Source organism: Melozone crissalis, unplaced genomic scaffold, assembly GCF_028551555.1.
Source record: "Melozone crissalis strain CALT ecotype California unplaced genomic scaffold, PUWL_Pcris_2 ptg000086l_1, whole genome shotgun sequence".
Classification (NCBI taxonomy): Eukaryota; Metazoa; Chordata; class Aves; order Passeriformes; family Passerellidae; genus Melozone; species Melozone crissalis.
Window position 1 is genome coordinate 2,737,905 of NW_026535863.1, and position 72,089 is coordinate 2,809,993.

At 43.4% G+C, this 72,089-nt stretch overlaps 1 protein-coding gene across 1 annotated transcript; it reads left to right on the plus strand.

The window, feature by feature from the left end:
* The first annotated feature begins 28,564 nt into the window (after positions 1-28,564).
* On the plus strand, positions 28,565-56,417 carry NGF (nerve growth factor). The gene is made up of 3 exons (XM_054290786.1): positions 28,565-28,634; positions 51,836-51,963; positions 55,667-56,417. Exon 3 carries the CDS (start codon positions 55,678-55,680, stop codon positions 56,392-56,394), a length of 717 nt encoding a protein of 238 aa, XP_054146761.1. The 5' UTR covers positions 28,565-28,634; positions 51,836-51,963; positions 55,667-55,677; the 3' UTR covers positions 56,395-56,417.
* Positions 56,418-72,089: the final 15,672 nt, after the last annotated feature.

The following is a 72,089-nucleotide window of genomic DNA, read 5'->3' on the forward strand; positions in this document are numbered from 1 at the left end:
ACACCAAGGCTGAACCCTGGTGGTTCTATGTTTGGCTGAACTGGAGCAGGAGGAGAGGAAAGACACAATAATTGTTTAGAAATAAAGTTTGTAAGAGGGGAAACTGTAAATATTTAAAGAGCTCAAGATATTGAAAGGAAAAAAATGCTAAAATCACAGAAAAGATAAATCACAGAATATCCTGAGCTGGAAAGGACCCACAAGGATGATCCAGCCCAGCTCTGAGGCACAGGACAACCCCAAACCCCCACCCTGTGCCTGAGGGTGTTTTCCAACGTGATGATCTTTCAAAGGCTCAGGACAGGAACAGGTATCTGGACATGATGATCCTTATGGGTCCCTCCTAATTTGAGATATTTTATTATTATTTAAAGAAAATATTATGCCTTGTGTGGGGTCACAGCCCAGAGAAGACTCTTGGTATGGCCTTGCTGAGCTTTCATCAACTTTGGGACACTTTGATGGACACAGGTAGCTCATCAAAACCCCAGCACCATGAAAAATTAATTCAATATAGGTATTGGAATTGAAAGGATGACCTTAATTCAATAATTAATTCAAAATTGAAAATTAATTTAATATTGGTATTGGAGTTGAAAGGATGACCTGATTTCTGCTCCGATTTCTCTTTATTAAAGCCCATCTAATTTTTCTCTCTCCTCAGTTTCAGCTGGATTATGATGACATTTCAAATCTCAGTGCTCTGCATGAGTTCCAGAAGCAGCTTGTGCCAGTGGGAAGGAGAAGTTAGCATCTGAATGAATCTCAGCCTCCTCTTTTGTCCTGAATGCTTGCTGTTCCCTTTTCAGATCTGGAAAGTTGCAGAATGACATATCTCTGGATTTTTTATGTTGTGATTCTTTTCTCCTAGGATCTATGCCCTGCTGGTTCTGGGAAACTTGTGACCTCTGCATTTTTAATTAGAACTCGTAACTTTTTCCATAGCAACATATTTTGATGCTGCAAATACAGAATCTGTCAAATCAAACAGCTCCTGGTCAGAAGAAATCCAAATATATAGAAATGCTGAGCAGTAATAAGATGTAGGATATGGCACAGTTAAGAAAAAAATTTTAAAAAAGGATGGAAAGCTTTGGTTAATTTCTAAGTTTGATTTTAGTAATTAATTAATCAATACAAATTATTAAATTGTTGTGTACCCACCTGGTACAAAGGAATGAACTGGTCTCAGGAAATATTTCAGATGTGGGAAAGTCTCACTCACAGGGATGAGCAGTAGAAGCAGGTGGTGAAAGCAAAAGAAACCCCATGAAACAAAACCCAAGCTCAGAATTTTAATTTCTGTTATATTAACAGAATAATGGAATTAAATAGGATGGGGTAAGGCAAATAATTTAGTAAAACCCAGCAGTTCTAGATGGACTTTTTCAAAACCATTGATTTATGGTGCATACCGTGCATGTGCCAAAAAGTATTTCCTTCAACAACAAAGTTTTGGAACTTTAGTCATTTGGCTTTACTGTTTAAGGGTTACTGTAATTCATTCACTGATTCTCAGTTAGAGACATTTTTGGGTATTATTGTTTTTACTATATTTATTTACTATATTTATATACTTTAAGTATATACTATTTATATACTTTATTTACTATTTTTCTATATTTATTTTCTTTTTATTTATTTACTATATTTATTTTCTTTTTATTTATTTACTGTATTTACTATATTTATGTAATACAATCTGATATTATTTATTAATTATTAACTATAATTTGGTATTACTGTTTCTGACATCTCTGTCAACTTTTTAAAGATATTTCTGTGTCAACAGAGAGCTGTGCAGAATATTGTCACCTATTCCTTAAACTTACCAAGTAAGGCACCACTCAATTTCCTCTCTAGCATGTAAAGTCTTGGACAAAATGATTATTATTTTCTGATTAATCAGACTTGTGCTCACTCTCATAATCAAGTAGTTGGAGTTCCTTTTCCTGCTTTAAGCAAAGATTTTGTTTCAGGCTAAGAAATCATGCTGCCTTTCCCAATTCCCCCCAACCCCTCATCCTTCTGCAGGGCCATCCCTGTGGAATTCCCTGTCAGGCCAGCAGCCAGGAGACATCCACGGGCTTGTTCAGGTTTTCAAACAAATGTTGAAGTGCAGGAACATCTTCTAGAAGCAAAACCACCAATGTGGGAATGGCGGCTTTGGTTTCTTCCCTCTGGTTAGTGTTAGACACATGATTACTGAGCCTTTGTCTAGTCCATCTGTTTCCACTTTCCATAAAAAATGCTGGGATGTGAAGTTGAGCTTGGTGTGTTTTAACCTTGCTTTGCAAACGGGGGGTTCCTGGGTGCTCCCTGCTCACAGAGGTTGTGGCTGGGCAGAGGGTCGCAAAACCCTAACATTTCCTCACAGATATCTGATATTTTCCCTCAGAAAACTCAGATCCCCAGTCCAGAGAAAAAATGTCCTTTGTAGTCTGCAAGGCTGTCTAAACAGAGTATGAAAATAGATGACATCACTCACACAATTTGGGTTTTCTCCACCAAAATGAAAAGCTCCATTCGTGTGAACTCCCCGACAATTGTCAGAGGAGGGAACTTTTCAAATGAAACGCTCCATCTCACTAATTTAGAGCAACAAAAACCACAACACTGCTCTGAAAGCTTTGATTTCCAAAAGGCATGACGTTTTTTAATTTATTTAGAAGCAGGATGGAACAGTTTCATAAATCTCCTGCCACATATACCATCCACTTGGGCAATCTGACAGCTTGTTTGCCGGAATACATGAGGCACAGAAGGAGCATCACTATATTTATGTGTGCCCAAAAAGGACACAATATTATTTTTAAAAACCAAATAGAAAAAAAATTGGAATGTTTTGGAGCTGGAGGAATGAAATTTCCTGCATTTTGCCTTCCAAGTATAGATGGTTCAAGGTTCTGCCTGCGCCATTCACTCACTCCCTTTGTGTGGCCGAAATGTTCCCAGATATTTCCACGGATGCTGGCTGCTCCTGGCTCCTGAGGATGCCACAGCCCCAAAGAGTTTTATAAATCCAGAGGGGGAAATGATCTGTCTGTCGCAGCCGGCAGAGAGCCCACGAGAATGTCTGGGGGGGTTTTACCATCCAAGCTGCTGAAAAAGGAGCCAAGATGGGATCCCTGACCTTTCCCAGCCCTCCTCCACCCCACAGCCTGCTCTGGAAAAGCTTCAGCTCAACCAGGCAGCAAAATTAGAAATCTTCTCCAGGGACACTCTTACTCTTACACCAAAGCTCTCCTCAGTGAGATGGGGGATGGAAAGAGGGGACTGTGAGTGCAGAGAGTCCTGTCCCTCTCGGAGGGGTTCCCACAGCACACTGGGAGTGCCCAGACACGCTCAGGCAGCTGTCGAGGGGTAGGAGCAGAGCCAAGCCCTGGCCTGTGATTCATAGAGCAAGAAAATCACGTTTGAGCTGAGGAACTGCAGCACTTCATTGTGAGAGCGTCAATGAGAGATGCAGGACTTTAGGTGGCTCTCCAAAATTCAGTTTATTCCATCCAAGAGGTTACAGTAGTCCAGGGTTGTGGGTGACAGAGCTGTGCCTACAGCTGCCAGCTCCAGGGTCCAGGGGACCCTTTGGTTTAGGTTATAAATGCATTAAATACTTTTCTTTTGGTTACAATGCATTATAGACTTTTCTTTGCCGAGCATCTCAATACAGTAGAACCAATCTATACCTTAACTATTATCTATAGCCCATCATAACTACTGTAATTACCATATTCATGTTACTGTTCTCCACTCACTCAAAGTTAGTGCATCACAGTTTAAGCTAGAAGTTGTTTTTCAGTTTTCTTGTAGTAGAAAATTCTGAGACCTTTTATCTAGTTGCCAAATTTGCTGACTTCTTTTCCTGTGCTATCCTTCTGCTTAATAAAAACATCTTTTTGTTTAAAGTAAATTTATCTTTTGCTCTAAGTCCCCTTCTAACTAACACACCTTTTGCCTCTTTAGTTATCCAGTAAGACTGGCTCAGCAATTCTTTTCTCCTATATCAAAACTTGCTTCCATCTCTATCCCTTCATCAGACTCTACATTTAACAATCTTTCTGCCAAGCACACATATCTGTGAGACTTTCTTGTCAAACTTTCATCCTTCCCAACACTTCACAAGTGTCCAGATCCTCTCATCCCCACTGCTCACACAAACCTGACTGGCATTCCATAATGGAGTTGTTTTTCCAAAAATTTTTGGACTTATAACTGTTACTTAAGGCTTTTTGAAGGTTTATGATGAATGTTTAATTTCTTAGAGAAATCCTGGTTATTATAACCTCATTTTTATCCTAAGTCACCACAGCAAGGTGAAATTATAAACATGGAGAATTGTCCAATCAATTAAAAATCAGATATTGCAATGAACTAAACAAAGTAAAAATCAGATATTACAAATAACCAGCTGCAGCACAGTAATGTTATTAAGTTCAGGTCAATAGTTGTTGGGTTATGATTAGAAGTTTTCGGTGAAAGCCACCAAACAATTTTTGTGACCACTTCCAGCTCCTGTCCTGCTCTGGGAAAATGCAGGGATTGGGGAGATTTTGTGAGATTTTGTCCCACACAGAGCAGAACCTGGCCCAGAGGGAGAGCAGCTGCTCCCAGGGAGCTCCAGGTGTGTTTTGGAAGGGGAAAACAGAATCAGCAGAAATCCCCTGCAAGGTTTGGCAGCTGCTGCCCCACAAACACAGAGGTGCTGTTATTCCAGCAGATTTCCAGCCTCCACAGCCTGAGCATCTCTTTTGTGCTCTCCAAAAGCTCCTCTGCAGGATTTTCCTGCAGGAATGTGGGAAACACAGGAGAAAAGCCACAGTGGGTCCCAGCTCACCCCTGGAGGGAACAGCCTGAGCTCAAAGGGCCTGATAAAAGCTCAGCAAGGCCACACCAAGAGTCTTCCCTGGGCTGTGACCCCATGAAATTCATAATATTTTTCCTTAAATAATCATTAAATATCTCAAATTAGGAGGGACCCTTAAGTATCATCATGTCCAACTACCTGTTCCATGCAGGGATACCTAAAACTAAGCCATAAGACCCATCAAAAAAAAATCTCTCTATAAAAAAAAAAATATATAGAATATAGAATATATATATATAATATATATAATATATAATATATATATTATATATATAATATATTATATATATAGAATATATAGAATATAGAAATAGAATATAGAATATATACAGAATATATATAATATATATTTCTAAATATAAAAAATCTGTATTTGAAATATATTTATATATTTATATACATTTATAAATATATATAAAATATAGAAATTTTATATATAAAGATATAAAAATACATATAACCAATTTATATATATATATATTTATATTTATATATATGTATATATAATATACTGTATTATATATGCAATACATTACAGAATACATAAATGCAATCACCAAAAACATAAGAGGATGTAAAAATTACTCTCTCATCTTTATAAGTCTTTGCATTACAGTAACTATCCACTATTTTTCTGCAGCCTTTTACTGGTTTTTGTGCTTACACTGACAGTCTAAGGTACCTCAGGTAGGCAAGTGCTTTAAGTGCTGTGTTTGTCCAGAACTGAAGAGTATAAAAACCATGCACAGTAAATAACTGACATAAAAACAGGTTTCCCTCTTCCCCTCAAACCTCTGTAAAGGCAGGAAAAAAAAAAAAAAAAAAGGAGTGGAAATCAAATATCTGCTCTCATCTGTCTTGCTCAATGTAAAAACTTCAAAACTCAAAACTTGGCTTCCTTTCTCAATAAATTCCATGTTACACCGTGGCAGATAAATGTAACAAATATTTAATAGAAGCTGTCTTCACACAAGCATTTGATCAGCTCAAACAATGTTTAATTAAATATCTTCCCTTTTAATTAAATATTTTCCCTACAATCACCTAAAAGACATGGATGTGTATAAGAGTAGGACACACATGTATTAAAGAGCTCCAGAGTATTCTGTCTTCCTCAGAAAGTTGCATTTTAGGGGTTTCTCAAATCAGAAATCAGCCTTGGTCCTACCTGGTTTCATTTCCCTCAAATCTACAGAAATTTCCCACATTCACAACATTCTACAGCAATGGGAAGAAAACTCATCCATCCTCTTTCCTGAGAGTGGAATTTGTTGCCCCCTGCTTCCCATGCTGTAAAAGCACACAGCATCACCTTTGAATTGGCTCTCAGGACTCAGTTCCGTCAAATCCCTCCAATTTTTCCCATTATTTTACTCTTCTCCCCATTATTTTACTCCTTTTCCCCATAATTTTACTCCTTTCCCCATTATTTTACCCTTTTCCCACTATTTCCCTCCTTTTCCCATTATTTTGCTTCGTCTTCCCTTATTTTACTCCCTTTCCCATAATTTTACTCCTTTTCCCCAGGATCTTATTCATTTTCCCATTATTTTACTCCTTTCCCCCATTATTTTACTAATTTCCCCCTTATTTTACTTTCCCCCCATTATTTTACTCATTTCCCCATCATTTTATTCCTTTCTTCCATTATTTTACTCCTTCCCTCCATTTTTTCACTTATTTTCTCATCATTTTACTCCTTTCCCCATTATTTTACCCCCTTTTTCCCATTATTTTACTCCCTTCCAGACTAAAGTATTCCATATATTCCTTTTTTCTGCATAAAAATCTGCATCCCCTTCAGCTCCCCCTTGTTCAGACCTCTCCCAGCTCCCTCCCTTCCCCTGGAGCAGTGGAATCCCTGCACATGTGCCCAGGCAATTTCCACAGGCACAGAATTTATTCTGCAGGTTGCCTCACGTTAGAGACCAATGAAATCATCCAAATGTAATTAATTTTCCTGATTCTGAACAGTCAGCTCAGAGCCAATTGCTCTTAGTGCAAAATTAGGTTTTTGAAGGGTTTTTTGTTGGATTTTTTTGAAAAATAGTAATCCTGGTGCATCGCTTCACATCCCTACACCGACCTTTACCTTTCATTCCATTTGACAGAAAATGTAATAACATCCTCCTGCAGTTCCTCAGCGAGTTTAAGGACCAAAGCCCACCATGAAAACCATGAAAAAGAGTTTCCTTGCTATTTCCCCATTCCTAAATCCCTTCTGAACACCATAAACCCAGCTTCAGACCCCAGGACCTGCTGGAAATCAACTCTTTAATCCCATTTTTCTTCCTACCTTCTAAAAGATCCAGAAGGAATTTCCTTTACTGGACCAGGACAGCCCAGCAGTGTCAGCACAGAAATTGCTTTTCTGAAATGCATGGCTGTGATTTTGAGATTCTTTCAGATTGGAGAATTTCATATTTTGATTTGGTTCTGTTTAAGTGAAACCACCTAAAGAGTGGAAGCGTTTCAGGAGGCTCAGGGGGAACTTCTGGCTCTGCACAATTTCCTGCCAGGAGGGGACAGGGACAGGGACAGGAGAGAGGAAATGTCCAGGGGGTCAGGATGGATTTTGGGGAATATTTCACCACCAGGGCAGTGGTGGAGTCTCCATCCCTGGGGATGGGATTAGTGGTGGCCTTGGCAGTGCTGGGTTGCTGAAAATGAGGAATTCCAAGTCAAGCTGAAGAGGAGGAAATGAGAGGGAAGTGTTCACTCAACCCAGATTTGTTGTAGTTTCAATTTCTACAGCTCCTTACAGAACTTCTGTTTGAGCATTTTAAGAAGAGGGGAATTTCTGCTGTCTGTGGTTTGAGTGCACAGAACAGCATGAAATATTTCTATTTATGCAGGTACAGCTCACCTGCCAGCAGAATGAGATCAGTTCATGGAGAATCACACCAAGGACAAATGAAATTTTGTTTGAAGATCCTTTAAAACAAGAAACAAAAACATACCTTAGCAGTAGATTGCTTTGTCACCACTAGAACAAATAATGAACATCCTGCTAGAGTCAGGGAGATTAAGGAATCATTTTTCCTGAAGGTAACTTATTTTACAGTTGTCAGTAAGTGGAAAATAAATAACTTTTAAAGAGGGGCTCCTCAGAGAAAAGCATTTGGATTCCCCCAAGCCTGGGGCTGTTCTGTGGCAGAGGGGAAGGGGAAGGGGAAGGGGAAGGGGAAGGGGAAGGGGAAGGGGAAGGGGAAGGGGAGGGAAAGGGAAGGGAAGGTTTGGGAAAGTTTGGGAATGGAAGGGAAGGTTTGGGAAGGTTTGGGAAGGTTTGGGAAGGGAAGGGAAGGGAAGGGAAGGGAAGGGAAGAGAGAAGAGAAGAGAAGAGAAGAGAAGAGAAGAGAAGAGAAGAGAAGAGAAGAGAAGAGAAGAGAAGAGAAGAATGGAGAGGAATTGTGGAGCTCCTCTCTCTTTGCTGCTTTTAGATTTTGTCAGGAAAACAGAATACATAACAATTATCAACTTCAATTCCATGCTATAATCTTACATATTTTTATAAGGTAGTTAAATCCTTAAACAACTTGATTAATAAAAAACAGTGATACCAAAATTTACCAATGTTGTCAATAATTTCCAGAACATTTTGTCTCACTTGATGTCAATAATCCAAAATTTACCAAATTCTACATGTCATCATTTTAAACCTTTCCAGACAACTTTAAATCAGTGATGGAAACAGTGAAGTTTTCTGTGGTCGATCTCAGCTGTAGAATTCTGAGCCATGTTTAGGAGATGGAATACACCAAATAAACCAGGGAATGAGGCCCTCAGTGCAGGGACTGTGCTCCTCAGCCCTTCCAAGTCTGCTGCATCCCCAGGGAATTAATTAACTTGGAAATAAAAGAGCAGGATGACAGCAGATGGGAGTGCAGCAGATACACAGAGGTTTTTCCACATCACTGTTTTAAATTTAGGTGACCAAACTTCGACCTCTGGTTCCTGCACTCAGGGTCTGGCTCTCTTTGAATGCAAGAGGCCATGTACAAATGCCACCTTTTATCTGGCCTGGATCGGAGGTGATATTTTTGGCAGCATTAAGTTTTTTTTTCTAGAATTTCTTTATGTCCCATATTCCTCAGTATTTATTTTATAGCTGTGTGTCCCTGTCCCCTGGGAGCCTTGGTCTGAGAACTTTCTGCCGTGGTTTTGGTCGGTATTTGAATGAACATTTAGCTCCTTTTTTGTGTCATTCAGTCACGTTTTCCCCCTCCCAGGACTGAATTTGGGTTTCTTTACCCCTCTTTGGAGAATTCATTGTCCAACATTAATTCTCTGAGGCTACAGATTAACCACCCTGGCATATTTCAAGTCTAAAGTTTGAAATCCAGTGAGAAATAAAGGTGAAAAAAAGACACAATGTGAGAATAAAAATTATATTGATCATCTGGCAATGTTTCAGGAGGTACATGGAATTTGTTCTCATCTCTTAGTGGCAGACAATGAATCTTAGTTTTCTTTTCCAGAAAATGGCTATGGGGAATTATTTTTTAATACTAAAATGTCATAATATCAAATAATATCCCATTATAGTAATTTCAGATATAGCAGCCTATTAAAAGTTGAACTTGGTGATCTGCTGCTCTGGAGCTTAATTTTGCAGAAGGAAAATCACTGTTCCTCAGGTACTGACTCCTCAGAAATGGCATTTGACTTGGTTTTTCCTTGCTGAGTCCCAGCTTTAACCAGTGAGCAGCCTTTGTTTCTCTGCTGGGAAGACCCTGCAGAATTCCCTCACACAGCATCATGTGACAACAAGCAGCAAAAATCCAGAAAAAGGAAGAAAAATCCACACTTGATGTGTCTGGAGGGCTGCAGGCCATGGAACCACTTCACCCAGGATAAAAAGATGGAAAAGAAATAGCTGTGATAATAACCAGGCATTTACACTTCAGTCTAAACAGTTTTGAAGAGCCACAGGTGTACTCTGGAGCACAGACTTCTCCTTTCCCCAAGAGAAAACATCCACAGAAAACCAGGGAGTTTTGTACAGCTGTACATCAGGATTATGTCCTCAACTTCACAGGCACAGAATATCCTGAGCTGGAAGGGATCACTGAGTCCAACCGAGACACCCCAAATCCCACCCTGGGCATCCCTGGAGTGGTGTCCAAACCCTCCTGGAGCTCTGGGATCCTTGGGTTGTGCCCAGCACCGTTTGGGGGAACAATTCCTTAATTTCTCTGACTGGATCTGAAATTCCTTCATGTTTTCCACCACCGGCTGTTCTCACTTCCAAGAATTCCGAGGGACCCCTGAATACTGAGAAACATTGCAATTGTGGTGAAAAGCAAAGCAGCACCTTCCAAAGAGGCTGGAACAGCTCTGGAACAGATGCTGATCTTTGCCTTGAGGTCAATATGTGCTGGTGAGTCACCAGGGCAGAGATTAGAACGCCGTGTTTGTGTTGAGATTATCTGCTGTAAACGCATCCGGGTGGCTGTCCTGGGATTAATGGGGGCTGACATTTGTGTGCTATCACCTCATTGTTATCTGCTCCTCACAGGCTTCGCTGGCAGCTCCAGAACCACCTCCCCCATCCAGCTGAGGAAGGGGAATGAGAAAGTGGAAAAGGTCAGAAGTCTGGAGTGATCTTCACCATGTGCTTCACATTTGTATCACAAAAATTAATGGAGTAACTGCAACCCCAAAGCCAAAGGACAAAAGCTCTCTCTCCTCTGGGCTGCAACCACCTCACACACAGGATTTGTGTCTGATTCTCCTCCCAGCTGCGTAAGACAGTAACAGAACGAGGGGGAAGAGTTTTAAATGGGAAGAGGAAGACTTAGATAAGATATTGGGAAGGAATTGTTCCCTATGAGGGTGGGCAGGCCCTGGCACAGGCTGCCAGAGCAGCTGTGGCTGCCCATGGATCCCTGGAAGTGTCCAAGGCCAGGATGCACAGGATTTGGAGCAGCCTGTGATAGTGGAAATTGCCCCTGGCCATGGCAGGGGTGAGGCTGGGTGATCATTGTCCCTTCCAAACCAAACCATTCCAAGATCCTGTGATTCTATGATAAGATTTATTTCCAACACCCTCACGCGTAGCTGAGGTTTGCTGAGACATTTCTGCTTTTTCCTTCTCCTGCTGGAACTGGAGCACCACATTCCAGACAGCTGCTCTTCGCACAGGGAGAAAAATTCCAGCAGAGAAACTCCTGGAGGAACCCTGGAATGGTCCCACCATGAGCAGGGATGGCTCCCACTCAGCCAGGTGAGATTTGGGGTGCTGGAGAGCAGAGCCTGAGACATCAGTGCAGAGCTGGAGCTCCTGATAGAAACACATTTTCATCCCAAGCTGAAGGTAGAGAAATGCCCCAGCTGAGCACATCTCTTCCCAGCACAAAAGAACTCCAAATGCCAGGAAGATCTTCCAAGAGTACGTGGGGAAATGAATTTTATGTGTGCCTTGGGCCTCTGCTGGTGGCAGAGGGAGCTGGTCCCTTCAGTGACACTCACAATCTGAATTATCTCTGAATTACCTATCAAAGAACCAGAATTGCTGGTTCTGTCCTATAAAAGTTCCCAGTGGGACCCTTTGGTTTTCAGCACCAACACAAGCAGCCACTTTCCAGCAGCACAATTATCACTTCATTCCACTGCTTCACAAGGCAGAACAAAGAATCTGAAGGGGAAAAGAACCCCAGTTTACAAAATTCACAACAATAAGATTTAATAGAATGCATTAGTTTCTCCTCATTTGGTTCTAGAGAGGACAGTGTGATTCCAGGAATGTTTGGGCCGAAAGTTTCAATGTCACTGAAAGCCTAATCCTTAGAAAACATTGGAAGATGAACTTTGACTGTATAGAACTTTAAATAAAAATAGCATTTTTACTAATGTATTCTTCCCAAGTGCCTGCTTCTTCCTAGCATGTTTCCCATCCCAATACTGTTTTTGCAGCTGGCAAATGACACTGCCAATGAGTCTTTATGTTCAATGTTATTTAATATATTCCCATCAGAAAGCTATTTTTACTGTACAATTTCAATATCTTCTTGAAGTGTCTTGCATGCAATGTTCATATTTTAATTTACATTTCTTTCCCATAGGATAAGTAAATAGAGATTCAAACAATAATATTGAACCAATTTAGGTTTGTTTGCTGAGAGAAGGGATCTTATAGAATGGAAAATTGCTTTGTTTTACTGAAAATAAAAAGAAAAATGCAACTTTTTCAGGCAGTTATCCTGGAGATAATGGATAGACCACCCTCCTAATGGGAGGTTTGCATTTTATTTTATAGGTTTGGGGAAATAACGTGGTCAATAATAATTTAAATGGTGGGATGGAATGTTCTCAGAGTCCTATGCCATTCATAGAACAACTTTGACAGGTACATCCTTCAACCTGAGGGAAACAGCACCCTGGCCTGAGGCTCAGAACAATTTTATTTGGGGTTTGAGGAGCAGCTCTTAGTTATAGAGGTTTGTCCAGGACAGATCTCATCACACCAAGATATTCATTCCCTTCCTGCTGTACTCTACTGTACAATAATAATAATAATAATTAATCCACATCCTCTGATCCTTCTCTCACACTGAGAAAATTTTTATTCACACACAACCAGTATAAAAATACTGTGACCTCTTTAACAATCTTCAAGCCAATACTTTCTGCTGAATTGGAAAAATAATCTTATGTGGCCACAGAAATAATGTTTGTGTTTTATCAGCGCTGTTCCCGCCAAAGGCTGGATTATCTGTTTCACATCCATTTAAACACAGGAAGGTTATAATGGGGCAGACAGCAATCTGGGCTTTATTGGCTGGGAAAACTGACCTCATAAATCTGATTTGATACATCTGTCCTTTGGGCTGTCTGCATGTATGCCCATGCATTCACTTGGCCGTGTGCCTGCTCACTGGTGGATCAGCTTCTGTGGCTACTGCTCAGAGGATTTTCCATCTCCCCCTCCCTGCTGCAAAAATAAACGCACTGAGGGAAGTGCAGAAAGGAAGATGTGTTTATGGGTGCTTGGAGGTGCTTAAGAGAGATAAGATATTCTGGGAGGAACGCTCAGGAAAACATTGAAAGCACCCGGAGCAAGGCTGATTGTCCATTTCTGGTTGCACACAGGGGTGTTGCTCCCTCTGGCACAGGGTGGCTGCTCCTGGATCACTGGAAGTGTCCAAGACCAGGCTGGATGGGGCTTGGAGCAACCTGGGACAGTGGAAATTGCTCCTGCCCATGGCAGGGGTGAGGCTGGGTCATCATTAATGTCCCTTCCAACCTAAACCATTCCAAGATCCTGTGATAAGATTTATTTCCAGCACCCCAGACTGTAGCTGAGGTTTGCTGAGACATTTCTGCTTTTTCCTTCTCCTGCTGGAACTGGAGCACCACATTCCAAACACCTGCTCTTTGCACAGGGAGAAAAATTCCAGCAGAGAAACTCCTGGAAGAACCCTGGAGTGGTTCCACATGGGCAGGGATGGCTCCCACTCAGCCAGGTGAGATTTGGGGTGCTGGAGAGCAGAGCCAGAGCTGGAACTCCTGACAGAAACACATTTTCATCCCAAGCTGAAGGTAGAGAAATGCCCCAGCTGAGCACATCTCTTCCCAGCTCAAAAGAACTCCAAATGCCAGGCAGCTCTTCCCAGAGAACGTGGGGAAATGAATTTTATGTGTGCCTTTGGTCTCTGCTGGTGGCAGAGGGAGTTGGTCCCTTCAGTGACACTCACAATCTGAATTACCTATGAAAGAATCGGAATTGCTGGTTCTGTCCTATAAAAGTTCCCAGTGGGACCCTTTGGTTTTCAGCACCAACACAAGCAGCCACTTTCCAGCAGCACAATTATCACTTCATTCCACTGCTTCACAAGGCAGAACAGGATGATCTTGAAGGTCCTTCCAACCCAAACCAGTCTGGGATCCTTCCTGATCCTGTGATTCCCTGTGAGGACATAGTAGAGTCCATCCTTACACAAGGCTGCACCTCAAATATCAACTCCTACATCAACATCAAGGCTTGGGGTGCCACCTGAACAGCACATCCCAAACCTGCTCTTTCCATGGTGATAAATGTTCCAGCAGAGTCTCAGCTGGAGGAGCCACGGAATGGTTTGGGTTGGAAGGGACCTTAGAGCCCACCCCATTGCTTTCCATCACCTCTCCCACATCAACACCAAATCATTGCCATCTGCCACCTAACCCAGCCAAAAATACCCAATTTTCTGTGAGCCCAAGCTGTGAGCAGGGACTGAGGGATCAGAACTGGCCCTGTGTGACCCCAAACTGGGGGTTCCAATCACTGCAGGTGCTGGATGTGCTGGGCTGCCTTTCCTGCAGTGGATGTCCCAGTTTGTCCAACACCAGAGATGTGTGGGGGTTGCTGTGCTCAGTGCAGATCCTTTGTAGTGAGTTATCTGAAGGAAACCACCACCAATCCCTTTCTCCTCCTGTTTTCCAGCCATTCCATGAGTCAGGACCCCTCATTCAGTTTTCCACCAGCAAACCAACCTAATATTGCTAGTGAGTAAAAGAAAAATCATAAAAAAGAGTAATTTTTGCTCTTTTCCTTTGTCTGTTTAAACAGAGGCCCAGGTAGCAATCACAGACTCATTAAGGTTGGAAAAGGTCATAATTGGCAGTTTTTGAAACCGCTCATACAAGGTCAAGAATGTGTTTGCTCCTTTCTTCCCCTCATATCAAGGACATTTGATGTAAAACTTCAGAAGTGCTCCTATTATCTTCTACATAAAAAGTGAAATTTATGATAGAAGTAGGAACAAATTAAAAATTAAATATTCTCATTTTAGAACATTTTCCTCCTGCCTTAGGTTTTCTTTTTTGATAGACCCACAGGTAATTCAAGGATTTATAAACATTTCTGTTCCAAATATCTTGATGTAGCTGATAGACACAAGAACAGCAGCAAAATATGTTAAAAAATATCAAAACATTATAAATCTATGTAAACCCTAAGCAGCCTGGCTTGGAATCTGTACTGATTTCTGCTTGTTTCAGGCTCTGTTGTTTAACTTTATAGTGGGAGAGCAGAGGATTAAACCCCAGATTAGCCTCCATTCTCTGGCTGGATTTGGCAGTCCAGCTGTTTAGAAGGAAAGCAAAGAGGAATAGGCTCAGGCTATTGATCCAATTTTCTGCTCTGTGCTGAGAGAACACAGCAGCCTGAGCTGATTTTAGAACAACTCCACTTCCCAACAGCTCTTCTCGTAGTGCAGGATAAGATAAGAAGATCATGGGAACAGCAGCTGATAGACTAATCCACCCATTGATTTCTCCTCCCTGCTTACTCCCTGTGTTTTAATTGAATTTTGTGGTTCAGCATTGGTTTCAGCCCAGGCTTTCCGAGTCAACCAGAGTACAAAGTAAAGCAATGGGAAAAATCAAATTCTTGAATTTTGTCCAAATGGAATTGGACAAAAATAGACTCAAAGATTCTCATTGCAAATTGGACTCTGGAATGAAGGTTGTGTTGGAGTGGGGGGGTTTTGTTGTTGTTCTGGTTTGGGTTTTTCTCCTTTTCACTCAGCTCTTGCTTGCAACAAGGCCAATGTGAAAAGGAGAATGCTGGGAAAGAGACATTTTCTTGTTCCCAGCAAGCAGGTTAAAAATTTGAGGGAGCTGGAGGTTTTGAAGAACTCACTTTTGACACAGAAGTCACAGAAGAAACTTAGCAGACAGGGACAAGCTGCTGTCAGTCACCTCTTACACAAATACTTCCTTTGCCAGCCGTGCTCCAGCTCGGTTTGCTGGCTGTCATCGGTGCTCTAATGCTAATAATTCAACTGCTGGACACCCAGAGGCATCACAGTGCTGAACATAATTCTAAAAGAAAGGGAGTAATTTAAAAATAGAGATGAACACTTCCACTGCAGCACTGGGCAGTCTCTCCATGCCCTGCCTGCTCTGCTTCAGACAAGTCACAGATTTTTCCACCACCTTGAGGACAACTCCTGGATCCCTCTTTCCTTTTGCTTTACCTGGACAAGGCCCTTAAAAACTTAAAATAAGATTTACAAATCTTATTTTACAGATTTACAAATGTGGGTGATGATTTTTTTGATCACATAGAGCCGAGATTATGGATGATAATTTCAACACCTCCCTTATTCCCCAGCATCCCAAGCAAAGTGCAGGGAATGGAAGCCCCCTCCTCATTGTCAGAGCTGACTCAAAGCCTGGTTCCTGTCCCAAAGGACACTGTGCTGTGCTCAAGTGGCAGAGGAACCCACAGCACACATGGAAACAGAAAATGCAGGATGGGAAAAGGAAAAGCACACGCACAACACAGCTTTTCCCACTGACCACAGTGTTGTAAAATAACTCAGGTGCCACAAAAGAGCTGCAGGTATAAAATCAGTGTTAGACTCAAAGAATAAAGGAGGCATTCTTTGAATATCCTCTAAGTTCCCCTGGACTTCCAGAACTCTTGAGTAGCTGTTCTTTACAGGAAAACAAAAGCATATGTATTACCTGAGATTTCCAAGTGCGAATTCTGCCCTTAATAAAGTAACACTTAAAATTCCCAGGTTAATTCCCAAGCAGAATTAACCCATGTGACAGCTTGAATTTGGAATGAGCCAGATTTTGGAAAAGCTTGTGGAGTGACAAATGCAACATAAAATTGTCTTTACTTTCCTGAAAAGAACAGTACAAAGACAACAACCCAAAACACCAACTCTCCCTTGGTGCATAACGAGGAACAGCTTCGGGACACAACGTGGCTCTGTGCTTCCAGGGAATGCCAGCCCAACAAGGGGAGGGTGCCAAGGCACAGCAGCATGGCAGGAGCTCCTGCAGAGCCAAACCCCAGCAGATGGTGGGCAGCCAGGCAGGAGCCAGGCGTGATGCTCCCCACCAGGAGCTGCACGTCCCTGTGGTGCCACCCAGGGCACTGCCAGGAGGAGCTGCACATCCCCGTGGTGCCACCCAGGGCACTGCCAGGCTCTGCAGATGAGACAGAGCCCCCAGAAACTGAGCAGTGCCACCATCCAAACTCCTTTTTATGGCAATGACTGCTCCAGTCTTACCTTCTTTATGTTTGGGAAGTGCTTGGCCTGTGCATTGCACAAGGAAAAAGAATAGTATTGATGTCCAGGTTAGAAGCAGTAACTGGTTTGGGGATCAAAACTCCAGTTAGTAACTGGTTTGGGGGTCAGAATTCCAATTAGTAACTGGTTTGGGGGTCAGAGTACCAGTCTGTAGCTGGTTTGGGGATCAGAACCTCAATTAGTAACTGGTTTGGGGATCAGAACCTCAATTAGTAACTGGTTTGGGGACCACAAGCCGAGTCTGTAACTGGTTTGGGGACCACAAGCTGAGTCTGTAACTGGTTTGGGGACCAAAAGCCCAGTCTGTAACTGGTTTGGGGATCAGAAACCCAATTAGTAACTGGTTTGGGGACCACAAGCCCAGTCTGTAACTGGTTTGGGGACCACAAGCCCAGTCTGTAACTGGTTTGGTTTAAGTGGGGCTTTTCCTGCCATCTATAACATGGGCTCAAGGTGAGCTGGCAAAACCTCACCCTCTCCCCCTGCTTCCAGAACATTCTGTACTTCCCAGTCCAGAGGCACTGCTGGAAATTCATTAACCCATTGATTCCAGGCATGAACCACTGCAAATCCCAGAGTGCCACCCCATCTCCTCCATCCATGGGCTCCCATTCCTCAAGAGCACAGAGTGAGTTTTGTTTGCTACACAACTGCATTATATAAAGCTGCTGCTGGCAATATCAAAACATATTAAAAGTTTAACTAAGACAATGTGTTTGAGAAGAATTTGCTCTCTTTGGAGCTGGAATGTCCCCATAAAAAGGCATGCTCTGTACAAGAGTGAGCTGTCCAATGATCTGTGTTGTGTCCTGGAGTAAACCCTGCTCTCCTCAAACCCAAATTGGTTTGGATTCCCTCTGTGCATGCAAAGAGCAATTCCAACTCCTGCTGCAGCTGCATGGCTTAAACCTGCATTGGGGGGTGGCTGATTGTCACAGGTGGCCTTTAATGTCACAGCAGGTCTGGGGACAATGCCACAGAGAATCCTCAGGACACCCCTGGGAGGGTGTGTCCAAGTGTCCCTGAAATGCAAAGCTGTTCCTGTTTGCAAGGCTTGATCCACTACAATGGTTTGGCAAAAAGTATAAAAAGCTATTTTCCTTAATCCAAAGTTGTCCCTTTTCCTACGAGCCCATTGAAAACACTGTAATTCCATTGAAAACACTAGAAATCAATGGAAAACGCTGTTATTTCTGGCTGGTTCCTTGTGCATCCTCCCCACCTCACCTGGCCTCTCACCCCATCTCTGTAGCATCTCACATCTTCAGCTGTTCCACTATTTCTCCTTAAATCTTTGTGTTTTCTCTTAAAGCTTTGTGTTCCCTAGTCTCTCCCAATCCTTGTGGTCCCAGGAAGGACCTGGAAAGTCCAAGGAAGTCCAGGATACATAAAAGTTGCTTGAGAGCTTCACACACTTCTGATAATTGAGGGATTTTATTTCGCAGACTATTTACCAGAGGTGGAAATCACAGTGAAGATGAGACAAATTCTGTGATACTGAAATAAAAACCTGGTGTATGAGTGTGACAGCCCTACCAGGGGCTCACTCCATGCCTGATTTTCCTCCCAGGAAAACTGGAAAGCTTTGTTCTCATTCAGTTTTCAACTCAGAATAAATCTCACTGGCAGAATTTTGCTTTTTCCTGCTAAACAGCTGAACACACTGAGCACTCCCACACTGGCTCAGACCAGGGGTAGTTCTGGCCTGGAGTTCTGCCTCCAGCAGAGCCCAGAAGAAGCATAGAAAACAAGTGTAAGAAACAGGGCAAGTGCAAAGCATTTCACTGGTGGATGTGCCCTCCCAGTTTACTGCCTTTTTTAGTAGTAAAAACAAGTTGTAACATTGGCAGGGAGCCACAGTGTTTTACACTTTCATTATCTCCATTGTTATACAATACACAGTCAGGTCCTGGAAGATGTGTAGGATACTAAATATTTCTTGAGCTTTGCTTTCAAAGTGATTATTTGCACCTCTTTTCAACCTTCCCCAAAGCCTCATTAGGGTTTATCAATAAAGATAAGCAGATTCTGGACAGAGAAATGATGAAGGGCAAGTCCAGCCTTTGAGTCCCTGGGCAGGCTCCCTCCAACTGGGAAATTTTTTTCAGCTACTTTAAAATATCCCAATCCCAAGAGAATCATAAAATCATGGAATGGTTTGGGTTGGAAAGGACCTTAAAGCTCATCCTGTTCCACACCTTGTGCTAGACCAGGATGCTCCAAGCCCTGTCCAGTCTGGCCTTGGACACTTCCAGGGATGGATAAATTGTCAAATGCATCTCCCTCCAAGACTTATATGAAGTTTATATTCCTAATTTCACAGCAGGACTCCCTCCTGTACCTGCCCAGGTAGTGGTGGAAGGAGGAGAGCTGAGTGCAGCAGCCTGGGTCAGACCCACACTGAGGGAGAGAACATTTACAAATGCCAGAAAAATGTTTCTAATTCTGATATTCTGATTCTTAGTGACAGAAAGGTGGTTTTGCCAGTGATGACCACCCAAAAAAAATGGGTTCCCTCCAAAAGAGACAGACCCAGCTTCTCTGAGCCAGGTGAGAGGTGTTTGGTAGGACAAGACAGGACCTACATGCCCAAAGAAAAACTGCAGCTGGGTCTGAACCTCCCTGTGTGAGAGCAGGAAAGCTTTTATAGTATCTGCAGAACTTAAACCACCAGAAAAACAAGAGATCAGCCTCACAAAGCAGTAGCATTGCACTATTTCACAAATAAAATCCAGTGATTTCCCTCTGAATTGGTGTGAGCCTGGTGCCCAGCTCTGGGCTGTTCCCTCACTCAGGTTAAACACACCTGGCTGTCCCCACACAGGGGAGGCCTCTTCAAGCACATTTTCCTTTTTAATGAAAATAACTTTGAAAAGAATTTTGAAATTAAATTTGAAATTAAAATAATTTTGAAATTAATTTTGAAATTAAAATAATTTTGAAATGGCAATTGGCCTGTGAACAGAACAAAAATCAGCCCAGCAGATGGGATGATCAGATTGTAGGGGCTGACAAACAGGTCCCAGTGAGCTGGAATTCAGCATGGAAAAGGATTTTACTCCTACAGCATGGGAGAAAAGGATTTCTCCACATGGAGAAGGGATTCCTTAGGGTTTTTTAATGAACATTTAGTGCAACAGATGGCTTGATGCTGTGCACATCAAAATGGTTTTATTGGATATCATCACTGCTTGCAAATGAATCAGGAAATATGTGAGGCTCAGAAATCACCTGCACAAACCTTGGGGCACCTCTCTGCATCCACCACTGGATCCACGAGCAGCTCCAGGCTCTGGAAGGGCACAGGGGAGTGAGGAAAAGCTCTCAAAAGGGCAAATAAAGATATTAAAGAGATGAAGGAGCTGCTTTGAGAGGCTGGGGCTCCTTGGGCTGGGGAAGGTGTGCAGGGGGTGAAGGTGATGGGTGAGGAGGGGAGGAAGAGGAACCCTGGCACTGCTGAAACCTGGGGGCACTCACTGACAGCGGCACAAGCATTGACAGAGAGGCTGCACAGCTCGTGGAAATTGCTGCCAGAAAAGGGTTGGAAGCAAACAGTGCCTCAGGCACACAAGTTCATGGACAACAGGTTCATCCAGATATAAATGGAATTAGGAAGGGGGTGTGCCTTCAACATCCCTCCTGCAACCACTGGGAGTAAATCTTACCTCCAGCTGTCACTTCTGGGCACAAAGTGCATTTTAAATTCTTTTAAATCTGCTGTAGTCACTAAACTTTTTGTCTGTCCCTAAGGAAATACGAGTAGTAGCAATAATAAATAATACAAATAATAACAGCACCAAAAAAACCTAATAATGGTAAGAAATAAATAAATAAAATAGCAAATAAAATAACAAATATTAATGGTAACAAACAATAATGGTAACCAATAATAAACTAAAAATAAAATTAAAATAAAATTAAAATAAACTTTTTTTCTGTCCCTAAGGAAATACAAGAAATAGTAACAATAATAAACAATACAAATAATAATGGCACAAAAATTAAACAATAGTAGTAAGAAATAAATAAATAAAATAACAAATAATAATGGTAACAAGTCATAATGGTAACCGATAATAACAATAACAAATTAAAAATAAAATTAAAATAAAATTAAAATAAACTTTTTTCTGTCCCTAAGGAAACACAAGTAGTAGTAACAATAATAAATAATACAAATAATAAAGACACAAAAACCAAATAATAATGGCAAGAAATAAATAAAATAACAAATAATAATGGTAAAAAATAATAATGGTTACCAATAATAATATTAATAAATAAATAATAAAATTAAAATAAAATTAAAATAAACTTTTTTTCTGTCCCTAAGGACATACAAGTAGTAGTAACAATAATAAATAATACAAATAATAAAGACACAAAACCCAAATAATAATAGTGAGAAATAAACAAATAAAATAACAAATAGTAATGGTAGCAAACAATAATGGTAAACAATAATAACAATAATAAATTAAAAATAAAATTAAAATAAACTTTTTTTCTGTCCCTAAGGAAATACAAGTAGTAGTAACAATAATAAAAAATACAAATAATAACAGTACAAAAACCAAATAATAATGGTAAGAAATAAACAAATAAAATAACAAATAGTAATGGTAACAAGTAATAATGGTAGCCAATAATAACAATAACAAATTAAAAATAAAAAATTAATAAAATAAATAAAAATATTACAACAACAACAACAACTACTACTACTACTACTACTAATAATAATAATAATAATAGTAATCCAACCAAAACTCCAAGCCAAACCCATCCAGTACATTTCCCACAGAACACAGCCCCACAGAGCTCAGTTTCCAGGCATTGGTATGTAAAGAGTGAATAACAGTCCTGGTTTTAATTACTGCCCTGCAACAGTGCTAGGAACACAGAGCCATGTTTTACAGCAATTCCTAAGTGTGCTCCTTCTTGGAAACACAGAGAAGGGCTGGCCAGGGAGAATCCTGCAGATGGGATTCTTTTACAAAGTTGGAATTCAACCTAAGGAAATTAAATCTTGAATGACTGGGGGGCAATCTGGGGCTCTCCTCAAAGTGTGGCCTCTCTCATGGTTGCTGATTTATGGTAAAGCACAGGTAGCTGGAAAACTTTTCCAGGGCAGAAATGTTTGAAGAAATTGGTTGATTTATGGTAAAGCCTGTCCTGGTAGCAGAGCCCGGACAAATCCTGGATGAACTTTAAATCAGCCAGGTAATTCCTGTTATTGCACAGTAATTGCTAACTCTGACAAGTTACCTTTTTGTACCTCAATTCCACAGCTTGGTGACAATTTGCTAGTTAGTATTTCTGTTTCCTTTCCACAAAAGCTTTCTTAAAAACTTCCAGCAAAACCAGTGCCTGAGAAGGAAGCTTTAAGCAGAGTGTTCACAGAAAAAGACCATGTTCAGACCAAAGAGCAGGAAAAGGTGCTTCATGAAAAGCCTAATTTCACCCTTAAAAAATTATATACCAGCAACTCAAATGCCAAAGTGTTTGTCCCACCCCCTCCACAAGATTTCAGCAAGAAAGCAACATTCCCTGAGAGCAGCAAGTTCTCTCGTGGGGTCTGTCCTACAGCAGGAGGTCAAGGGGCACTCTGGAATGTTTTGGGGCACTCTGTAAAAAGCAGATTCTTCTGTGGGAGAATCCTTGGCCCAGTGGCCACAATTCCTGTGGTGTTGTGTACATGAATGTGCTGTCCAGGGCCATGGAAGCATCCCTGGAGAACAAGCACAACCTGATCCCACAGCTGTGGCCCCAGCGCTGCTGCACACGAGGATCCAGCCCTGAAAGGAGGAGGAATTGTGCCATGATCATTTGTCATCTGCCCACTAACAGGGCAAAAAGGATCAGATTGTAATGCTCATCCCCTGCAGATAGAAAATCCCTTAAGCAGCTGCCAGCTGCCAGAGGCCATGAGCAAAGCAGGTCCTGCAGGAGAACCATTCCCACTGTGCCAAGGCTGGGCTGGCACAGCTCCTGCCAGAGCTCCTGCACTGGGGAGCAGGGAGGAGAAACTCGAGGCCATTTCATCCATCAGGGCAGGGAGGAGTCACTCCAGGCCAGGGATGCTCCTCTCTGCTTCCAAATCCTCTGCAGCAAGGACAGGAGTGATGCTGGAGCCATGGATTCCCAGGGGATCTGGAATTGTGGTCCAGCAGCAGCAGGAGCAGCAACTGACAGAACCAGAGGACACAGTCTCCAGCTGCACCAAGGGAAATTTAGGTTGGATATCAGGAAGAAGTTTTTTACAGAAAGGGTGATAAAGTTCTGGAATGGTTGCCCAGGGAGGTGGTGGAGTCCCCATCCCTGGGGGTGTTTAACGAAGCCTGGATGTGGCACAGGGGGCCAGGGATCATTTAGGTGTTGGGGCTGGGTTGGGCTTAATGATCTTGAAGATGATTCCAACCTGGCCATTCTGAAAATTCTGTGAATTCTGTAAATTCTGTGAATTCTGTGAGCATGCAGACCTCCCCCAGCATGGTCCCATTTCCTGCTGCCATTGGGGGAGTGAGTCCTTGAGCTGCTGAGCTTCTCTGGCAGTGCTGGCACCCCCCAAAGCAGGATCCCCCTGTCAGACTGTGGGTGTTTCAAAGATTGATGCTGGCACAGTGTTGGCAGCACAGAACCAGGCAAAAATACCCGACCCCAGCACCAGGGAGGGATGGGTTTTGCTGGCTCTTTAAAAGCTTCTGTCAAGGAGATGAATGTGAAAGGTACACCAGAGCAGGTGTTCTCCTTCTAAAAATCCATCAGAGCAGCTTCTGTCCAAGGAGAGAGACCTCAAACAAAATCCAGCATCAGCAAACTCTGACAAACAATGGTTTCCAAGGAGAACTCAGACTTCCACCCAAGCCTGGCTCAGCCAAGCACAAAAAGCTCAGTCCTGGGGAAAAACTTTGCACCAACTCAGCAGAATTTCTTAAAAATATTCATTCTTTCATAGAAGAGCATGGCATAAACATCTGAGTGCTGATTCTCAAAATCCATAATTCCTCTAATATTTTAAATAGCACATATGCTCTCATTTGATCCTCTCTGCCAATGAACAGCTGATAATTAATCATAGAATGGTTTGGGTTGGAAAGAGCCTCAAATCCCATCCCATTCCAACTCTGCCATTGACAGGGAGACCTTCACTAGCCCAGGGTGCTCCAAACCCATCCAGCCTGACCTTGGGCACTGCCAGGGATCCAGGGGCAGCCCCAGTTGCTCTGGGTACCCTGTGCCAGGGCCTCATCACCCTCAGAGAGAATCTCACCCTAACATCTAATCTCAACCCACTCTCTTTCAGTTTAGAGCCAGTAATAAAAGCATTTATTAAATAAAGCATGTATTGCCTGTGAGCCTGTGCATTCCAGAAAGAAATGGTTGTTATCTCTTCAAACAACTGTCAGGCCAAATGTGTGCAGGGTCTGAAGCAGAATGTGAAGTTTTTCTCAGAGCTCTATCTATATGTCACTGCCACTACAATTATGTTCTGTCTGTACCAGCACTTGAACCATCAGCAGACATTTTAGTCAGCTCAGGCTTTTGAGATGTTTTCATTTAGAGTCAAAGGGTTTCTTTCTCCTGTGCAGTGCAGAACCAAGTGAAAGAGAGAGAAAGGATGAGTGCAAATCACTTCACCAGAGCAGCACAGATGAGTGGCTGTCCCTGCTCAGTTTGGATTGCAGCTATTGGAATTCAGCGTGTTCCCATCGATTTTCCAACATGCCCAAGCTGCTCTCCCCATGTGGTATCGACTCAGCTGGGCAGCCACGAGGCAGAGACAGTTAAGAAAATATTTACAGGAGACTGAGCCCTACAGTAAATCAGTAATGAACTTGTTTGTCTGACCCATTTATTCATGACCCATAAGTGAGCTTCTGCTTTTTTGCTGGAAACGTCTCCCTCAAACACAACCCCACAGTGGTGCTGCAAAACCCCCAAAGGCAAAACAGACCCTCAGTTTCTCCATCAAAACAGCCCCTCAATTCCTCCATCAAAGCACACCCTCAGTTCCTGCATCAGCCCCTCAATTCCTCCATCAAAGCACACCCTCAGTTCCTCTATCAGAACACACTCCCAATTCCTCTATCAACTTTTCCATTTTCTGTAATGAACACAAGGAGAGAATTTGCATTGTGATCGTTCCTCTCAATCTCTTGATTAACTTCCACTCATCCAAACATGGGTGAGCTTCCTCCAGCTGTGGTGTAGGAATTGAATATCTCCTCTGGAGCTTGGGAGAGCTGGAGGTGCCCAACTGGAGAAGAAAAGGCCCCAAAGAGAGCTCAGAGCCCCTTGCAGAGCCTAAAGGGGCTCCAGGAGAGCTGGAGAGGGACTGGGGACAAGGGAAGGAGGGACAGGACACAGGAAATGGCTCCCACTGCCAGAGGGCAGGGATGGATGGGATTTTGGGAAGGAATTGTGGTGAGGCCCTGGCACAGGGTACCCAGAGCAGCTGTGGCTGCCCCTGGATCCCTGGCAGTGCCCAAGGCCAGGCTGGATGGAGCTTGGGACAGTGAAGGTGTCCCTGCCATGGCAGGGGTTGAACAAGATGAGCTTTAAGGTCCCTTCCAACCCAAACCAGTCTGGAATTCTGTGATCTCTTTCCACTCACTTCAGCCCTGGGAACAGCTCTCAGACAAGTTTACACAAGTTAACAGCATTCTGCTTCCTGCAAATGTAGAAGTGTAAAAGCTAAATATTCTTTCAGGTAAAACAGACACCATCTTCCACTCTGAGTGTTTAATTTCAGCTGTTTATAACTGCTCCTCACACTCACATCAAAGCATCCCAGGACAGGCAGGGGAAGAGGGTTGCTTGTGATGCAGCTTTTCTCATGTAAAGACTTAGCATTACAAGGAAATATTGAATGTAATGCACACACACATTTAAATAAGTGTATCTTAAGAAAATAAAACTTGTTAAGCTCATCCCATCCCTTTATACTTTTACTGGACCTCTGAAAACTGTTTGATGCTCTGTGGGTCCCTTTCTCAGTGACCTGACACCTCTCTAAAGTGCCAAGATTTTATGAACAGCAGCTGTACTTGCCCATGTTGCTTCCAAACCCACAAAGATTTCAGAAATAAATGAGGATTCATCAAAAGCAACATTTTTCCTCGAAGGCTGTTTCCTCTAAACCAAAAGAACACAGACACTTCTTCTCAAATGCCTTGTCCAAGACTTTCAGCAGCACAAAGGACACAGATTCTAGTAGGAATTCACAGAATCATGTAACATTTTGGGTTGGAAGGGACTTTAAAGCTCATCTTGTTCCACCCCTGCCATGTCAGGGACACTTTTCACTGTCCCAGGTTGCTCCAAGCCCTGTGCAGCCTGGCCTTAGGCACTGCCAGGGATCCAGGGGCAGCCACAGCTTCTCACAAAAGTTCATCCAAGAGATCATGGGAGACTTTAAACTGTGGTAAAAGCAGAGAAATAACTGGATGCAAAGCAGTAATTAGGATTCATTAATCCTGTGCTTACAAGTCTCTTTATCCAGCTACCCCTCTGACTCCATAGCACATCCTTTCCTTATCCTAACCCTCCAATCCCTCACCTGGCAAAGCAAGAGGAGCCTCAGCCCATGGAGGGGTTGAGCGAGGCTTTCCTCCTTAAATCTGAGCCTCCAAGCACTGCTGAGGGAGGAGGGTTCACCTCTGAGCACAGCAATGCCCTGGGATCTGACATTCCTCCCTGCAGAGCTGCCACACCTTCTCCAGGAGCTGCCTTGGCGTTTGTTTGGGTGACATGGGAACGTCAGGGAGAGCAGACAGGCTCCTGCTCCTTCCCAGGGATCCCAGGAGGAACGAGAATGTGGGACAAGGGGAGGATTTCTTCTTCAAATTAGTGCTGGTGATACAGATTAACTACAAACACAATGTATTGTTGATTACTGTGTCCAAAGGAGCTTTAAAGAAAATACAGTTTTAAGAAAATACAGGCAGTTCTTGCCAATAAATACTCTTAGAGATGCTTGACACAAGCGTGCACTAACTTTTATGTAAAGAAAAGAAAAATCCTATCATTTTATAGCTCTCATCTGATGCTGTTTAGTGCAGTCACAATGAGCTCTAAGGCTCTTTCCAATTTTCCAGCACAAAGTCCTAAATCTGAGGATGTCCTAATGAGGCCAGAGGAATGCTCAGCACTGGCACAGCCTGGCAGTTCTGCCATGGACCCTGAGGCTTTGGCCAAATCCCCAGGTCAAGGTTTGCAGGCAACATCAGAAGAAACCCTCCCTGTGTAAATGAAGACACACTTTGGCCTGTGGCTGCCACCATGTGCAGAATAATTTTTCTCGGAGAAAAACAAAGCAATCTGCATAATCCTGGCAAATGGGAAAGGCAATTTCAGCAGTCACATCCAGCATTTTGTGCTGCAATTTCCTAAAGGATATTCCAGGCAATTTTAAACACACATCCCCTCCCAGAATCAATCTAGCACTGAAGGCACTTTGGCTCTGTGGGGAAGGAATTGAAGGATTTTCTGCTGGTGCTAATGAAATATGAGGACAGGGTGGTCCAGGTTCAGAAAGCAGCACATCCCTGTGGCAGAGAACTTGATTATCTCAAGGCTTCTCTGCCTCCTTGCTCTTCTTCTTTCCACACATCTTTCCCTTTCCCAAAGGATTTAAGGACCGGTCTCTCCAGCTGGCTGCCCTCTCCTGGATGGAATCAAAAAGTGTTTGATTACTTCCACTTAGATAAAATGCAGTGATCTGCTTTTAATTTTTTTTTTCCTTGGGTCTATGTAATCACAAAGGTTCCACTGTGCCAGAACAAGAACTATGAAATTCTAAGGGGCTGCTTCATAATCCTCAACAGAGCTGCCAACTTTTGTGAGAGTAGAGTTTTTAGCCAAATTGCCTTTTATATATATATTTTACAAAGTTTTAAATTTTTTACACTTCTTTCCTGTATTTACCATTGCCTAAATCCCACTGCTGCTCCCTTGTAAACTACTTAATCCCTCTCCTCAAACACGCTGGAAAACACTTCCATATCTCTTTGTTGCTGAAGGTAAGCGTGTTAAACACTGAATATTTCACTTGGAAGGATCCTTATATAATCCTTTCCTCTGCCTCAAGTCAGGGTCAAATATTTCTTTGCTACTCTCAACCAGCGCTTGGCTGACCCCAGCTAGAGCCAGCTGATAATGGGGACTGCACGGTTTTTGTAGGGAACCAGTCCACTCCTTCCCCAGTTAACCATTAGTGTTCCTATAGGTTTGTTCCCCACTCTTGAGAGGAGCAGAGGAGATGATTTTCCCGCCGGGGAGCTGGGAGTTTCCCTCCGGGAGCCCTCATCTTTAAATCGAGGGCAAGGATTAGGATGCAGGGAGGGAAGGCAGAGGACAAACCCCCCTCGCCGAGGGATTCAGTCGCTGCCAGCGGCGCGGCCGAGCCGGAGCCTTCTCGGGGCGTTGTGCGAGCGCTCTCGCAGAGCAGCCGAGGCTTTGAAACTTTCACTGCACATCTGTGCATCCCTGCCTGCGCTCGGCAGCGAGCCAAGCGCTGAATTCCTGCGAGCCCGTGCAGCTCCCACACGTCCACAAGCGCTAGGACCCAGAGGGAGCCGGCTCGCCGTGAATCAGAGCGGAGCCCCGAGCGCTGGATGAGGCTGCCACGGCAGCGGCGATGTGAATGGCTCACAGGGGCCGGGGACAGCGGTGTCACAGCAGCCTGGACAGCCTGGACAGCCTCGGGGAGCCTCGGGCAGCGCTGCGGCTCCCAGGTGAGCGAGCGGGGCGGGAGCGGCACCGGAGCGCGGCCAGAGCCGGCTCCGGAGCGCTGGGATGCGCTGGGATGCGCTGGGATAAACTGGGATAAACTGGGATAAGCTGGGATGGGATGTCTGTGCAGCGCTCGGAGCGCTCGCTGCTTGCTCGTGGTTCGGTGGAAACGAAAATCGCATCTGCTCAAGGCAGGTTCGGCCGCACGCACATCTGGAAGGTGTTGGTGGGGCAGCTGTGCATAAGCTTAGGGCTTGAAAAGCGTCTTTAGGCAGAGCAGCTTAATCCCAGGGAAATGCAAGTGGTCTTACTCTTTCTATCCAGGTATATGGGAACTTAGTTTTATTTGCATTCTGCAGCAGTTGCGCCTATATGAAAATTCTTTGCTGGCTTTGTTCTGAATATTGAGGCTTTCTTATTTCCTTTTTTCCCCCCGCCCTGTGATAATTCTAGTCTAGAGAAAAACTCCTTTCTTTCTTTACTAATATAAATAAATAGGAATTCTGCTAAATCCAAGCGTGACTGACCCAAGGCAGGATCCTTTTAGCTGCAGACAGAGCAGTGCTTCAGCAGAGACCGTGTATCCTCTGGGATGTCCACTTGGAAAAGCTCACGACCTCCCTGCTGCCTGTGTGTAGTGACAGGATGGAGCTGACAATGTTTATTGATTTATAGCTGGTGATAACACTGTTTTAGCTGAGACACTGCTCACAGATAAAAACAGGGACCCCAGGCAGGGAGACAGAAGGAATTTGTGTGCTGAGAACAAAAAGTGTTTGTGCTTTGGTTCTTTCTTCAATTTAAATTCTCCTTATAAAGCTCAGGAAGTTTTAGAAAAACACCAAAAGTGAGCGTGCTTGTCAGGCTGGTTTTCCAAGTTGTCACAACTTGGAAGTTGCACTGTGGCTGTTAGACAGATAATTTATGGATGTTTTCATGCATTAGAGTATCACTATAAAGTTTTTGGGGTACTTTTTTTGCTAAGTCAAACTAAAATGTGACAATTATCTGCAACAAGACAGAGAGGGAGCTTACTTGTCTGTACATTCCTGCTTGTGGCACTTCTGAGCTGGTTCAGATATTGTGGAAAACAGGCTTTTAAAATCCCCCTGCCAACTGCCATTTCAGGTAGTTTTGCCTGAAATTCAGAGGGTTACAACATTTTCTGCACTTCCCCAAGAGATTACAGGGAAGGACAGAAAGGATTTGACCGATGAATCAAATATATTGGAGAGCTCTCAAGTATGATAAGAAGAACTCTAAAGGCCTTAGAATGTATTAATAATCATAGATATGAATCATTTTAAAACAAATCTCAGCGAGGTCTGGAGAGGAGCCCCCTGACACATGTGTGCAGATCCAGTGATTTCACAGCTTGATCAATCCCAGCCACTCACCCTGGAGGGATCTGGCCCTCCCAACAAGGTGGTAAAGAAAGTAACTGTGGCTCTATTTCCTCATCCTTGTAGCTCAGCAGTGCCCCTTTCCCCCACCAAAATCTGAAATTATATTTTTAGATGTCTTCATTTAATTTCAGTGGAGAGCTACAATGAGCACAAGCATAATTTTAACCCACATGCTAATAATTACTTCATGGGGTAACTGAGCAGCCTATGAAATAACCACAAGATATTAATTGAAAAACTAGTTTAGAAAAAGACCTAAAATACGTATTCAGATTAGCATTTTCAAGCATCTTCTTCAAAAAGACCTAAAATACACATTCAGATTAGTATTTTCAAATAAAGACATCTTTATTTAATGGGATGTCTAGAACAAGGGTCGAATAGAACACATTAAAAACTGGAATGTTTCAACCAATAGAATAAAGCCCATAAATTATTTCCCTACTGCTCCATGACTTTGGCTATATAAGTGTTTCTTTAAGTACAGATTCTATTAATTGGCTGTCTGTTTCCTTAAAAAATGCTTTTAAGACTAACAGAATATTGAATACATACTAATTAGCATTATTGACTTAAATTAAAGGCGCTTGGAAAAAATACTGGTAATTTTAAGAAGTTAAGAGAAATGTTTGATTTTTTTTTTTCATCTACATTTTACAAACAAACTGCTGATAAAGAAAAAGAAAAAAGATAAAGGGTTACTAAAACCCATGGTTTCATTCCAAAAGATTCAGAGCTGTAACAGCAACAGTGAGCGCTGGATTGGTGGGGTTGGAAATGTTTGTCAATCCCAAATGTGGGGCCAATAAAAGCCAGGGAAACTCAACCCCTTCCAGCCCAGCTACAGCAACGCTGACCTCTGCCGGCAGCTGCTCAGGCAAAGGATTTGTTACACCCAAATATTTATTAAATCTCATTCTATCCCCTGAGAAAGGGGCAACACCGAACTCATATCGTGGAAAGAAAGAAAGAAAGAAACTTGTCCCAAAGCAGTGGGGATGGAGAAAGGGCTGGAGCACCAGGAGGGGCTGAGGGAGCTGGGAAGGGGCTCAGCCTGGAGCAAAGGAGGCTCAGGGGGGACCTTGTGGCTCTGCACAACTCCTGACAGGAGGGGACAGCTCAGGGGGTCGGGATCTGCTACAGGGAACAGGGACAGGACAGGAAAAATTGGCCCCAAGTTGTGCCAGAGGAGGGTCAGGTTGGATATTATGGAAAATTCTCTCCTGAAAGGGTTGTCAGATTTAGGACTGAGGGCAGTGCTGGAGTCACCAAACACCCAAAGTGTTCAGAAATGCCCAGGTGTGGCACTTGGGACGTGGGCTCAGTGGTGCTGTGTGGATTCAATCTTCTTAGAGGTCTTTTCCATGAATGATTCCATGCTCCTGTGGGAGCAAAAGGCCATCCACCAACGCTCCTACAACTGCATTCCTGCCCTGGCCAGAAGGAAATTCTCCCTGTGCTGGGTCTGACCTGAGCAGGGTCACAGAGGCCAAAGCATTTGGGAACATTTCTCCAGCCAAAGGCCGGGGACAGATGTCCTGTGGGATGTGTTGTGGCTTTTTCTCTCCCCACAATGCCCTTTGTGCAGCCCCACAGAATTCATTAAATATTTGTGTGTGTGTGTGTGTGTGTGGGGATGTGAATTTATTCACAAAAATTATGTGGTCAAGCAAAGCAAGATCATTTCTGCTGTTGCCAAGAGATCACGGTATCAACCACTGTGAGTTATGTGCGCTCTTGTCTGCCCAGGGCCACCAACACTGAAGGAATTTGGGGGAAAGAAGATCTCAGACCCTCAATATAAACCCATCCCAACCCCAAATCCTGGGTACTGCTGGTAGTTCTGGTCACTGGTTACAAGGATAAAACAAGAAAAGGTGCAGGATGATGAAAGTCTGGAACATTTTCTGTATTTAGAGAAACTACAGAGATTATGATTTCTAAGTCTGGAGAAGAGATGGCTGAGCAGGGGTGTGAGGGAGATATTTATAGTCACAGTTGTCCTTAAGATGTAGAGAGGAAATGGCTGTTGTCAAAAATCGAGGAGCAGGAAATAAAACTGGCAGGTGGCAAAGTCGAGGCAAACAAAACAAGGTGCTCCTCCCTCTGGGCATAAGGGAGCTCTGGAATTCCTCCCCATGGATATGTCAGCTCACAGGGCTCAGGGAGCACTCAGGCACACTGAGAGCAAAGCTGCTGCCTGTGGCTCCATCAGTTTGTGCTTCCAGAACCACCTCTGGGTGGGAGAGCAGCCCGAGGATTTGCTCGCCATGTGTCCCCCACTCCCCAGGGGCTGCAGGAAGCAGAATTCCCAACCTCCTGCTCTAGTTCCTTCTCCTTGGTGCTTCAAATACTCCACCTACCCCAGCCCAAAAAGGTGACTGTGTAATATTTGCTGTGGGTTGCCAGTTCATTGGTGAAAGAATGGCAAAAGGTGAAATACATCCCTCATTTTGCTGTTTGCTCAAGGATTAGGTGAAGGCCAGTGTTCATGGATGTTACCTCTATAGAAAGACATCAGTGATGAGATTTACAGTGATTTTCTCTCTCTGAGACAGTGGAGAAGGGCCTGTGAATCCTGAGGCATCTTGTGAAATTCACTGAAATGGGGAAATACCATTTTATCTCATCTCAATGTGGCCTTCATATGGAGCTGGCATCTTAATTGAAAATTTTTGCTGAACTCAGTAAAAATTCTAACAGCTTCCACTAAAAATATTATGCACAAATAAATCTCAAGTAAAAAGCAGCAGGGCAATGCCTCATTAATTACACTGACAATAACCTTTCACTCTGAGAACTGCATCACCCTGAGAAATGCAGCAGAGAATGGCAATGCCAGCAGTGAATCCTGGGTGCCAAGAACCCGAGTGCATTGGCAGAGAGCTGGGGAGTCACCAAGGACATCCAGAGCTGGCTCCGGCAGCCCAGAGTCAGAACAGCTCCTGGGAGAGACACTGAGATCACACCAGGGCTGGAGAGCAGGAGAAAATCTGCAAAGTGCTGCTCAGTCCTTGGAGCCTGCACACAGCTGGAAGTTGCCCAGTGCAAGGAGAAATCAGGCCCTGAACACACACCAAGGAGGCTCTGCCATAATGTCTAAATTCAAGCTGCAGCAGGTAGCTTGAAATAACATTTGATGGCTTTTCTGCCATCCTTTGAGCTGCCCCAGGCCAGTGCTGACTGAATGAAACACCTCTGACTTTTCCTTATCCTGGAGGCAGCTTTTATCAACTTTCTCCTTTATTCCCCCAGGCTCCTGCATTTCCAACAATGCTTTGAGATTTTATGGCACAGTGCTTGACACCACCAGGTGACCCAAATCAGGATGTAGCAGTCACACACTGTCTGTTGCTGGGACGGGTTTTATCACATAAAATCACAGGATGGTTTGGGTGAGAAGGGAATTCATCCCATCCCACCCTCTGCCATGGCAGGGACACTTCACTGTCCGAGGTTGTTCCAAGCCCCATCCAGCCTGGCCTTGGACACTGCCAGGGATCCAGGGGCAGCCACAGCTGCTCTGCGCACCTGTGCCAGGCCCTGGCACCCTCATAGGGAGGAGTTTGTCCCCAGTATCCATCTAAGCCTGCCCTCTCTCAGTGTAAAGCCATTCCTCCTTGTCCAGTCTCATGGACACAATTTCCACATTTCACAGTGGCATTTCCTGGAGGAAACTGAGAGTTGGTGACAATGCACCAAGGAAAATGGTGACAATGCACCAAGGGAGAAGGTGACAGTGCACCAAGGGTGGTGGTGACAGTGCACCAAGGGAGAAGGTGACAATGCACCAAGAGAGATGGTGACAATGCACCAAGGGAGAAGGTCACAATGAACCAAGGGAGATGGTGACAATGCACCAAGGGTGGTGGTGACAATGCACCAAGGGAGAAGGTCACAATGCACCAAGGGAGATGGTGACAATGCACCAAGGGAGAAGGTGACAATGCACCAAGGGAGATGGTGACAATGCACCAAGGGAGAAGGTGACAGTGCACCAAGGGAGATGGTGACAATGCACCAAGGGAGAAGGTCACAATGCACCAAGGGAGATGGTGACAATGCACCAAGGGAGAAGGTGACAATGCACCAAGAGAGATGGTGACAATGCACCAAGAGAGATGGTGACAATGCACCAAGGGAGAAGGTGACAATGCACCAAGGGAGAAGGTGACAATGCACCAAGGGTGGTGGTGACAATGGACCAAGGGAGAAGGTGACAATGCACCAAGGGTGGTGGTGACAATGCACCAAGAGAGATGGTGACAGTGCACCAAGAGAGATGGTGACAGTGCACCAAGGTGAGGAGCTCCCTGGCCTGGACTTCCATCCAAACCCTGACACAATCCCTCTCAGTGTGACAGAAATCAAACCTGCAGTGATCAGACCACTTGAGGTAGTTCAAGGCTTCTTTAATTCAATTTTCTAAAAGTGAGCATCAACACAGACCATAAACCAGTTCCAAAAAGTCTTTCTCTCATTTATCTTCCTGGCTCCAAAATCCAATTTCCTGTCCCCATGGGGTCCATAACAATGTGCCAATAAAAGTTCAGATTCTGCTCCCGTTGACTTGCTAGGAATCAAAATCCTAAATGGGGTTCAAGCACAAAAGACAGACAGAAAGCAACCAGAAAGTAAAACCAGTTCTTTGATTTTTTTTTTTTTTTTGGGCCTTGGTTGACGTATTATTGACAAAATCACAGAATAATGGAGTCATTAAGGTTGGGAAAGACCTCCAGGGTCAGCAGGTCCAACCTTTGACAAACACCACGATGCCCACTAAACCATAATGACCATTTATGTTATGCAAACATGAAGCTCTTCCAAGAATAAAATCAAAGGAATGAATTAAATGAATGACTAATGGATAAAATGAATCTGGTTTGGAACTCAGGGCTGGTCATTTCTTTTGATCTGTCATATTTGTGAGAAATGTTGCTGCCTTAAAGAAGATGCAGTGAAAATTGCCTTCATTAACTTCTTAAGTGCCCCAGAAATTTATAAAAATTACACAGATTCTGACAGTTCTGACCTCCAATGAGTAAATTAGTGTAAATACAGCCGGGAAGCAGATTATGTGTTTGATAATTTTCTATTTGCCAACTATGGCTTTGCAAGGTGAAAAACTACTATTTTGATTTTTCCCGTTCTTAATCACTTTGTATTTCCTCTGTTGTATAAGTAGAAAGGTGATTTTTTGTTGGTCTGGTTCACTGCTTCACTTTGACTGTTTTATTTTGTTCCTGACACAACCATATGTGATCCAGGCTCTTTTTTTTTAAAAAAAAAAAAGAGTTCTTCAGGAATTTTTGTGATGGGGATTTGCCAGGCACCTCATTGCTACGTAATACTTTGATTAGGATACATTTAAGAGCTCTGGCTCACAGAATATATGTTTTTCTATTTTGAAACATAGCTTTGCCAGGCACCTCATTGCTACGTAATATTTTGATTGCGATACATGTAAGAGCTCTGGCTCACAGAATATATGTTTTTCTATTTTGAAACATAGCTTTTCTTCTTTTTTCTTTGACGACTTTCTGTGCTGGATGAGTCAGGTATGAGAAAAGACCTGTGCTTGTTCACAAAGAGCTTTGCCCTGTGGTGGATGACACAGCCTGCATTTTCCCAGTGCATCATTTCCTGCCCATTATTCCATGATCCTTTTGGGACATTCTATGTCCCAGCACCAGGCCAGCCAGGGGTTTGAGGTGAGTGCATTCCCACAGCCATATAATCTGTTTATGTGAATTATTGAGATTTTGCTCACCTTGCTCTGAGAATCTCCTGTTTGCCCCTGCCAGAGACATCAAGCCCTTCACCTGGTCATTGTCTTGTACTGAGAGGACATTGAAGGGCTCTCTCTGAAAAGGAATAAGTTGATTACTCTTGTTTCTGCTCAGTATAAGCAATTTTCTCCATTTCTCTCAGCAAAACTGAAGGAAATCAGTAACTGATCACAGTATTTGCATTTCTTACCTGGGAGAAGAAATTACATGAAGTGTGTCAAAAGAAACAAATCAACACAGAACAAGCCACTGAAGTGAGGTGTGGGTTTATTTTCCATGTCAAAAATCTTTTCCATCCCTTCCCTCATTATTGGGGATCAACCTGGTCCAGGGGAAGGCATCCCTGTCTGTGGCAGGGGTGCAATGGGACGAGCTTTGAGGTCCCTTCCAGCCCAAACCATCCTGGAATTCCATGATTGGTGCTATCAGTGCTCTGAACATTCAACATCCACGTTTCCGTTCTGCCTGGATCCAAACACTCCCTGCCCAGTCCCTCCTGCCAAACCTTCCTCTCATCATTTTCTCAGGCACAGGCTGTAAAGAGGAGAGTGCAAGGGGTCACTGCTCAGCCTCACATTCCAGGACACTTTATGTATGCCAAAAGTGTGAGTTTTCTGGTTTTGGCAAAGCCTCCAGAATCCAAAGCATCAGAGGGAGTTTGATCCATGAGCTCTGCCTGGGTGCACGTTCCTGGTGCAGGGCAGGGCTGTTCTAGAGACCATTTCTTTTTTCTGTGTGTTCTGAGACAGAAAAGTGTGTGGCCCTTTCCTTCTCATTCCTTCCCTCCTCTTTGAAAGCAAAGAAATTAGAAAACAATTTAATGACCTGCAGAATTTCTCCCCTTTGTTCAGGATTTCAAATTTTAAAAAGAATTCGAGTAATTTGAATTCAGTCTTCAGCACTTGCTTGTGCCATCACTTGAAAGCCAAAGGAAATGCTTTCTGTGAAAATAACACATCTCCTGTGCCACAGGAAAACTGATGTGAGGTTTAAAGTTTAGATTTAAAGTTCATCTCTCTCCCTTTGAATTTGCAAAAGCTCATTTCCAAGTGACATGTATTTAAACTCTGGCATTGTGCACAGAAATAAAATACACACCTAATCAGCAAAATTCCCCTCTGGTTTTCATTTTAAGCAGGGAAAAAATGATCTTGTGAGGCTTAGACCTTGATTATTGCTTTGAACCTAATACTAATGCAAAGGACCCCCAGAGAAAAGTTGAAAGATGCAAAATTCAGTCACAATAGGCTTCTTTAAAAAGATGGTTCAGTTAGAAATCTGCTAGACATATGTTATTTTAAAAAATTGAATAAAAAGCCTTTTTTTTGTGTGTTAGACAATGTAAAATTTTCATGTATTCATCATCTGAGGAAAATTGTAGCAAAAATAGACAAATACCAAATAAAAATTTATTCCTATTGCCACAATTATGTCAATAATCTGTGGAGTCCCACTTTTCAACAGCATTTAATATTTTCATACTACAAATCACATCTGGCTACAAATGTCATCTTCTGTCTCCTCCTACTCCATCCTTATCCATATTTTCTTCCTTCCAGTTCACAATAAAACTGCTTTTTTGTAACCACAATGATTCCTCCTGACAACTGATTCACCACACAAAAGCATTAACAAATAACACTGTAATACATACAAGGTGCACAGCAAATACCCAGACAAGGAAAATACTTGGTTACATACGGGGTGAAGTGTCATAATGACTGCTAATTTCAAATCTATCAGGTTATTTGTACTAATTGATATTGGCACAACCTCCATGGAAATTGAGATTTGGGAGTTTTCTGGAGCTACAGAAGGTGTGAAGCCTGCGGCACCTGTGTTCATGTCCTGCTGCACAAGAGTGACGGATTTTTAAGTGAAATCCAAACCAGAATTATGATTACGTGGGGGAAAAGATCATGGAATTTATTACAGAATCATTAAGGTTGGAAAAGACCTCCAAGATCATCAAGCCCAACCTTTGCTTGAACACCACCACACCCATGAAATCATTCTGCAGCCCCTGTTGTGACCAATGCCCCACAACAAAGGCCAAACCCACACCCCAGGGCTGGGGGGTCCCAGCAGGACCTTCCCAGAGCATCCCAGAAACTGAAGGAGTGTTGGGGAAGATGAGACATGAACGCCTTATAAATATGATTGCCTGCCAAAAGATTTTGAGAATATGGAAACTATAAGCGAGATTGAAATGAAAGCAAGCTTTGAGATCCCTCAGTTACTGAACAACTGGAAAACAATGGTGTGGCCAGCTGAAGGTGATCCCCTTTTGATGGAACAACACCCTCTGCTTGCAGACAGGCCCAAGGGTCAGAGCAGACCCTACAGCTTGGCAGAAGGGCCCAAAGAGGAGTTTTTAGGGTTTAAAATGTAACACAGTGTGGTAATGTAATGATTCTTATAGGCTGTATGGAAATGCTGTAGGATTTGTATCTTGTACTAGATTGGTTAGTGAGAATCAGAATATTCAACACAGAAGATTTATGGTATTGTAATGGGAACCTCGCTCTCTCTCTCATCCTCTCTGCCCCTCTCTTCTCTCAGTCCTGCTCCAGCTGTGGCTGGCAGCTCCCAGCAGGGCCCTGCACCCAGGCCCTTTGCAATAACCCACAAGTTCCCAGCCCTGGCTGCAGAGATCTCTCATCTCCATCCATCCCCAACCATCCTACCCCCCATTGCTCCTACAAAGGAGCCCTTCAGAAGTTCTGGATTGAGCATTCCCAGATTGTTTGTGAAACCCAAACACTGGCTTGGACAGAAAGGTTCAAAGGTTTAGGTGGGATATTGGCAAGGAATTGTTCCCTGTGAGGGTGGGGAGGGGGTGGAATGGTTTCCCAGAGCAGCTGCGGCTGCCCATGGATCCCTGGCAGTGCCCAAGGCCAGGCTGCATGGAGCTTGGACAAACCTGGGACAGTGGGAGGTGTCAGGGTTGGAGCTGGATGAGCTTTTAAGTCCCTTCAAACCAAACATTCCAGGATTCCATAATGATTCTTTCAAATGCTGGGTCTCACCTGAGGTGCTGCCACCTGCTCTGCACACCCAGCCAGGTGAGGAGATGTCCCATCCAGCTGCAGGGTTTGCAGCCAGATGTTGGTGCTGTGACCGCAGCCCTGCCATCACTGCTGACTCAAGGCTGTTTCACCCTGTGTGCTGCTGCCCTGGGTCACAGGAGGACTGTGGCTCGTTAACTGTGACATCAAATTCAGCTGTTAATTGTGCTTGGAATTTCTGATATTACAATGGGATGGGATAGCTACACATGACAAATATCAAATATTCACCAAGGCAAGCAGCTGATAAAATTGTGCAACCATGTGCGTGCAGGGAAAATGATTCATTTACAGATGTGCTGCTGATTTTTCATCACTGCACACAACCTGGGCCACATCAGGAACCAGACAAATGTTTAAACTCCACCGTTATTTTCCACCAGACAAACTCTTGTAACAAGTCTGACATTTCAGCTCCTCTTTGAAACAATTTCTGCTGGATGTAAGAAACAAAACCCATAGAAATATCCTTCTGGGATTAATTCTCTAAACATAATGACTGAAGAGCCTACTTGCTTTGCTCAAAAATACTGCAATTTTTAGTGCTAGTACTAATAGCTGCACAAAGTTGGTATTATTTATCGTTGTAAAACCATCTAAAAAGTTGTTTTAACTCCTGAAGGCTGCAAATTTTCTCAGAGACAAGGCAGCACTGCAGCATCATTCAGAAGGAAGAAAGGTGAGAGGGCAAATGTTTTGTTCCAGTCTGTTAATCTGTACATTGCACTGTAAGCCTAGGGAATGGAAATAAAAGGGAGCACTGGTGAAAATCTTCACATTATTGCACAGAACAGGTTTTCAGGAAGCAATTAACTGTCTGACTGGGAATATCCCTGCTTTTTATTTGATGTCAAACTCATGGGTGGTATTTTGAAACATTTGATTGAGCTCAGTCAATTAGCCTTGATTATGGTTTGGCTTTTCCCTCAGAATAGGCTGATCCATAGGGAATGCCACTCATACCAGCAGTGAGGCAGAGCAGGATGACTCAGCTGATTAATCAGCTTTCTTTTCTCCTATTAAGAAGCAAGACTTTGGCTTCCCCAGCTGCTGCAGTGATCACTATCGAGCTCGTGTTGTAACTCCCACAGCTTTGCTCACCCCTGACTCACATTCTGGGACAAGGAGAATCATCTGCACCCCTGACTGTTGGAGTCCTGGAGGAAAAAAACCAAAAACCAGCACCTGACCTGTCAGAGAATAATGGAATTACAGATCCCACCGTGGTCTGAGCTGGAAGGGACCTTCAAGCTCATCTCATTGCACCCCTGCCATGGGCAGGGCACTTTTCACTGCACCAGGCTGCTCCAAGCCCTCCCACACCTCTGGGACTGAGGGACACACACAGCAAAGCTGCACCCAGGGATTCCTGTTCACCATAAACTCCTCGTTTGCAGGAGAAATGTTCCCATTCCTGTTGCTTTCTGATTGAGATTTTTCCCTAATTTGGAATCCACCAAGTTTATGGGTTCTGACAATTTCTTCCAGACAAGCAGGTACTGAATCCTCACCTATATTTTGCCAAGTAAATCTAATAACTTTCTTAGAAACACAGCACAGAATCTGCAGATGAGCAATTTTTTCCAATCCAAAAATCAGATTAATTTATTAAATAAGTTAATGGAAGAAAAAAACAAAGGCTACTTGTAAAAATCTCAAGTAAACACAGAGCATTTTTCTCTTTCTTTAATAGGTAAATGGCACAAAACACAGCCAGGGTACAGTCACAGTGTGTAATCATAGTCATGAAATGCCTACAATGTAAATGGACTTAATGACAAAATTAAACAAATCTCAATTAAAGGCACAATGATTCCAGACAGGCAAAACCCATCACTCTCCCAGCTTCCCACTAAGTAGATCTCCAAGCATGGAAAGGTTGCCAGCTATGGGGAACAGTTTAGAAAGTTAATGACAGTACAAATGGGATTGACTGGAGACTGTAATCCTGGCTCTGTAAGCATTGCCAGAGGCCTGACATGAAGGAACAAGTACTATTTCAGGCAGGCTGCAAAGCCAAGGCAAAGATTAACATCTGTCAGAATCAGCTACAGATGAGATTCTTATTGATCCTTGAATGTCACAGGAATTTAGAAGGGCTCAAAGGAACTTTAAAGAGAATAATCAAGTATCTGTGGGTTTGGTTGGTAAACCTGAAGCACCTTTCCCAGATTTCAGCTATTTTTTTTCACACAGCTGTGTGTGAAGTAGCTCAGTGCTACAAGGCAGAAGAGCAATTTCTTCCAACTTAGTCAGTGTCAAGCTTAGTCTTGCAGGAAAGGCAGAGGCAGGGAGCAGTTCTGGTGCTGTTATCAACCTCCAAGACAGCTTTTTGTGTTTGGACTGTGTTGCTGTGGATTTTGTTTCTGCCTCATCCGTATCTATCCCTACTAACAAGATTAAGGCTTTGCTCACATTCTTCTAATTAAAATGCTGTAATTCTGAGAAGAGATTCCACGTCTTCTTTTAGCAGGGTAATCAGTACATCTGTGAGTTCAAGTTGCTATTTTTTAACATCAAAGCTTGCACAAAGATAGCTCTCCTCCGTGCAGGCCATGACTTTTTATCCACACTGGTTTGAATACCAGGCTCCATTTTGTACTGGGATCAACATCATCTCCTCCAAGGAATGGCTGGGAGAGCTGGGAATGCTCAGCCTGGAAAAGAGAAACTTCCAGGGAGACCTGAGAGCCCCTTCAGAGCCTAAAGGGGCTCTGGGAGAGACTTGGACAGCCTGGAGTGCCAGGACAAGGGGAATGCTGCCCATTGCCAGGGGACAGGGATGGATGGGATACTGGGAATTAGGAATTGTTCCCTGTGATGGTGCTGAGGCCCTGGCACAGGTGCCCAGAGCAGCTGTGGCTGCCCCTGGATCCCTGGCAGTGCCCAAAGCAGGTAGGACAGGGCTGGGAGAACCCTGGGATGGTGGAAGGTGTCCCTGCCAACCAAAGGCTCCCAACATCTTGTCCTGTCAGGAGCACACACATGTGAACTTTTCTGCAGCATTTTTTCCTTGTTAAACTGAAGAAGCATGATCTGAATGGAGTCCAGGGAAGGGAACAGAGCTGGGGAAGGAGCTGCAGCACCAGGAGGGGCTGAGGGAGCTGGGAAGGGGCTCAGCCTGGAGAAAAGGAGGCTCAGGGGGCACCTTGTGGCTCTGCACAGCTCCTGACAGGAGGGGACAGCCTGGAGTTTGGGTTCTGCTCCCAGGAACAGGGACAGGAGGAGAGGGAGCAGCCTCAGGCTGGGCCAGGGGAAGATTGGATATTGGTGAAAATTTCTTCACTGAAGGCATTGCACTGGTGACCAGAGTGGAATACCTGGAAATGTTCAAAAACCACGTAGATGTGGTGCTTGGAGATGTGGTTTAGTGGTGGACATGACAGTGCTGTGTTAATGATCTTAAAGGCTTTTCCCAGCCTTAATAATGTTGTGAACTTCAAGCTGTATTCCACTTACCAGGTGCAGCAGTGACATTTTATTAACAAAATTTTTTGTTCTTAGCTTCTCCTTGCTATGTCAAAGTACCACTGACAGCTTTCAGAAGCCTCTCCTGCCCTCACTCCTTCCCCCTGTTTTCCCTAAGGTTGTGACACAGCACTTGGAGACAGTTTTGTTTAATCAGCTCCTGCAAGATTGTTTTAGTGAATGTAGGTTGAGGAAACCCATTACAGCAGTTTAGTCCTCCAAGTCCAAGAGCTCCCACATTAAATCCACTGATTGTTCTCACTGTGGAAATGGGGGAAAAAAGGTTCATATCTAATATAATAAAAGGTAGCAAGGAAAATAAAATGTTGGTAGACATATAATGGTAGACATAATCTTCTAATCCAGGCTTACTTTTATACAAATTCCCTAATTTTCAAGTCCACATAACAGGGAAGTCTGTGAGCCCCACAGAAAGATGAAGGATGAGTAGTTCAAAGATGTCCATGCTATCAGTGATAGCACTGTGTTGCAATTCAGGGATTCAGAGCTGTTCAGAGCAGGGCCAAAGAGAGTTCTAGAAAATGTGACAGAAACACTCAAGGGCATGATTTAAAGGAAAAAGAGGCATCTTTCCCATTATCATTTGTACTGAAGCAAAAATGCTTTCAACCACCAGATGATGCCAGAAAATGTAAAGACCCTTCAAATCCTCCTCACACAAGTGTTGCCAAACACAGATTTATAAGAGCTGCTGAGACTGCCAGGTCAGTCCAACTCCCTGTTTCCTGTTCTTAAGCAAAGGTTGCTGAACTTCATTTAAACTTCTTTGCTCTCTGTTCTGTGCTTGAAGGATTCCCACAGCACAGGACAGGATCTGATCTTTCCTTTACAGACACTCTTCTGTTGAGCTGTCCTTTTGCACAGAGGGTATGTGTGGCCAGGAGAGCTGAATAAATGTTCAAAGACATTTATTCCAGACACAGCTGCAGGCTCCCATTCACTTCTCTGTGTGTTACACCCTTCAAGCTTTGTGTGAGGTGAGGATATTCCAGAGCTGACAGGCTCTAAGAGGTTCAAGATCCACACAAACAAACCCCTTCCCACATTGAAATGTCACCTTAAATTTCATTTCACCTTAAATGGCTGAGCAGGGAATTAAAACCTCCTATCTTAAAACATCCACAGCAGCTGCCTCCCCTCAGACTCTGACATAATACAAAGATGGAAAACTCCTAAACTCCTACTCCCCACTGCTGGCTGGGTCTGTGCCCAGCAGCCCACAAGGTCCAGCTGAAATATGAAATATGGCCCCAGTTCAAACTGTGTCTGCTCCCTGGGAGCATGAGCAGATTTGTTGTGCAGCAGCTGTCTGACACACTCAGGATGCTGAGAGTGCTGAAGTTTGGGCTGTGCTCCTCTGGCCTCAGGTTTGGTGCTGGGGTGGCAGCTGAAGGAGAGCTGGGATTCTCAGAGCATAGGAATGAAGTAACACCTAAATCAATCTCTGTGCTAGCTCAGTGCAAGGAAACACTACTGGGATTAGTTTTCTCTGAATACATATTTTGTTGCTAATGCACAGAATCCATCACATTTTGTTACCACCCCTCTTTAGAGCTGTCTGGCATTGCGAGTTAATGCAGCAATGAGTTCAAACAATCCCACAGCAAGGAGTAAATACCTTCCACAGCAGATGAAAGCCAAGGGGCTGAAGAGCTCCCAGGTGTGCTGCAGACAGGACTGTGAGGGGCAGCAGCTCTGAGGCAGCTGGGCTCAATGTGTGACAGGAGAAGGCAGGAGCCCTGCAGATAAAGAGTCAGAGCACGTGGAGCAGCACTTGGAGCTGGAGAGGAAACAAAACAGAGGATGTCAACACATAGGCATGACCCGGGGCAGGAGTGAGAGAGCCAGGGATGAGATTTTTAGGGATGGCTGTCTCACTCTCCTGCTGCTTTTTAATCCATCCACTCCATGAGGAAAGGTGCAGAAAAGGGGTTTGGTAAAGAGAGAAGGAGCTGGTGTTCACATGCATCACAAACACTGGCAAAGCCAATCTTGTTTTTCTACCACTTGAGGCATGCAGACACTAAAATACAATGAACAAATAAGGACAATAGGGCAAATAAAAGCATGGGAAGAAATAGGATCAGTTTCCCAAACATCCTGAACACTTGTGCTTTGCAGTGGATTACTCTGCTGCCAAGTAATCAAGATGATCTCCCAGGCTGAGCTCAGATAAACACACAGGGGGAAAATGTAGGTATGGAGCATTTTGCATGGTGTCAACACACTTGCACAGAAAGCAGGCTTTAATCCTCAGCAAGTGCTGAGTACAGACATATAAAATATGAAAGCCCAGGGGTAAAAATTCCAGCAGCAGCACAGTTTACAAAGCAGCTCTGTCCCTTGATGGAAAATGAAGCAGCACTGTTGTCTGGAGGGCAGGAGCTGCAAGGTGAAACCTCCTTTGCTGTTTCCGTCTTCTGATGGTGCTCAGATGAGCCATGGCATTAGGAGGAATATCTGAAATGTCTAAGCAATTGTAAAAACCTCGTGTTTTTCTTGGTAAACGACCCTAGATGAGAGGAGACTCCTATTTCTCCTGCAAGAACTACTTGTGCTTGCAGAGAACATTACAAGATGACACTGCAATCTGATAACTCAGTGTTTCTGTGGTTGACTTTGTTTTATTTGGTGGCGTTTCCAGATTTTTTGTGGAAATCTCTACCCTGTTTCTTAGGAGGTTTTTACCCTCTCATTTCAAAACTACACCACATCTAAGAGGTTCCTGCTGTGCAGGGAAAGAAAAACCCTTTTTTCCACCTCTTTGGTAACTAAATTTTTAAGCCACCAGCAAGGAGCAAAAAAACTTCAAAGCTGAAAGTTTTTCTTGCACCCAACTAAAGCATTTGCTTAGTTTACATTTAACACTAAGACTGTTACTTAATATATTTTTAATGTTATAATGGATTACTGCATCACTATTTATTTATATCTGCTCAGTTTAAAACCCACTGTATTTCACACCTCTGTAGTGGAGTGCTTAGGAATTTTTAAAAAAATTGTTTTGAACTCAATTTCAAATGGGAAAGGCAGGTGGAGTACAAGGGTTTGGGCATTGCCACATCTTTACAATCTGCAGAAAAAAACTCAGGCTTTGAAATGAGCAGACAGACAAATATCTACCCAAATCTTGGAGGTCACCTCATGTACAGCAGGGCACAAAGTTTATGTTCAGCTGTCCAGAAAATATGGAAATATACTTCTCAAATGTGCAGGATATGTCAAAGAATACAAAAATCAAACAGCTAATGAGCAACAGCTGAATAATTGAGGTTTTTTGTACACCCAATTCACCTTGGGGTATGTTAGTTTAAGGAAAAATATTAACATTTTTTTATGGTTCAAAGTATTATGCCTGTGCCTTGTGAGTTATAATAAGGGCACAGAATGGCTGTGACTGCTCTGGGGTCAATATCCATTTCCAGCTGCAATAAAAATAAGGAATTTGTATTTCTAAAGGTGTCATTTTAGGGGTTTTTGTCATGATTTTCCTATTGTAATGTAAAGTAAATCATAAGTGAAGGAATTCAATCCCTAAAGAAGGCAATTGAATTCTGTAGGTCTCATGAAAGTAAAATAGATTTAAAAATGGGAAAGAATATCCTAGAAGTTAAAAAAAAAAAAAAACCAACAAAAGGAAGGTGGGCAGTGGAGAAGAGGAACATTGCTACTGCTTGGCAGGAATCCTGTGTTATTCTTTGGGTTCTTCACATGCTACACAAGTAAATTCTACTGACCATAAGTGAGTGGGGAGGATCATTTTATTAAGTGTTTGTAAAACCACTCGACATTTCTGGATGGAAAAATCCTACACAAGCAAAGCAATATTCCATTCCAGTGTTGATGTTTCTTCCCTATCTCAGCACTCTGAGCGAACACAAGAGCACCTCCATGTCACAAGATTTAATTTTGTAGATTTTTGTCTATATCCTTAAGGGTTTTTTTAAATGGAAAAAAAATTCCAGCCCATCAGCTTGAATTGCTGCAGCTACAGAAGTTTTTATCAGGTGCAGCCAGGCCCTCAGTTCAGCAGAACAGAGATTTTCAAGTTCTCTCAACTCTATCCTTTGCTGCATCCTTCTGTACTCTGACTTGCCAAGCACAGACACCCTTCAGCTTCCCTTTGGAGCTTCTCAGAATTCCTGCCCTATTAAAATATCATTGAGTCATTGAAAATAGTTATAAACACACTGGAAGATTTGTAGAAGATAAAATTCCTTTTGGATGTAAATAATTAATAGAACGGGAAAGTCTGGAAAGTCACGGCCATAATTTATGGCAGCTCCTTGTCCTTACATAATGTTCCTTTCCAAATTCATGATCCAGAGAAACTCTGAAGATGATGGAGTCTACCTTTGGGAATGTGATCATGATATCCCAGCTCCTTTTTGTTTTCTACCTCATTTTTGGAGGCACTGCATTGATGTCTTACACTACAACACATGCAGTTGCTAAAATCCCCGTGTTCAAGTTTGTTAATGCAGTTGTAGAAAAGTGAAAAAGGAGAATATAAATGAAAATTATGGGCCTGAATAAAAATGAAATGCTAGCACTGCTGCTGGGATTCAGCTGGTTCTTATTAATCAGGGTTTGGAAAAGAATCAGGATTTATATTCCCTTCTGAATAGCTGGAATAAGATCACTAGTTGGAAAGGTTTACTGGCCCTAAAGATATTGTATTTTTCTGCCTTAACTACTCTTGGCTGTAAGAGGGGATGTAACATCACAGTCTGACTGCCCTCATACTTTCTGTTCCCAGCTGAATTCCAGTTTGATTTTGGTCGTGTTGTGAAGTCTGAAATTCCAGTTCTTTCATTCCTGGTAATTTTGTATTGGAAACCTCGGGGCCAAATATAGCAAGCCAACTATTCCCGAATTTAAATCCATTTGGGAAGGGTGTAGAGGGGAGAAGGGTAAGCCATGCTCCAGCCCCAGGAAGAGCTTTGGACTCACTGTTTTAAGCAGCAGGAGGGAATGAGTCCTGCTGTGTTTGGACAGGGATTGTAGGGAGCAGCAATCCCATCCTGGCTGCAGCTGGCTAGGATGGAGGCATCCAACTTTATATGGATGGATTTATCCCATTTATCCTGCAGTAGTTTTCCTGTCAGTTAGTGCCTGAGATCTTTAGTCACTCCTTGGTGCCTATGAATTAGGATATATGAAACCCTGGAGTCCTATAAAAAAATATATATCCAACTCCAGGGCGATATGGAAAGTTCCAAAGCAATCATCACATGCCAATCATTGATTTTAGGATTTGCTTTCTGGATAATAACATAGGGATGATATACAACCCTGGTACGCTCCTTTAACTTACTCCTAGCCAGGATTTTTATTTCTAGCTCATTTAATTTACCAGCTTTATGCCATTGAGGTTATTGACTTCAGGAAAATCAGATTCACATGCTCCTCCAAGAGCTGTTTTCTGTCATTTATTTTCAGTTTGTCACTAGTTTTGTAAGTGATGTGTTTCCCTTCACTTTACTTAAAGAGATTTTTATCTTGACAGAGACAATTTCTTTATCCTTTATTTAACAACTGCCAGTTTGGTTTTGTTATCTGCAGCAGGATAAAGCTTTGTGCTCTGTCAGGGTGGCTCAGTGCATGTTTAACACTCACCAACAGCCAATCTGTCACAGCAAGGGCTGCATCCTGTCACAAGTCCTTGCTGGTATGGCCACCCTGACCTAAGATCATGGGGTTTTTCCCAAAGGAATCACATTTTACATGACTGTTGATGCCTCTGAATTCCCATGAGCAAGTTCTACAGGCCACAGTATCATGATGCCAAACGCTGTAAAACAAATTTGAGAAGCAAAACAAATAATTATATTCTTAGAAGTTTGGATTTTGTTTTACCACTTAGGAGTTTTAAAATAAGGTTTCGAAAGGTGAGCAGTGCCTGTCCCGTGTCACCAGAGCTGTCACCTCCTGTCAGGAACCTCCAGCTGTGGCTCCAGCTGGATCTCTCCCAGCAGATGGCCTCACTCAGCACCAGATGCTCTGAGGGAATGGGGTGTCAATGAAGGTGATGGGAAAGACACTTTTCATCTCTTTGGATTTCTCTACAGAGACACCAGCAGGTGAAATATTGATGGACTGGTTCAGGATGAAAGAAGGGATGAAATTAGGCCCTTGCAAATAAGCCACTTCCATTACTTATACCCCAATAAATATAGAATAAACATTAAGAAGTGTTGGATTTGGTGCATCCCCACCCTACAGAATCACAGCATGGTTTGGGTTGGAAGGGACCTCAAGGATGATCTGACTGCACCCCCTGCCATGGGCAGGAATATTGGGAATATTCCACTTATCCTGGGCTGCTCCAAGCCTGTCCAGCCTGGCCTTGAGCACCTCCAGGGATGGGTTGAGACTCATGGAGCAATTCCCCCTTGAGCACCCCAAATTCCCAGAGGCTCGGTGGGCTGTGAGCCAGCCCTGTTATTACCTTTGCCTGGGCCTGGGCTGAGTCAGAGCTCTGGAGGCAGATGCTGGGTGCACATCCTGATGACGAGGAGGATCACGGTGACATGATGATGCTCCCTGCTGCAGGGCAGAATTTTTCTCAGTCTACTGCTCTCCCTAGAAATCCTCAAAGGAACATTTCAGTGCTGGAGGCATTTGGAAAAAAGAAAAGAAAAAAAAAAAAAGGAAGTGTATGAGACGCAGGTAGCTTCCAGCTGGCTCTCCAGCAGTCATAAACCTCTTATTTACAGTCTGAGTCACTGCAGATATAATGGAGGAATGAAATGTTGGGTCCATTAGAGATTCCCATTTTCTTGCTCATCAGCTAAGATCAAGGCAAAGCTGTGCCTCTGACACTGCTCTTAGTCATAATGGCTTCAGGATTCCCTTCAAGGCCGCCCAGGGCTCAGAAATCTTTTCCTTGAGTTGCTACAGCTAAATTTTAATTCATACAACTTATATACTGGTGGAAATGTTTCCATGAGAGATGTGCCAGAGGCAGCTTCTCTTTACCAGCAACTCAGCAGCAGCAGCTGCCTCCCTCATTTCTCTCTCACTACCAGAAGCCATGAGAGAAAATTAATTCACTACTTGTTGCTTATTTTGGTGACCTCCACGATCCCACTTGCTGCACTGACAGCCAAGCAGCTCTGTTTATTTTTTACACATCCCTAAAATATGCCAACAACTTCAAGAACGACAGAAAACAACATTCCAAATTGAATAATGCCTTAGATTACAACATTCTATGCTTATGTTTATTGACTGTGTTTATTTTTATTTAGAAAATAATTTACTTGCTGTGCTTGACTGAGACAAATAAGCATTAATTTATCTTTTCTCAGTGTAGGAGCTGCTTTAATGGCATCTGGTCAAGTGCAGTGAGAAGGCTGCACTGACTGCGGTTCTCATTGGAAGCAATTAATTTAGTAAATATATTAAATTTTCAGTCCTAATAACTCTCCAGGCAACATTCCCTGTTTGTCCATTTTTCCTCAGATTCTGTGGGTAACTTTAACAAAAGGGGAATTCCCTAAACATATTTTGTTTGGCACTTTTTGCACGTAGAGATCCTGCAAGGAAAGAGCTTTTCAAGACACAGAACCATTTGCTTTGTGATGTGATCCATTTCTCCACTCTCCAGAATTATGGAATCCCGGAATGTTTTCGGGTGGAAGGAACCTTATAGCTCACCCAGTTTCATCCCTGCCATGGCAGGGACACCTTCCCCTGTCCCAGGGTGCTCCAAGCCCCATCCAACCTGGCCTGGAACATTTCCAGGGATCCAGGGGCAGCCACAGCTGCTCTGGGCACCCCGTGTCAAAACCAGTCTGGGACTCTTTAATTCTACTCGGCATGTGCTGAGACTAAATAAATAAGACTGAAGTGAGTTTTTCTTACCCACAGGTCTGTCATCCTGTGTACAGGTACATCCTGAAGAAAGACTCACTTCACTAGGATATTTTATGAATGTCTGGGAGTGGTAGAACAGAGGAATAGTCTATGGATGCTGAATAACACTGCATCATTTACTGGATTCCACCACAGCCAGGAATCCGGGAAAAAGACAGTAAAAGAACTTTTAAAAAAAAGTCCTGCTGAAAATAAATGCTTTTGTGGTTAAAAACCAGCCAGTTGGAACTGAAACAGTGTTTTCTTAGGGTGGCAGAACAGTTGGAAAAGTTGTTGGATTATTTTTGGCAGTGGCCAGCACATTATAGCTCTATCATTACTGGTACTCAACTCTCCAGAGTTCACTGAAAGGGTTATTACTTCACTAGTGCATTCCTGCAAAAACGCAGCACACTCCATCTGTAGCATGAACCTCTGGATTCTGGAACTCTGTGTGACCTTTCTGACACACTGATAGGAGTGGAAGCAGCTCAGCTCCCAAAGCCTGCAACACCAGGGGCAGCCTGAGCCACAGCCCCAAGCAAGGCAGGGTGCCCAAACCACTGTGCACGTACCAGGGTGACTGCTGTGCCCTGCTCTGATGGAAACAGCCTGGGAAGGTTTCGGCTGCAGGTTTAAACATCAAGGAACTTGTACCTGGGTGCTGTAAGAGCCAAACCCAGTGGCTGCCTTTGCTGACAGCCAGTGCTCCCACTGACAGACTGTGCAGGTGGAAAGTGAGTCCAATTCATATTTTTGCATTAGCAGCTTGTTCTTCCTAGCAAATGCACTTCAGTCTGATGCAGCAGGATTTTTGCAGTGTAGGAGTGCCTTATCCAACCCCTATTTACCTTATACAACCTCTACTTCCCTTATGAAATGAAGCAGATAAGCTATTGAATAATAAGATTAATAAAATACTATTTCTATCCCTTTCAGTGGCATGATTTTACAACCAGAAAATGTGTTTTGCTGAGAAGGTGTCAGTGTGCTGGATTTAATTGGTGAAGAAAAGAATGGTTTTCCTTTAGCTGGGGTCTGTATGATCATTGCCAATGTAGTGATTAACACTGGAGTCATTGCTGCCCTTACAGCAGCAACACAGCAAACACCTAAATATTTGCTTTTATGTGCCTGTGAGTTTTGTATCTTCAATTCTTCTCAAATATCAGCCATAATCAGATAATTGTCTGGCAATCTGTGATTCTCCTCCTGAATTTAACTGTAACCAGATTTGCTTCCCAGAGTAGATGTTGGGGCTGTGAGCCCTGCTTGGTGCCTGGCTGCTGTGCAGTGCCATCAGCTATTGCTGCCCCTGCAAGGTGTCTGAGAGGAGTGGGAAGCAGTGGATCAATAAGCATAATGTAGTAAAGGTGCTGAGTAAAGGCAGCCCTGTCTCACAAATGTGCTGCTCTGCAAAGTCTGGAGCTGCTTTGGACAAGCAGAACAAGTTCCCCTTGATGCTGTGACAGGGAAAAGGCACAGCTCAGAAAGCCATGGGGGTTTGTCCCTGTGCCCCTGCTGCCATGGGGGGATGGCACTGAGAACTCTGATTTGTGGCTGATTACTGACACAAACCCTTCTGCCCTAGTGACCCACAGCACACACAGCTGGCAGGAGCAGCAGGGCCCCATGGCAAGGAGCAGCCCAGCCCGGCTCAGCTCTGGATGAAATAAGGACCTTGCTGGGGGAGCAGTTCTTCGTGCAGTGCACTCACAGGTAAGCCACACTCACTGCCCCAGCAGCCTGGAGCCACCCATGGGCCAGGGTAACTGGCCCAGCACAGAAATGAGGTCAGCACAGTGGTGTAATTTTGGCATCACAATGCCTGTGATAACCTTTGTGTGGTCATCTTATTGCAAAGCTCTCAATCTTCTCAGTGATTTCTCATGGACAGTTCCTCGCAGCACTGACTCCTCCTTCACAGCACAACCAACAAAGTCCAACTCTCTCCTCAACCAGCTAACCCACTCTTTTGTAGCACTCATCTTCTTACTGGACACAGCTGTGGCCTGTTAAGGGCAGCCTGTTCCTAATCTTTGGTGATTAGTACAGCTGCAGCTCCTCAGGCGTGAGATTACCTTCCGCGCTATTTTTATTTTCTTACATTCTATCCCTCCACACCTTTGTGCCCAGGGTTCCCATCTCACACCCACAGACCTCCAGCACTGGAACTGGCAGCTGCACATCTCCTGCAAGTCCAGGTGGCTGCACGAGGTATTCCTTGTGAGCATCTCCAGAAAGTACCATCAGAGGCTCTAATAATTAATCATGGGACAAAGTTTGGAGAGAGAATCATAGAATCCCAAAATGGTTTGATTTGGAAGGGACCTTAAAGCTCGTCCTGCTCCAACCCCCTGCCATGGGCAGGGACACCCCAAACCCCCCAAAATAGCCTGTAAAATACCTCTGTGTGCCAGCAAAAGGGTTCACAACCCTCACAGCCCAAGGCACACCTATTCTTTAATGTTAACTTCTCTTGCCTGGGTTGTCATCAAGTAGAGTTCACTTTTTTAATGTGTCACTTTCTATTCTCCACTAACTCATTAATTGATAAAGAAATTCCATTTTGAATTTTCAGAAAAGTTACCATGTATCTTAAATACATTCTGTCTGTTTGGGCCACACTGCACAGAATGATTTAGCACAAGGAGAGGAAATACAAGGCAATTAAAGAAAAAAGGCAGGCAAGGTCTTTCCGCTTTTGTGCTAATGGCCTTAAATCAAAAATTTCAGCCCAGGCAACACAAAAACCCAGGGAAGGGAGGTAAATGTAGCTGCATTCTAGAGCAGCAAATCTTGTATAGCACAAAACCAGAACCAGCTCTTTGCTGACATTGCAGCATCTCTTTCCTATAGAAGGAAATAATAAAAAAGGGCTTTATGCATAAACACAATACACTGAGGCTGCTATTGGCACGGCGAAATTGTGCCTGGATTTTATTCTGCAAACCTTTTCCATTAACATTTCTGTCGGGAAAGCTGACTCTTGAGAGATGTAATGAGCCATCTGACTTCAGTTTGCTTGTGGAACAAGGGGTTACTCTCTGGAGGGTGCACAGCCAAGCTCTGAGCTACACCCAGCTCTGTTTCCTTATACAGAGGATGACGAGTGCTCCAGCACGAGCAGCACGTGGGAAAGCAGCAACCCTCAGCCTTGCTTTAAACAAATTAAAGGGCCTTTGGAACAGTGAGGATTTGCTCTGTGACAAACATTTGACTCTCCTCGTCATCATTTTGTCCCCAATGCCTCCAGCCCAGCAGTTGTACAGACAAGTGCTCACATGGCTTTTGGCCTTTCTCTTCCTTCCTCCCCTCCAGGGCTCAGCTTCTCCTCCCTCCTCAGTCACTGCTTCACTTGGTGTCTCCTGCTGGTCCCCTGAATGTTTGCTCAGCCCTGCACAAACCTTGCTGTTTATGTCATTTCAGCTCCTGTCTGAGATAAGACACACCAGATCCTGTGGGACATCTTAGGGTTGTTCTGCATTTTCCACAGGATTATGCTCTGGCAGAGCACCCTGCTCGTGTCCTTTAGTGCTGCTTGGGATTCTAATCTGACAAAGCTCCACAGAGGGGGGGAACTGCAACCATAATTGACCCACACCCAGCAAAAACACAGAGAAATTCTGGGAAATCACAGTGGAACTGCAGAGCCTGATTCCTCTGGTACAAAACCCTGTTTGTCCAGTGGCTTTGGGGCTCCCTGCCTGCTGGCCAGCCCCAGCACAGCTCGGGGCCAGCTGAGACATGTCAGGAAAACAAGGCAAAGAGACGGGGAGGAGCCTCACTTGGGTTTTTCTGTTTATACCCTGTCTCTGCTTATTAAGTCTTTACAGAGGAAATACAATGTCTGCCCTTCACTGCAATTCCAGAGCATTTTTGAATGTCTCTCATTCCCAACATGTGGCTGAATTAGTCAGCACATGGTAGTTGCCCAACGAGGTATCGCTGCTGCTGCTCTTCCTGCATGAAATGGGTCTTAGCAGAGGTTTAGACATTTTTCCACACCCAAACAGATGTGCCTGTCCTCTGGATGGAAGGAGGACCAGCACTGGCACTGTATCTGCTATGCAGGGACTTTTGGGGAGCTCTTGCTTGTGGCATTCTGAAAATAAACAGGTGATTCCCTGTCCAGAATTCCCAGTACTTTGGCCACAATGGCTGTAGCTGTGCTGTGTCTAAGCAGATGTAGTTTGGTGTCCACAGTGCTCCCATATTTGCCCTTGAATGTGGAAAAATCCCATCTGCCCTTGTGACACAGATACCTGAGCTCTTTGAGGGAGGAGCCTGGGCTTTATCTGCCCTAACTCAGTGATGTGGTGCGTCCTGAAAGGGCAGCTGGAGAGCTGGCAGCTGCTGGAGGCTGCCTGGCCATGTGGCAGGTGAGTGTGGCTGCTGAGGTGTGATAATGGCACCAGGTATGGGCTTGGTGGCCCTCACCATAGCCCCAAGGACACCTCTGCAGACAAATTTAGGGAATGGACAGCTGTTCTAGCCAAGGGACTGCTTCTGCTTTCACTCCTGTGCAGCCAAGAGATTGGCCCTGGCCAAAAAGGTTGCTGCAAAACTCAGTAGAGATCTGACTCCTGGGAACATGCTGTCACCATATGGTCTCCACATTAATAACACCAAACAAGTGCTTCATAAACAGCGCTCTAACGACAAATACCAGAGGAATTAATAATAATCTAGCTGTTATTTTCTAATGTTCTCGCTTTATTAAGAACACTGATGCTGTCTGAATGAGCTCTTCCGGAAGAACAACATCTGGCACTCACATGAATACCTGATGAAATCCGTATGATCCCGGGTATCTCATAAATTTATGGCCAGAACAGCAGCAGTTTGTGCCCTCCTGCCTCACAGTAACAGTGCCCTTCTCTCTCATTATAGGTTAGAATGTAATGTCCATGATGTTCTACACTCTGACTGCAATAACAGTGTCTTTCTGTCTCATTCTAGGTCAGAATGTAATGCCCATGATGTTCTACACTCTACCGTAACAGTGCCTTTCTCTCCTGTTCTAGGTCAGAATGTAATTCCTGTGCTGTTCTACACTCTGACTGCAATAACAGTGCCCTTCTCTCTTGTTCTAGGTCAGAATGTAACACCCATGATGTTCTACACTCTGCAGTAACAGTGCCCTTCTCTCTTGTTCTAGGTTATAATATAATGCCCATGCTGTTCTATGCTCTGACTGCAGTAACAGTGCCTTTATCTCTCGTTCTAGGTCATAATATAATGCCCATGCTGTTCTACACCCTGCAATAACAGTGCCCTTATCTCCTGTTCTAGGTCAGAATCCTACACCCATGCTGTTCTAGACTCTGCAGTAACAGTGCCCTTCTCTTTTATTCTAGGTTAGAATGTAACACCCATGCTCTTCTGACTGCAGTAACAGTGCCTTTCTGTCTCGTTCTAGGTCAGAACGTAATGCCCATGCTGTTCTACACTCTGACTGTAGCTTTTTTGATCGGCACACAGGCAGCTCCCAAGTCAGAGGACAATGCCCCACTGGAGTTTCCTGCAGAACATTCCCTGCTCAGCACCCGGAGCGACCGACACCGCATTGCCCAGGAGGCTCCGCAGACGTCCCACGGCCACACCGCGCGGAGCCTCGGCAGCAGAGAAGCCCTAAACATCACCGTGGACCCCAAAATCTTTCGGAAGCGGCGTTTCCGCTCTCCCCGGGTGCTGTTCAGCACGGAGCCCCCGCCGCTGGCCGGGCAGGGCCGGAATTTGGGATTTCTCAGCAGCGTGGGGGCTCTCAACAGGACTGCCAGGAGCAGGAGGAGCACGCACCCCGTGCTGCACCGCGGGGAGTTCTCGGTGTGCGACAGCGTCAGCATGTGGGTCGGGGACAAAACCACGGCCACCGACATCAAGGGCAAGGAGGTGACGGTGCTGGGCGAGGTCAACATCAACAACAACGTCTTTAAGCAGTATTTTTTCGAGACCAAGTGCAGGGACCCCAAGCCGGTGTCGGGCGGGTGCCGCGGCATCGACGCCAAGCACTGGAACTCGTACTGCACCACCACCCACACCTTCGTCAAGGCCCTGACCATGGAGGGCAAGCAGGCGGCCTGGAGGTTCATCCGCATCGACACCGCCTGCGTCTGCGTGCTCAGCAGGAAGGCGGCCAGGCCCTGAGCCCGCGCCCTCCGACCCCCCTACCTCAGCCTGTAAATTATTTTAAGTTATAAAGGACTGCATGGTATATTTATAGTTTATACAGTACAGAAAGAACCTCATTATTTATTAAACTCTTTTGGAAACCTTTGGTGTTTTGTAAGTTATTTACTGGCAGAGCTCTTTAAAATGAGGGTTTGTTTTAGTGTCATTCACCTCTACAGCTCTGGGGTGTTGAATGAGCTTTCAGTAAAAAGAAAACATTTTCCACACGGTTTTCACACGTATTGCTCTCTTCTTTCTCTACAAGAAAATTTCCCTGCCAGTTTATTGTAGGTTTATTTTCAATTGAAATTTTTTTGTCCAAATACCAAGAGACCGAAACAGAACTTTCAAAACTTGCTTCCAGTATTACTAATTATCCCTAAAGGTATTAATCATATATAATTAATCATCTTAGTGAAGTCCTGGTAGAAAAACTAATTCTTCATTGTTGCCAGATCAGTTTATAAGTAAGAATTTATAAGTTCTTTATAAGTAAGAATATTAGTGCATATTTTTAAATTGCCTGCTGTTACTTTCATTGCAAAAATAATCCATTCTGAATTACTTTGGAACATTTGTTTACACAAGAACAGAATCTCAAAATATGTACTTTTGTGTTAAAATGGTATTTTACAGCTCATTATTTCAGAACTATATCAGAGTGATGGGATTTCAAATGTCAATATACTTATATAAATTTTAAAAATTCAACTGCCTTATAATCCAAATTTGATAATTTTCTCAAGCCAGTGTTCCAGTAATGGGACCTGCCATAAGAGCAAATCTTTTCATGCATGACAGACTAAAATCCAAAAATAAATAATAAAAAAATCACTGAGGCTGTGTTTTAGCAAGGACCCAAAATAACCCTGTGCTCAAGATTTCTGCATGTCGGGGACATCGACCTCCAGAAATACCCGGCGGAGCCCCAGGCCTGAGCTGGGCGTTTCACTGCTCTCTCCAAAAGCAGCAGATCCTCTCCTTGTTTCCCTTGGAAGAGCAGCTGTTCTCCATTGCAGAAACTGTTTCAAAACAAATACCATCAAGGTTTTTCAGCGTGGTCCCTTCCAAATCCTAGAGGGCACAGCCACCCTCGGCTCCCCTCCTGCACGGTTCTTGCTTTAATGCAAAAAGCAGAGCTGACCTTTGCTTCCTCCACGTAAGCAGCGCAGCAGGGCAGCAAAACCTCCAGAGAAAACGTGCTGGGGTAAAACAGTGCCAGTGGAACTAACCCAGGCCAGGCAAGAGGTGCTTCCTGGTGGGACAGTGCCAGTCTGTGTGACGTGGAGGGCACAGCCACCACCCCTGAGCATCTCTGCTCTGCCAGTTTTCACTCCCCTCCAATAAGTTTTTATGGTGTGGGGCAGCAATGTCCCAGTGAGAAAGTATGGCTCTCTCTAGAACAACATTTTTGCAATATTTTTGTGAATAATCACTTATCTGAAAGGCTGAGGAGGAGGCAGGCTCCTGGCTGTCCTGATCCTCCAAATAACAACTTGTTCTGGAGCAGGGGGAGGCAAGGAAATCACAGAGGTCTCAGGTGCCCTGACCCAGCAGCAGAACCCTGTCACCACCACAGGAGGGATGGAGGGACATCAGTGACACACAGTGTTCCGAGGCAGAGGAAAGCAGGGAATTGGAGCAGGCTGTGCTCCTCAGTGTCCTTAAAGCCAAGGTGACAAATTGCTGTAGAACTGTTTTCTAGACCTGACACAATGGGACTAGAGAAGAATGGAGCTGCTGCTCATTCAGAACTCCTAAGTTTATGGAGACTGAGATTATTTTACCACTGACATAAGAGAACTGCAATTGAAAGTGTCTTCTGAATGCCTTTGGTAATTCCAAACATGTGTAAGACCTGGCATTTCTTCAAAAGCCCTGAAAGTGATGCCTTTGTTCCTCAGGACAGCTGGAAAGGGACTTCTGACAAGGACACTTGGTGATAGTAGGGGGTGGCTTTAAACTGAAGGAGGGCAGATTTAGATGGGATGCTGGGGAGAAATTCCTCCCTGTCAGGGTGCTGAGGCCCTGGCACAGAGCAGCTGTGGCTGCCCCATCCCTGGAAGTGTCCAAGGCCAGGTTGGAGAGGGCTTGGAGCAACCTGAGAGAGTTGAAGGTGTCCCTGCCCATGGCAGGGGTTGGAAGAAAATGATCCTAAAGATTCCTTTCAGTCCAAACCATTCTGGGATTCCATGATAATTAAAGCAATATTGGGAGCTGCCATCCCTAATTAGAGATCACACCAAGAGGCTACACAGCAGAGCAAAGGGGGAAATCTGTTTGTTGATGTCACTTTAGGGAGAGAAGAAAATAACTGCAGGATTTAACTGCTCAGCAAGAACTTCCTGGGTTCTGAGATCTCAGGTGATCAAACCTAACCCACAACTGCAGGAGAAGGGGTGAGGGACAGAAGGGCCAGGTGACACCACAGCTCAACTCACACTGCTGAAACAAAAGCTGCCAAAGCACCCAAATCAGCCTCATCTGCTTTGTTTCTGCTGTATTCAAGGGCTGACAGGACCATCCATACTCAGATAATTTACTTTCACTTGTAAAAGCTGCATTAGAATCTGTATGGTGAGTCAAGACTACAGCTCAGCATAGAGAATGGAGCTGATGGCCTGCTCAGCTTTTTGTGTAAGGTGACAATAACTGAAAAACCTGTGAGGAAGGATCTCTACAGACCCATTTTGTTCAACACTAACTGCTCACTCACAGCTCTGTGCATTTCCCAGCAGTTCCTCTGGTGCCCTCAGCTTTTGGAACAAGTGCTACTCACTGAGTGCTGAATTCTCTTCCCACTGCTTAAGAAAAGAAGTCGACCAGTTTTAATTTTATATATATATATATATATATAAGTATGATAACCAACTGCTTCCCTAAAGATGGAGCATCTTCATTTCTTCTTAAAGCCCTGCTTCTAAATATAAGGACTGAAAACATTTGTGGCTAAGAAAAAATAAAGCTACTTCATCTGAAAGGAGATCAACTATAGAGACTGCTATGAAGCAGTTTGATTGGGAGAATTACATCATTGCTAATTCAACAATCTGAAATTCTCTTTAGAATCTGAGGACAGAAAAGCGAGATCCTTACATTTAAAAAGCAAATCAGATCAATCTGGTTTCACCTTTAGCCAAATGCCACACGGCTGACACCCACAATTTCAGCCCTGCTCAGTGGGTCTGACTAAGGAGTGAAGATTAAATTTTGCCTGGAGGAAAACAGATCAATCTCTGGAGAGATGGATCACAATCAGTTTCCATCAGCCAGCATGGGACTCATCCTCTAATCACTGCTGTAATTAGTTTGGTGGGGCTTTTTTTGAGGGGGGTGTGGGAGGTGGCAACAACCCATCTAAAACCCCACAGGTTACTCAGTCACTCCTGCTGCTGAGGGCATGCCAAGAAATACCAGAAAGCCTGGAATGCCAAAAAACCCATTCCAACCCCTACACCTGCAACCAGGCTGCACTTCATGGGGCCTGGGTGATTATTTTCACTCAGTGCAATACAGACAGGAAATGTTGACACTGACAGAGAAGAGGTGGTTTACATAACAGTCCTGCTTTCTCCCGGTTTCCTTTCACCCCTTACATGACACTGCTGCTCCACTCTCTAATCCCTTGTTCAAACATGTAATTAAGGAGCAGCCACACCCTTGCCAGCTCTTCCTTAGTAAACTACACCTCAGGAGAGCAATTACAACCACTGGGGAATTTACTTGCAGGGTTTGGCATCACTGTGTGTGTGTTTTCACTTTTCTCAGTCAGTTTTCCTGAGGGATTCTGTGCCCTGGAGAAGTCAGTGTCTCTGTGCACTACAAATGTTCTGCTGTGGCATCTCCAGCCTGATGTAAATCACTGACATTCAATCCTGAATCCCTTGGTCAGTAAAACCATCAAGGATTGTACATTGACACTTCAGTATCACCCTGCTTTGGGAAGTGAAAAGGAATCAGCAAAACCTAAGGAACACTGAATGTAGCCCCAGGCAGAACAAAATATGGAAATACCACTGAGCAGCAGTTTAATACATAGAGAAAACACTCCAGCAGAATGCCTGGCACAGGGCTGAAACTAAGAAAATACAGAATTATCCAGCTTCTAATCTGGCCAGGAGATATCATCCATTGGTTTTAGACAGCAGAAGGGAATCCTGGCAGGACAATATCTTGTTAGAAAAATGGATGTTCTTTGGTTTGATTGGTGTTAAAGAAGATCAGATGATCAACTCTTTCCTGTATGCCAAATTTTACAGCAGAACCCAGGCATTGGCCTCAAATTATCAGACAAAATATTCAGTCCTTATCCTCACAGTGATAACTGTTCTGCAATAATTGTCTTTACTTCAACAATCTATTCAGCACTTCCTCAGTGTTCTTTTGAGTTTTCTTTCTTGTCCTTCTGGATTTCAAACACCAAATACTCCCCAGGGAATCAGAAATTCATCGCTTTTGGAGGTTTTCCCTAAACTCTCTGAGACATGAAGAGGAACAGTGAAGCTGCCAAGTTTTGCTGTGCACCTTTGCTGTCTGAATGATGGGGACACTGCAATCTGACAATTAAAGTGGGTGGGATGGAGTAGGAGGTTATTCTGTTATGTTTCTGACAAACTGTTCTGGAGGAAAATTTTTTCTTCCTCTGCACCAAAAGAAAAATAAAACCAATCCAGACCTGCTCATGTCTAAGTCAGTTGTTGGGAAGGATGAAAGTTTGGCAAGAAAGTCTCACAGATATGTGTGCTTAGCAGAAAGGTTTTTAAATGTAGAGTCTGATGAAGGAATAGAGATGGAAGCAAGTTTTGATATAGAAGAAAAGAATTACTGAGCCAGTCTTACTGGATAACCAAAGAGGCAAAGGGTGTGTTAGAAGGGGTTTTTATGGCTTAGAGCAAAGGATAAACCCACCCCAAACAAGATGTTTTTACCAAGCAGAAAGATAGCACAGGCAAACAAGGCAGCAAAGTTGCAAGTAGAAAAAACATCTCAGAATTTTCCACTGCAAGAAAACTGAAAAACAACTTCTAGCTTAAACTGTAATGTACTAACTTTTAGTGACTGGAGAACAGTGACATGAATATGGTAATTACAGTATTTATGATGGGCTATAGATAAATGTTAAGGTATAGATTGGTTCTACTGTATTGAGAGGCTCGGCAAAGAAAAGTATAGAATGCACTGTAACCAAAAGAAAAGTAGGGAATGCATTGTAACCTAAACTAAGGATCTCCAGGCCTGCCTGCAGCTGGAGCTGACAGCTGTGGGCACAGCTCTGTCACCCACGATTCTGGACTGCTGTGACCTCTTGGATGGAGTAAACTGAATTTTGAAGAGCTGCCTGGAGTCCCACATCTCTCATTGAGGCTCTTACAGTCAGTGAAATGGATTTCTGCTTCAAATGTGAATGGCTTTTTCTTTTGAAGCATTGCTTAGGCACACATGGCTTTTAAACAGAATATTGCCAGCACAAACCCCACCAGAGCCACTGTGCAAAGTGGTGCCTGGAGAAGGCTCCTTCTGCCTGGAAAAGGCAAGCCTGTACTGAGCACACTGACTCACGGATTGCCTCTTTTTTTATCATCTCTATTTCCATAATCCAGCACACACACGGGGCCCTGACAGGCATTTAGCAAGATCTTGCCCCCAAGGCTGTGATCCAAGCTGATGGGTGCAGGAGTGACTCACGGGGCTGGAAAGCTCTGGGTAACCTCAACCCAGGTGATGCCTTCAGCCCGGGATGAACACAGATGCTCGGGGCACCTCTGTGCAAAACACATCTGCTGTTGTTCCTGATCAGATGTGTCCTCTGGGGATTTTGTTCCGTTTCCCTTTTTTCCTCTTGAATCATTGGATTTGGGTACATTCCAGTCCTACTGCACAGAGTCCAAGTCTGAGAACAAGTTAAGCTGTGGCAGGAAGGAAGGAGTGTGCACAGCCCCAATTCCCCGGTGACAGGTCTATTAAGCAATAAATAATGAGCCTTTTATTACAGGTTCTAATTAGAACAGGGCTTGTCTGATTTAGGAGCTCATTCCAAAATTCAGTTTGATCTGTTGTAGTGACATTCAAGCTCTATTTGTTTTCTTTTTGGATTGATGATGCACAGGAAGAAAAGGGAAAGGAAAAGTGTTTGTGTCACCAGCTGCAAAGGATTGCTTTGGTTCTAGGCTCCTTACAGAGACTGGAACCCAAATTTCTAAACACATGAGCATTCCAACCCTTCAGACACTGTAAGTTGACATTTTAAGTGGGATGGAACATGCTGGACACAGGCAGGAGCTGCTCAACAGGGAAATAACAAGAGAATGTGCTCAATTTGCTAGACAATGCACTATATCAAACCTATAAATGTAAACCCCAAGTTTTTATTTTGTTTTCTCACACAAGGTCCAGAACACTTTTCAGAAAGTCATGGAAAACATTTTCTTATTAAGGTAGTAAAAAGCCAAGCAGACAGATTTTGCACAAATTTTTTAAGAGCCCTTATGTCACTGACAACAATTATAAGAAATTTTAAGCCACAAATATTGTTTAGCAAACAGCAAAACTGGAGGCTTTGTTAAAAATATTCTGAATCAGAGCAGCTGTAATGAGCTCAAATGAAGAAGTGAAGGTGACCAGAATGCAAAATATTGTGGAAAGTCCCTTGTCCTCCATTAACATCTCAAGACTATAAATCAGAATAGACAAGGAGAGCAAAAAAGAGGTTTTGGAATCATATCCATAAATTTAGATGATTAGTAGCACAGGAAAAGCAGTATCTAATGGGAAAGTGCAGTTCTAAACTGGGACTGTTTACTGGGGAATGATGGAAGCCCAATCCTCTTGTTCTAGGAAGTCAAGAGTTCTTGAAGTTCCCTTTCAAATTGCGCTCCCAAAGCAGATCCCCGAAGCCAAAGACAACAAACTTGGCCAGGGTTATTGTCAGGCTGAAGCAAACAACTCCTCAGCTGTGTGCTGCAGGAGCTGTGAGCCCAGAGAGCCCAGCCAGGCACCAGCAGCATCCCCAGAGCCCAGCAGGAGCTCCTGCAGCAGCATTTGCCACACTCAGCTCTGCCACAGAACTGCAGAAACCCTTCGTGCCACCAGGCCAGGAGCTGATGCAGAAAAGCCATTTCCAACTCTTCTTGCTCCACCCTGGCCACATCAGCACAGTGACCTGCACAGAATGCAGCTCATTATGCATTGAAGGGATTGATACAATTAGTGACTAATTGCTGACGTGGGAAAGAGAAAGAAAACAAACATTTGGGTTACTTGTTCTTGACATTCTTCTGTTGGAGTTTCCATGCTTAATCCATGCTGCTGCAGTAAGAGAGAGCTCAGAGCCAGGAGAATAATTTATTTAAAAATTACCAGGTGGTAATAAAGCTTCTGGGAGGAGTTAAAGGTTTTCTGTGGCAATAAAGCTTCTGGGAGAAGTGAAAGGTTTTCTGTGGCAATAAAGCTTCTGGGAGAAGTTAAAGGTTTTCTGTGGCAATAAAGCTTCTAGGAGAAGTTAAAGGTTTTCTGCTGTGCCCTGAGTGCAATCAGTTACTCTGATTGCAATTTCTACAGCCAGCACAGGGAGGAGAGTGGAACTGAAAATTAAGGCTACACATTCCAGGAGTAGCAGATCCTGTAGAAGCTCAGCACTGCTGACAAACCCCCATTTTCATACAATCATGGAATGGTTTGAGTTGAAGGGATATTAAGGCTCATCCCACCCCACCCCTACCATGGCAGGGACACCTCCCACTGTCCCAGGTTGCTCCAAGCCCCATCCAGCCTGGACTTGGACATTTCCAGGGATCCACAGCTTCTCTGGGAATTCCATTCCAGCCCCTCACCACCCTCACAGGGAAGAATAACTCCCTAACATCTGATCTAACCTACTCTCTGTCACTTTAGAATCATCCAATTAAGTTACATCAAGAGATTTTTTTCTGAAAAGGCAAGATGGAGTCCCCATCATTTCAAATATAACCAACCCAAAATTTTCTTGAAAACTGCACTTGAAATACAAATTGCTGCTATTTCACCAATGTATTAAAGACATTATAGGTCCTAATTGTCTGATTTGCTTAAAACTAGCCAGACATTTATTTGGAGAATTTAAGATACAGATTGTCTTATCTACAAAGGATTTGGGATAAATTGAAAAAAAATATTATTTATCTAATCTTCCCTAAACTCAGATCACCTTCAGCTTTATCAAACTGCTTAGACATTGTCTGATGTGAGTGAAGAGATGATTCATTTGGTGATTAATAACTCCCAATACAGCTGTCATCAGCAAGGCTTAAACATCAACTTCGGAACATCAAAGCCATGGAGGGCAAACAGGGAGAATCAAATTAATAAATGGGATTTTTGTAAACTGGATCTGCTCTGGCTCCTTCAGCACTGGGCTGAATAATGGTGTTGATTGTAATAGTTTATTCTTAATGTTCATAACAACCCATCATTCTTCAGACAAGTATACAGCACTTATCTTCCCATCCATCACCAGCCCTGCGTTTGTGTTAACCAGTTGTAACAGGATCTTGTGTTTGAGCATCAAAGGTGATTCAACAAACACTTCACACTGTCACTTTCTCAGCATGGCCCAGTTTCTGTTTTGGTTTAGCCAATTTTCTCCATCTCATTCTTATTTCTCTTTTATTTCCACAGACTATTTTTTTCGTGCTCAGGATCTTGCTCATTAATATTATTTCTAAAATGCTCCTCAACAGCAGCAGCTCTCATTCTTTTTCATTCTTTTTTCCCTTATTTTTTGCAATATATTTCAGTTACCTGCTTTGCACCTCATGCCATAAACCTTCACTTATTTCTCAAATTGTCACCCAGGACATGCTGTGACTTTCCCTAAGAGGTGACCATGCATAGGGTGGGTGTTCCATCAATCTGAGCCTTCAAACCAGGTTTTATTCCTTCCCAAAGGATCTTTCCTGTCAATACCTTAAAGTGAAATGGCAGCTGGAGGCAGGAGCACCCCAGTCAGTTTCTGATGAATGGTGGCTGGGGGAAAAAAAGACATTTTACCCTGCAGAGCTCCTGCAGAACAGGCTGCAACAGCACCAGTGCTCTTCCCTGACACAGCCTCTGTCACTCAGAGCTTCCCCTCAGGTATTTTTTAAATTCTCTGTTTTTCAGCCAAGCATCAGTTAGAGCAGGAGGTAAGCCCACCCCTCCAGAGGATTCAGAAGAACCCATGGAAATAATCAATTTCTTGGCCATTTGCCCTGGATGTGTGAGAGCTCTGCAGTCCCCTCCACTGGAAAACTGCTAAAGAGAGCTCTCTGCAAGGCTGGCCCTTTGCAGACACCTGGGAAATGTGAAGGAGCTCCTAGAGAGGAACTGAACAATGTTTTATTTACTTTATTTATTTATTTGAGGCAGGACTGAAAAATGAGCAAAAGCACATGCACTTATAGCATTGATTTTGTGTTTCACATTTCCCTGGCAGTCTCTGTGTAGGTAACTTATCTCAAGCATCATTGTAAAGCCCTAAAACACCCTTTCAAAGAAAAAGTACATTTTTGAAAAGGCTTTTTTGTTGGTTTATTGAGGGGCTTTGTTTGTTTGTTTGTTTATTGATTAAATAAAGCAGCCACAAGGATAAAAAATGTTTCTGGGCTGACTCCAGTTGCTTTCCTGGCTTTTTGCCAGTGATGTTCAAATCAGGGGTTGTTCAAACTAGGAAACAGTAGTTTTGCCATTTACTCACACAAAAACTTGGGAGCTCTGGTATTTTTTTTAGTACACATTGCTAACAGGGTTCAAGAGTACCCTCTCCTCTGTCATGTGGCTCTGGCTGTGCATAAACATTGCTTTGACCAATAGGGGCAAAATTAGAGACTTCCCAGAATGATTTGTTGCATTCTCACGACAGTTGCGATCCCAGACTGGATTAGATCCAGTGGGAAAATGTTTAGACAAAGTCCTGCAGCAAAGAACACTCCTGAGAGATGTGCCTAGGACACAGGGCAAGGTTACAGCCAGGCCTGCAGGAATGTGCCACAGGGAGGTGTCTTGGAATGCTCTGTCTGGTTTTAGGGAGCAAAAAAAATGGGAGCATCCAGCAAATGTGCAGCCACATTCATGTTCTTCCCTGGGAGGGTGGGAAGCCCTGGCAGAGAAGCTGTGGCTGCCCCTGTGTAGTGGTTTTGGTTTGTTAATTTGAGATTGTGTCAATTTTGAGATTTTTTTGGCTAATAGTTTAAAGAGTGTGGCAGGTTTGGTGTTGGTTAATTATTAATGTATTAATATTATTTTTATAACAACAATATTTTATTAATGCTATAATATTTATATTATATATAATTAATTATATTATATATTGATATATAATATATAATACATAATATATCATATATCATATATAATATATCATATACCATATATCATATATAGTATATAATATATAGTATATTATATATTACATATTACTTATATATTCTATATTATATATAGAATATATTATATGTTATACATAATATATATTATATATTATATATTATATATTATATATTATATATTATAGCAATATAAAATAATATTTTATTAATACTATTCATGTATTACTGTTATTTTTTGTTGTGAGATAGGATTAGAAGAAAGGTAGAGTATGTTTAAAACTTTGAAAGGGTATAAAGAAAATTTTATTAATAGTAATTAAAATAAAGAGTAATAAGAATTGGAATAAAATGAAGATCTCACTTCCAGAGATACCTGGAAGTGTCCAAGGCCAGGTTGGAGCAACCTGGGATAGTGGAAGATGTTGGGGTTGGAACTGGATGAGCATTAAGGTCTTGGAATTCTAAGATTTGGCAATACCAACCATTTGGTTCAGCTCACATTACTCAAACATAATGAAATGGAAACCAGAAAGAAGAAGGAGAAACATGGGGAGATCAGAAAAGGAAGGCATCACTCAACCCTCTCTTCAAACTCTCTCCTGACCCACTAGATTTTAGGTTTCAAGAGCTTTAGGAAATATTTAGCTTAAGATTACTCCTAATTCAGTGATCCAGCAGGACAGATAAGCACATCAGGACTGAGAGCTGGAAAGTGCAAATGCAGCATGAAATTGGAAGCAGGAACACGGTCTTAGCACCTCCCCTGTGCTGCACCAGCCAGAGCTTAACCAGCCTCTGAGGCCTTAAAAACTTAAGCCCCTACTCATTTATCCTCATCAACCACTTTAGAGCAACATTTCCTAACAGTTACTTGGGGTTTTTGTCTCCTTCCTTCTGGTTTCCCCTTTCTTCTTCTGTGAGAGCTGTTTGGACTCGTTCAGTTTGCAGATTCCACTCAAGGCTGTGCTTCTCATTCAAGACATTTCTACTCTCAAAGGCATTTTTGCCTGTCCTTCACTTTGAATGAAGACTCTGCAACCTGCACAGCCTTGCCTTTTTAGCCCCTTCCCATGAGTTTTATTCATGTTTGTTCCTCACTGCTCCAGCAGATTGCTCTGCAGGTTTCTGCACACGTCCACACAGCACTGAAACAGTGAATTCTGCCTGGAAATCTGACACACATAGTGTTAGAAGTTCACGAAACCTGCATTCCTGCAGTCATATTGTGACAGCATGCTGAGGAATACGTTTCCTGACTCAGGTGACACCATTACTCAGCTTTTCCTACCCTCTTTGATTGCTGGAACATTACCTAAAGCCGTTTAGAAGATAGAAGATGTGTGAAATTGAAATCATCTGGAGACAGCTTCTTGTCTGCCACTGCTGACAGGTAACATTACAAGAACTAATTCACTGGTGTTGTTAAATTCCTGTTACTTTCATTCACATCTTCGCTGTGAAGGCACAGAAGATCCTTTGTCAAGCAGAGTTTAATCAACAGCAAAAGGTAGAATACGTAGGAATGACTTGGTGGTGCTTCAATTATCTTCCATTTTATGTTTATTCTTAGTGTTTAAGTTGCCTTCCTCTCTAAACCAGAGATCAAAGTGAAATTTCTTTTATTTATTATATATATAGACAAAATAAAGGTGTAGCACAAATGAGGTGACTCCTCTAAAGCTGCTTCTGAAGGAATCCTGCAGTCAGCTGAGAACATTTTCATTTTCTTTCTTCCATTTGATCTCCTCAGAAACATATTTTTCATATTTTTCCTCACATTTTACTCCCATTTTGATATATATTTAATGTATATACTTAATTATCAGTGTGATGGAAGCAGCAGAGGGTGGTGGTGCTCCTCCATGACAGCTCTGACACTGCAGACAGGGGCTCAGGCTCCAGCTGAGGGGTGGTTTGGAGCAGTAACAGAGGAAAGCTGAGCCCACTGCTCTCAACCTGGGAGTTGTGCTGCCTTTGGGACAGTCTGGTCCCCAAAAGAGGGGGAAAACTTCAAGGCTCTTGGTTCATTTGATCAGCATAGGAAAAGAAAATGGGAGAAAAACAGAGATAAGAAATACAGGACCCCTGAGCCAACAGCAGCAAACCCAAAAACCTTCTTAACTTTGTCAAAGCCAGCTGCTTTTAGCACCTAAACAGGATTTTGGTATTACTGTAAAAGTATCTGTGCTCCTGTTTAGCCTCTTCCTTTATAAATGTAAGGCACTGGGGGAGCTGGGAATGAGCAAGGAATCAAATAAACATTTCAGCCTCCTGTATTGGAGCTCACCACCCAAACTCTGCAAGGAGCCTGAGGACACACCAGTGTCACCAGGAGTCTGGGAAACCACATCTGGGAAAGACAAATGCCCTTCAGTGGTGGTGGAAGGCTCAGCAGCTCACTCCCATCCTCATTTTGCACAAGGACACAGCAATTTAATTCCCACAGAGCTGCTGGAGCAGGAGGCAAAGTGCTACAGAAAGGAATCAGCTCAGAGCCATGGACAGACCTCCCCTCTCCATCCTCCCTGCCAAGGCTGGAATAGACAGAATTTATTGTTGTAATCATGCTCATCATGGCCTGAACACATCCTGTACCATCACCAGCATATTCCACAGGCCTTGTGCCCCTCTTTCCCTCCCCTAAACTTTTAACCATCTTTTAATTTATAAATAACATTTAAGTTCATATTTCAAAAGCATGCAGGCTCTTGGATTCTATAAAATCACCAAGAAATCACCTTTACTTCTCACAATGTAGATCCAGAGCATCCAAAGTCTGTTTGCTTGTTATATTAATAGAATTCAGAAAATTGCTCTACAACATTCCTAAAAAAGAGAATCAGCCAAAGTTAGACTTGGCATCTGCACAAGTCTCAGTTATTTTTTGGAATACTTTGACAACACTCTTATGTTATTGTCCCCGGGTTCATTTTTCTGTTCATGTATTCCCCAAAGAAGGAAAGAATGGTATTCCTGTTCTCTGAATAAGGACACATCTTGCTTGTCAGAGAGATTTAATTATTTATTTTCCCTTCTCCTTCATGAATTGTTGGATCTTCAGATCAGGAGGTTTCAGGTCCTTCAAAATCTTGCTCTTCAGAGAAAGTCATCCTAACTGCCTCAAATAAAGAAACAAGAACAGAGTTTTACCTGCAGAGCTGGCACCTTCAATTATTGTCCTTTCAGCTGCTTACTGCAGGGAGAGCCTTTGGAGACCACAGAAAACCTGTTAGGTTCCTAAATCTGAGTTAGTGGCATAGAAAACATGATAGGTTCCTAAATCTGATTTAGTAACACAGAAAACCTGTTAGGTTCCTAAATCTGAGTTAGTGGCACAGAAAACCTCATAGATTCCTAAATCTGATTTAGTAACACAGAAAACCTGAGCTGCTCAGTGCTGGCAGGAGCACTGTGACAGAGCTCCAGCTCCACAGGTTCCACTTGGCCTCACCTGGGTGCACCTGGGGACAAAATAAACGTGTAGGAGGAACGAGGTGACTCCTCCAAAGCTGCTTCTGAAGGAACCCTGCAGTCAATTGAGAACATTTTCATTTTCTTTCTTCCATTTGATCTCCTCAGAAACATATTTTTCATATTATTCCTCACATTTTACTTCCATCTGGTTTCAGCTTTTGATTAGAAACTTGGAAGCTCAGCCTTAACAGCTCAGTGCAGAGACCTGAGCTGCTTCCAGCCATATTCCTCCTTGGAGGATCTGAACTCAGCCTTATGGTTCCTTTTACTGAGGCTGTAGCCTCAGTAAATAGTTTGCAACTCTTGGAAAGAGCAAAAACTCTTGCAAACAGAGGAGGGGTTTGTTATCCTGAAAGAAACAAAACCTGCAAGACAGATGATACTGATTGAAAAATATTTGCTATGCAAAGTGGTGTTTATGGGGAGGCTGCAAATTGCCAGGTTTATCAGGCAGGACTCAATGCACATTGAAATGTTGGTTGACATCTCACCAGGAATAGAGCCCTGATATCTGAGCTTAGCCCAGAATTCATTGCATTGATTGTATTGATGGGGCTGTAAAATTGTAGAACCACAGAATGGTTTTGGGTTGGGAACATAAAGCTCATCCAGTGCCACCCCTGCCATGGCAGGGACACCTTCCATTGTCCCAGGCTGCTCCAAGCCCTGTCCAGCCTGGCCATGGACACTTCCAGGGATCAGGGGCAGCCACAGCTGCTCTGGGCACCTGTGCCAGGGCCTGCCCACCCTCACAAGGAACAATTCCTTCCTAATATCTGATCTAAACCCATCCTGTCTGGGTCCTTCCCTCTGCAGGACCAGGAGAAGCTGGCAGTCATCAGGGCAGGAAAGGTTGGTGGATGGTCACATTTTTACACTTTTTTTTTTTTTTTAACCTTAAAAGCATTAAAACATCCAGAGGAAATCTCTGTCTCCCCAAGTGTTTGCAATAGAGCATGACGGACACACAACCAGCAGACACAGAAACACCCAAGGGATGTGGGTGGGAAGAAAAAAGATTTGGGAATGGTGACCCTCCCACACCACCTCAATTCCTGCAGAAGTGCTCAATTCTCAAGGACCTGTGAAAGTCATAGAAGAAAGCCAGATGTAAGCCAAGATCAGAGGCACCAGAAATCCTGATTTCCAACAGCTTTTGAACAGCACCAGCAATTTTGCAAGGCAGCCTTAATCACCACAAGCATCCATGAGAAGTCACCTACCTGGCCTGCAAGTGCAGGGGAGGGTTGGAAAAAAGACACTGAGCTACTGACTGTAAGAATCAAGGAAATGGGTTCAGACTTCCTCCATTTCTGAGCAATCAAACAGCACAGCCAAAGACAAAAAGCAGGATTCTAATCACAAAGCTATGAAGGAGCAAGTTTCCAGATTCATCCAGCTTTTGTCACTTGGATATTTTTTTTCCTACATTCTAAGCTTTTTTCCTATATTCTGATGCCATCTCATCTGGGCTGTGCTTTTATATTATCATCTGTGCTTTTATTTATTTATTTATTTATTGATTTATTGATTTGTTTATTTATGCCATATTATTATTTGTGCTTTTATAGTATTCTTTTATATTATTCTTTTAGCTTCTTACTGTAAAAATCAAGGAAATGGGTTTAGACTTCCCCTATTTCTGAGCAATCAAACAGGACAACCAAAAAAAGCAGGATTCCAATCACAAGGCTATGAAGGAGAAAGTTTCCAGATTCATCCAGCTTTTGTCACTTGGATTTTCTTCCCTACATTCTAAGCTTTTTTCCTACATTCTGATACCATCTCATCTGGGCTGTGCTTTTATATTATTCTTTGTGGTTTAATTAATTAATTAATTAATTAATGCTATATTAT

Excerpts from the sequence above, each read along its gene's own strand:
- NGF (XM_054290786.1), top strand. The coding sequence starts at position 55,678 with ATGCCCATGCTGTTCTACACTCTGACTGTAGCTTTTTTGATCGGCACA.